Below are 72089 nucleotides of genomic sequence, written 5' to 3' on the forward strand. Positions count from 1 at the left end.
TATTCAAGATGTATTGACTGCAATTTTTTGGTTTATATCTAGGGAACACATCTTCATCTTCATATGTTGTTCTTTTATCTTGAAATATCTTTGGATAATGCTTCCCATATTTTTCATTAAGCATACATGGAAATTTTTTATTTAAAATACCACATGGTCCATGTACCATAAATCGCTCAACTACACTAAAATTAAGAGGGTCGATATCCTTACATGGAATTTTTGTCGATTATGGGAAAATTAAAAGGAAACACATAATTTTATTAAAAAGAAACACACTAAAAAAGGAAACACATAATTAAAAGGAATGAAATAAATAAAAACATTATGGGAAAATTTTATTTTAATTATTGTATGTATTTTATCAATATTGTTACATACAATAATAGGTAGTGTAGATAAATTTCCATATATTTCTTTTAGTTTGTAGATTAATTAAAGACTAAAATGAATTAAAATTGTGAAAAAATACATTACATGTTGTGACTTTACCAAATATTTGTTGATGTTTAATATCATTGATTAGCTCCCACAACTTAATAGAGAAAATACGACTAATGAGATCGGGTCTTCCCTCACTTTTTTGTCCTTCAATGGTATTAGGAAAAAATTGTATTTTTGGTCATTTTGAATTGCATGTGAATGTCAAAAATAGTTTAAGATATCCAACATATCGACATATAACTATTGCATTCTAAGTATAATTTCAATTGTTAGTTATTGACTTAAAAATTACATATATGAAAAATGACCGTCAATTTAGAGAGACATTGATAAAAGTCAGATATAGGCAGCCTAAGTATAGTCGAAGAATATCATGAAAGGGATTTATTTATAAAACAAAATATATTGGAAGCCACAAAGATTTGTTGGGTATGTATATAATGCATGATTAAATATAGATAGTGAAATACTTATTTACTTGGTAATTTGAATACGATACTACGGCCCATCAGTATAAGACGATGGAAGCATTGTCATTCTACCAGCGGAATTTGTCATGGCGTCTTCTTCATTAATAGCATCTCTCAATCCACTATATAGTTATGCACGCAGTTGCTTTGGATGCAATCTAATCCAATTGATTCTAACTTATTCGATGGAAGCATAAGCATCCACCATGTATTGTAGGAACAAACTTCCACTCCATAACAATGTTTGTGCCTCTCCAGCTCGTTGTTGCAAGCGAAGAGAATAATATAATCTCATAGTAACTGTTTTTCCGCCTATAGCACCTTACCATTTCTGGATTTTGATGTAAAAACAAAAGCCACATGATAAATTCTAATGTTACGATGGAAATATTTTGTTGCACTATCTCCATCATAATCAAGCAAGTCATAGAGCAAAGTTGGTGGAAATTTTAGTAATGGAAATTACACCCGGCCTATCAACCAACAATGAAGAGCTCTAAAAAATTCACAAACATATGACGACCTTCCAAATTTCCAGGTTTCAATAATGGAAGCTAATAATTTTTTTTAGAATGAAAACCATATAAGGAACTAAGGATCGATAACTATTATTAATCTTTTTGTTTAAAATAATGATTAAAATGTTTTAGAAGTTACCTGTTTGTCTACGGGTGGCATTGAGAATTGTAGATGTTGACATATTAGCTTGGGAAGCTGGTCTAACGGGGACCGTAAAAGGATATAAATGGAACATATTACAAGATATTTTGGAGGTAAATAATTTCATTCATATACAATAAAATTCTTGGCACAATTTTTGAGTAAGGAACTTGAATTGGATTTTGAAATCATATTCCTATACAAATGCAATAATTTATTCCTTTTACATATTGCTTATTGAGATTGAGCATGTTGTGATGGAATAGAGTGATCAACTTCTACGTGAAGTCAGTCGATGAAATGATCAGATACAATAATCTCAAATAAGCTCAATAAAATGTAGGAACCCTATTTAGAAAATATATTAAACACACCTTTATTTTCAACACAAACATAATTACTAAATGAAGCAATTATTTTCTTTTAAATCTTTCAAGTCAACACCAGACAAGTTATTCCAAGCGGTGTTGAACAACCTTTGCAGACATGTATTGTACACATGGAAACAAACCAGACCTTATAATATGATGTTAAAAATATATAGACAAAATATGCCAAATATTGAGTTAATGTTTACTAAACTTCTACGATTTAAGAGATAAAAATAATTTTAAAAATATTTATTACTTTTCACTATTGGTAAGGAAGAAAATTTGATGTAGTAGGTGATTGGATTCCTTTCAGGAATCATGTACCCATCCCTAAACTTTTATAATAACGACTAGCTAATTTAAAATAAACTCTTGAAAACTATAACAAATTCTTAACATTACTTTCGTTATGTTACAAAATCTAGCACGACGACTCCAAAGTGCATTATCTAAAAATTCCTCCATGTAACACCCTATAAGTCAATTTCTCAAAAGATTTAGATGTAATGAATAACCAAACAATAGAAATAAATATGTAAAAAAAAACATTATTGTAGCTTGTTGTGATATACTATGTTACAATGTACAAGAAGATGGAGATGAGAAGTTCAAAAATATCTAAAAAGCAAGCCTGCACCAAAAAGTAAGAGTTTTCAACTAAGAAATCTTTTCTAACCTCATGAAATGCACGTCGTTTTTAAATAACCACACACATAACATGGGTGAAGTTTATCGATGAGATTAACACATGATAATAACAATAGATCATGAAGTGCATTCTTTTAACAATAAAATTTGAAAAATTACTAACATAAAGAGTCAGAAGAAATTATTTCTTAATCACCCAATATGTGCACAGTTGATGGAATAATCAAGCTTATCACAATGTTTCATCACCTTGGCATGTGTGTTAGATAAAATAAAAAACATTTATGTTAGTAAAGATAAAATCTTTTGGTACTATCATATTTTAGATTTAATATTATCAGATTTTTGGGTCTATTTTAAAAGAATTTTTTTTGTTATAATTTAAATTTAAAATTAAATTATGAAAAATATTTATTTAATTATTGAGGTCATAACTAAATAAATAAACGTATTTAAATGCTTAATCTAGAGAATTTAATATACTTTAGAAATGTCGACGTAGACAAATTAAAAAAAATAATTGGTCAAAATATTTAGAATACTGACATAGAAATTGTCTTACTTTTATAGTTATGTAGAGTTATGTGAGTTATGTAGAGTGGAGTGTTTTTTGTTTAAATAATGAATATTTTTAATTATTTTAAGAATAATTTATTTAATAAATAATTTTATTGTGCTTGACAAGAGATCTTACACCTAGAATTAGAGGCATCCAGAACCAGACGCACCCAAAACTAAAGATATCTAGAACCATAGACAACCAGATGCAAAGGCAAAGAGTGCCAACTAGAACTAGAATCAACCAAAACCAGAGACACATAGAACTAGAGGCATTTAGAACCAGAGGCACCCAGAGCCAGAGGCAACCAAAAAACCAAAGACACCCACAACTAGAGACAACCATAGTTACAAAGACAAATTGAATATATAAATTATTTGGATCAAAATTGAATAGATAAATGTATCAAAAAAATTAATTTACTCAATTAAATATATACTATAGTAATGCGTACGTAGACAAATTAAAAAAAATTATTAGTCAAAATATTGATAGTATGTATAACTTGTATTACTTTTGTATTTTGTTTAAAATATAAATTTACTTTATTTATATAAAAATAAAAACATAGAACTCATCAATAGTTGAATAACACGTCAATAACTATGATTGTATTTTAGAAACCAAGACAACCAGAATCGGAGACAACTAGAACCAAAAGCAACAACGCTCAGAGGCACCAGAGAGCCAGAGGCACTCACAATCAATGGCAAATAGAACCAGAGGAAACCAGAACCTGAGGCAACCAAAATCAGTGGCATATAGAATCAGAAACAACCTGAACTAAAGACAATCAAAACCATAAAATTTACTTTATTTATGTGAAAATAAATTTCGTCGTCGAAAATATAATTGTGGAATTTCCCAAAGATCGGACAAACATAACCTTTGTTGCGGATTTTTCCTGCAGAATATTACCTCCATGTAATTCCTTAGACATTTGCAGCAAAAAATAAAATCCCATGTAAATCCACATAAAATAAAAAATTAACTTAAATATCTTAAGGATTAGTTATCAACTAAGAAATGGTGCAAAAAATTATTCATTACTTCCATCCAATACAAAGCATATCTCTTTAATGTCATCACTTTGAGACTTGTCAAATAGCAGCTAATTGAAGCTTCAAGAGTTCTTGTTTATAATAAAACAAATCTATATTACGCATCTTTTGATTTTCTAAATATAATTAAAAAGTGAAGTACTCAGCATCTTTTATGGCAAACTATTCCATATAAAAAAATAAATAAATAAAAAAGCAGAGTGACAATTTTGATGTAGCTAAATATCACTAGAAGGGGGTTGAATAGGGGTTTTGCCTTTTAAAAAGGTTTTTCACGGGTTTTGAAAAGCTATCCTCTCTGAGAGGATGCAAACCCGAGGATGGTAATTTAAACTTTTGAATTTGAGCTGAGAAAATATAGAGAAGACACACACAACTTTTATACTGGCTCACCCAATGAAGGTTACGTCCAGTCCTCACACGCTTGTGAGATATTACTAATGATCAAACTGATTAACCTCTCACAGAGGTTGATTATACTTTGCGTATTATATAGCCTCACCAAGCTTACAATCTTGTCTCTTATAAGTTTCAACTATTTCCAAGTGCAACTCACGTCAAAATTACAAAGTGATATTAGTATGATTGTTTCTCTTTTCTTAAACAGCTTCTAAAAAGGTATTTCAAAGATCTAGTGTAGGATTATAGAAAGTATAAAGAGAGGATGAAAATTGCTCTTGATAGCTTTTAAGATACTTGATCTTTTTATGCAATGTAGTTGTGTGTTTGATAATTGAGAGCTCCCTGTCATTTATAGAGATCTTGTGGTGCTCTTTTCATGTGACAAACATCTTATGATTGTTGGGGACTTGATCAAAAAGTCCAAGGTCTTTGATTCTAATTACAGAACTGCCATCTAGTTGTCCTTGGACAGATGCAGTCCATCCTCGTGTAGGAGATTCAAACCTCCTGGGTACTTGGGCATGAGTTGTCCTTTTCTCTTTTCATTCTTCAAGACTTGTAAGGCTATATCTTCGACTTTGTGGGCTACAACCTTTCTGTAAGCTGAAGTGCTAGGTCATTTTCAACTTTTGCGAATGATGTTGACTATAGATCCATCATCGTACTTGTCATCTTTGTACCTCGTACAGCTCATCCTCGTAACAGTTAAAACTGGCATCTGACCTCTTAGAAAAAATGTTTTATTTGTTCATCTTTGGATACCGTTTTAACTTCTCATCATGAGTAAAAATCATGGTTACAGTGAAGATGAATATTATGCACCTTTGAATGTCATCCTCTCAAGGGTTCATCCTATCCTCCAATTTTGAAAACTTGATTGATTGAGTCAGATATTTCTCCTTTTGATCTTATCAATGATTAACCCGGTTTCTTATAAGAATTCACCCAAAATCACATATTAGTCATTAAGCATAATCATAATCTCTTAAGTAATTTTGTTATCATTAAAATTATTTGAGAGAGATTTTGTCTCAATAATCTCCCACTTTTTGATGATGACAAAATTCTTTAGATTGTGATTTTAAATATGAAAAATTTAGAGATAAAATATTTATGCTCCCCCTAAATCATAAGAGTAATATTTTTTAAAAAAATAAACAAAATTACTCCCCTTGAACATATGCCAAAGTTTTGAAACAAGAATTTGAACCATAAAGAGACTTCACATAAATGAGATAAATATTATAAAAGAATGTTCAAAATTGCCTAAACATTAACAAGCATAACATATGAACTTCACAAATATTCATGCATCTTAACACATAGTTGAATAAAAAGATAACAGCTAGATGAACATAATATATCTCCTCCTGAATTGGTCAGCAGCAAAAAGTATGAACCACAACGTTACTCGGATGAGGAAGGCTCGTCAGATGAGGATGATGGAGAAGGGACAGGAACAACAAATGAAGGTTGGGTTGGTAGCTTAGGAGGATGATCTCCATGAGCAACTCTAGGAACCAAATGTTTGGTAACCCATTCAAGAATGAGACCAAATTAAGCAATGGTGTTCTGGAAGTGATTGAAACTTTGAAGCAGTTTCTTTTGATCCTTCTGAATGGTCTTGAGAAGTTTCATCTACTTGTGATTTTGCCTTTCCTCAGTCATCTTACTGGGGTTCGAGTCCTGGGGTTGATCATTGACACTTGAACTTTTATTTTAAGAACTCCTAGCTTTGTCCTTAGATGAGTTATTAATCATTGTAGCTAAAAAAGAATCAATGGAGCTGAACATACTAGTGACCTTGGGTAGAGGTTGGGAAGGTTTTTCAATGATTGCAGCATAGGTAGTTGTTGGTGGAGGAAGAGCAGCATCCATAGGAATTGAAATAGGGTGCGAAAGACTTAGTGGAGGTTTCATAAAAGTTTCTTACAAATTATGAGAAGTTGCTATAGGCACAGTCTTAGGAGGGCTTTTTGGTGGAAATTGATGACAAGAAAAATTCATATCAAAATATAATTCTTCACCGTCCTCCATCAGTTGTAGAGAGGCTGCTTCAAAGGCATCCTCCGGTGGAGGAGCGTCTTCATGAAAAGAGGAAAGATTATGGATTGGAGGAGACTAAGGCGGTGTTGGAACAGTGGAGTCACGCAATGGAGATGGAGTGGGATCAGCGGCCAAGATGGATTCTTCAACCATTTGGGAAGGAGCATCCTCTGTTGGAGGTTGAATAGTTGTTTGTTCAGATATTTGAGTGATAAGGGAGGAATGACATATTTTCTTTTTCTTAGATCCAAGAGGTTCAGTTGATAATGATTTGAGATGAGCAGAAGCAAGAGGTTGAAGCCTCATTTGTTTGACATTCTTCATTGAGAATGTGTTGTTAAAGTGAACAGATGGTTCATCATCAAGTGGGAGGTTGAAGAATTTAAAAATCTTGGTCAAGATCATCCCATAGGGAGCTGATCGACCCAGCACAACAGCGTTTAACATGAAGCATAAAATGATATTTCCTACGTGGAGCGGTGTGCCTGATATCAGATGATGAATGAGTAGGAGGTCAAGCTCAGTGACCTTCTCAAAACTTTCAGCTCTGAGCACAATAGAATGCACAGAAATGTTATGGAGGATACGGCACATATGAAGGAGATTGGAAGCCACTTGAGGTTTTGGAGGTGTAATGAGAGTGTTTTGGAGGACAAAGGTTCTAGTGATTTGACACTGAGAATACCAACTATATGAGATGCAATAGGTCCTTAATCACGAATGTCCAGAATTTGACATAGTGTAGTGGGGTTGAAGCTTTGGAGGTGGTTTTTGTAGGAGGTGGTTGTGGTATGAACTCTGTAGAGACTATTTGTTCAGAATCATCATATTCGACAACATGAACGGTGTCGTCCTGAGGAAGCGTCTTTCTTGATGAAACAGCTCCATACATAATTCTAGAGGATCATCTTATGGGTGTAGAGGAGGATGTGTTGGAGGCTGAGGGTTTCGTGGATTTACGAGTAGTGGATGGAGAAGGAATAGTTGCAGATTGAAAAGGAGGAGAAATGATATTCAAAGGTTCTTGATAAGTTGCTTCTGGGTGATCTTCTTCGTGACTATCATACTTAGTTTAGTGTGAGTTAGTTATGAATAAAATTTGGAATAAGAATGAAGAAGGATGATGAACGCGTAAGAGTTTGGAGTTGGAAGTGCTTAATGTTAGAGAGAGGAATGAGGATGGAATTTTTAAATAAAGTGAACGTTAGTGGAAGGAGAAAGAGGCGGGTAGCCATTTCACTAGGAGGTCATGATGATGATGATGGAGGAGACATGCTAGGGCGTGGTGTAAGGGACAGGTGTAGCCATTTGCGCATTTAATGCAGAGCGAAGACCAAGGAGGTCGTGCCATATTGACTGGCCAATGGAAGGAGGCGCGTGCAAGCCTTGTCTGATGTGACAAGGGGAGTTACACCCAAATGGACACTGTGTCCTCTGGTGTTTTGCCATCCTCTCATCTTTTGGTATATTTTTAAAGATCAGATGTGATCTTTCAACAGGAATTGACAAATAAACAATAAACAATCACAACAAGAGAAATACATTTATGGCACAATGGTTAAAAAATTTAATCAAATAATTTTGGACAAATTAATGATTGAGAGTTTCTCCAAGATATTTTTGAACCGATCCTCATGGAGAGGTTTAGTAAAAATATCTGCTAACTGATTTTTAGTGTCAATAAAAATCAATTCTATGTCCCCCTTTTGAACATGATCTCTTATAAAATGATGTTTGATTTCAATGTGCTTAGATCTAGAGTGTTGGATTGGATTTTTTGAAAGATTTATAGCACTTGTGTTATCACAGAGGATGAGAATTTTTGCGTACCTTAAAGAGAAATCCTCTAGTTGATTTTTTATCCATAGTAAATGTGACCAGCATTGTGCAGCTGACACGTATTCAACCTTTGTAGTTGATAGAACAATGGTACCTTGTTTTTTGCATGACCAACTTATTAAAGATTTACCAAGACATTGGCAAGCTCTAGTTGTGTTTTTCCTTTCAACTTTGTCTCCCGCATAGTCAGCATCACAATAAGTTGTGATGTCAAGATTTGAACATTTCTTGTACCAACTTCCTAGATTGATTGTGCCTCTAAGATATCTAAAAAACATTTTTACTGCAATAAGATGAGATTCTTTAGGAAATGATTGAAAGCTTGCACAAAGACCGACTGCAAAGACTATGTCCGGTCTACTAGCTGTTAAATACAACAAGGATCCAATCATCCATATGTACTCCTTTTCAGATATTGGAGTTCCTTTATCATCCTTGAGTAGTATGGAGGATGGGTGCATAGGGGTTCCCATACTCTTGACTGAACTCATGTTATATTTGTTAAGTAGATCTTTGGTGTATTTTTCTTGAAAGATGAAGATGTCATTTTCTAGTTGTTTAATTATCAAACCCAAAAAGAATTTTAGTTCTCCCGTCATAATCATCTCAAACTCACTTTGCATGAGATTGGAGAATTCTTCACACATCTTTTCATTAGTGGATCTAAATATTATGTCATCAACATATATCTGTACAATTAACATATCCTCTTTAAGAGTTTTCTTGAAAAGTGTAGTATCGATTTGTCCTCTAAAAAATCTGTTTTCTTTTAGAAAAGAACTTAACCTCTCATACAAAGCTCGGTGAGCTTACTTTAATCCATACAGAGCTTTTGAGAGTTTGAACACATGATTAGGCTTCATTTCATCCTCAAACCCAAAAGGTTCGTGAACATAAACCTCATCATTTAAGAATCCATTCAAAAAGGCACTTTTGACATCCATTTGGAATAGTTTGATACCTTTATGAGTAGCATAAGCTAAGAGGATTATTATTGCTTCAAGTCTTGCTACGGATGTGAATGTTTCATCATAATCAATTCTTTCTTGTTGGTGGTAACCTTTTGCGACTAATCTTGCTTTATTTCTAATTACTTCTCCATCCTTATTCAGTTTGTTTCTGAATATCCATTTAGTTCCAATGATTGATTTTTCCAGATGACGTGGCACAAGATTCCACACTTTGTTTCTTTCAAACTGTGAAAGCTCCTCCATCGTAGCTTCAACCCATGATTTGTCACAAATTGCTTGATCAATTGTTTTGGGTTCAACTAGTGATATCATGGCCATGTTGATAGTATTTTCTCTTAGAGAATTTTTTGTTCTAACACCGTCAGCAGTATTTCCAATGATTAGATCATGAGGATGATGCGTGAATGTTTTCCATCCTCTTGGAGGTTGCTGAGAGGTTGGATCAGAATCATCCTCTTCGTTTGGACTAGTTGCTTAAGAGGATGAGTGTTCATCTTCTTCAAATTTGTCCATATTTTCTAAACACAAGTCATCAAACTCATCAAAAATAACATGCATGGACTCCTCCACAGTTTGAGTACTAACATTATATATTCTATAACCTTTTGATGATGTGGAGTAACCCATAAAAATACCTTTATCAGATTTTGGATCAAAATTTCCAAATTTTCTTTATTATTTAGAATGTAGCAATAACATCCAAATATATGAAAATATGAAATATTTGGTTTTCGGCCCTTCCATAATTCATATGGAGTTTTGTTTAAAATTTTTCAAATAGATGCACGATTTGAAACATAACAAGTTGTGTTTATAGCTTTGGCCCAAAAGTATTTTCCAATATTGGCTTCATTTAAAATAGTTCTAGCCATTTCTTGTAAAGTTCTATTTTTCCTTTCAACAACTCCATTTTATTGGGGAGTTCTTGGACAAGAAAAATTGTGAGAAATACCATTTTTCTCAAAAAGATTTTTAAAAGGATTCATTCTCAAATTCACCTCCATGGTCACTTCTCACGGAGACAATTTTTTATCCTTTTTCATTTTGAATCTTTTTACAAAAATGGTGGAATGTCTAAAAAGCTTCATCTTTATGTTTTAAAAATAAAACCCATGTAAAACAAGAGAAATCATCAACAATTACAAAACCATATATTTTTCTACTAAGACTTGGAGTTTTGATAGGACCAAAAAGGTCAATGTGAATAAGCTCAAAAGGATGATTTGTTGAAACAATATTTTTTGAGTGAAAGCTACTTTTGACTTGTTTTCCTTTGAAACAAGCTTCACATACCTTGTCTTTCTCAAAATCAATTTTTGGAAGACATTTCACTAATTCTAATTTAGCTAATTTAGAAATAGTACTTAAGCTTGTGTGACCAGCTCGTTTGTGCCAAATCCATTTATCTTTTTCAATTGATACAAAACAAGATTCAGTAGGTAAATCATCCAGATATAGTTCATATAAATTCTTTTTTATAAAACCAAAAAAGAAAACTCTACATGAGGATGAATGTTTAACCTCGCATAGAGTAGGTTAAAAATAACTTCAAATCCATATCACATAATTGACTAATACTTAGCAAGTTATGTTTTAAAACATCCACATACTGAACATTTTCAATTTTTGCAGAATTATTCTTACCAATAATACATGTTCCTTTTATTTTAGCTTTATCATTGTTACCAAACGTCATTGAGCCTCCATCCTTTATCTTCAAGGAAATAAAATAGTGTTTATCCTCTGTCATATGCCTTGAGCAGCCACTGTCCAAGTACCAAGGCTTTCTTTTGTTGATCAAAGGATGAACCTGCGTTGGAGTTTAAAAGTAACTTAGGTACCCATATAGAATTGGGTCCTCGTTGGTTAGTATTTCCTCTTGTGAGGATTTTCTTTTTGTGATAACAAATCGAATCATGGTGCCCATGTTTACCACAGAATGAACATTTTTTCTTTATGTTGTCAACTTTCTTCTTAGCATGACAGTTTTTGAAAATATGTCCAATTTTTTTGCAAACGGTGCATTTTGGCATATCCTTTTGTTTTTTAGGCAAGAAAAAATTTTCGTACAATTTTTGTTTTTGAGAACTTTTAAAACCAATACCAGCTTTGGCAAAGATGCCAGATTGAGATCCCATTATCTTTTGAAATGTTTCTATAAATTTGACAAAGTTAGTAGTGTCACTTTTTAGTTCTTCAACCTCTATTTTCAAGATTTCCATTTTTTTGTCCTCTTCTGGAGGATGACTTTTGACATTCTTTTTATTTAAAAGTGCTTGCTGCTCAGATAATTTCTCATGAGATAACTGCAAATCTAGAATGATTTTTTCATAATTCTCATTCTTGGCTTGAAGTTCCTCATTGAGTTTTTTTATTTCATAAAGTTGATTTTTGAGAAAACCACATTTATGAGATAAAGTGTTTGAGTCATTTAAAAGATTGTCAAATTTAATTTCTAACTTTTAACAAGTAGGACACAGTTCTGAAATGATTACCTTTTCCGTTTCTGATTTTTCCATGAGGTAGAGGTTGGCCTCTTCTTCCTTCTCTTGCTCAGAGGATGACTCGTCACTGTCATCCCAAGTAATCATCATGGATTTGTTTTTGTAGGGAAGTCTTCTTGAGTTCCTTTTGTTGAGAGGACACTCAGTTTTGTAGTGTCCCATCTTGTTGCATCCAAAACAAGTTATCTGACTTTTGTCAGTTTTTCTTTTTGAGGAGATCTTTTATCATGTCCTATTCGATTTATCATCCTCTGAATTCTTCTGGAAATCAGAGCGAGTTCATCCTCTTCCTCACATAGAGGATACTCTGAGCTTTCCTTTTTCATGACATCTTCAGTCTTCTTAGAGGATGAACTTTCTATTTGACTTGTTTTCATAGCAATCATTTTTCCTTTTCTGCTTGGTTTGTTTGCCAGCAATAATGGTTCATGAGCTCTTAGAGTTCCAACTAAATCTTCTAATTTCATGTTGGCCAAGTCTCTTGCTTATATAATGGCAGTCACCATTGCCTTCATCTTTTGGTAAACTACTTAGGATTTTTCTTATCCTTTCTTGAACGGGGTATACCTTTTCAAGATATCTCAAGTTGTTTAGTATGTTTGTTAACCTTGAGAACATTTCATCAATGGTTTCCTCCTCCTTTATTTCAAATAATTCGAAATCTCTTACTCCCATGTCAATCATTGCTTCTTTTACATGACTTGATCCTTCATGATGGATCCTTATAGTGTCCTAGAGTTCCTTAGCGTTTTTACATTTTTCAACTCTATCATATTCTTCCCTGCTCAAAGCACACGTTAGAAATAAATGAGCTTTGAGTTTAGGAGTACCTTAGCATTTTCATCATTGGTCCACTGTGCTTGAGGTTTCTCATCGGAGGTTGCATCTGTGTTGTTGGTTCTGATGACGTGATCCTCGTTTTCAACCACATACCACATGTGGTTATCTTGTGATATGAGAAATAGTCTCATCTTACCTTTCCAGTGGTAGTAATCTATGCCATCAAAATAGGAAGGTCAGTTGGATGATCCTCCTTCTGGAATGTACTTAGCTTTTGACATTTTTCTTTTTTTGGAACTTGTTCTCTTACACTATTGGATGTAATTCTCTAGAGAACCTAGCTCTGATGCCAATTGATGTAGCTAAATATCACTAGAAGGGGGGTTGAATAGAGATTTTTCTGTTTAAAAAAGTTTTTCACGTGTTTTGAAAAGTTATCCTCTCCGAGAGGATGCGGCACGAGGATGGTAATTTAACCCTTTGAATTTGAGTTGAGTATAAGAAAGAGGAAATATAGAGAATGACACACACAACCTTTATACTGGTTCACCCAATGTAGGCTACATCCAGCCCTCACACACTTGTGAGATTTTACTAATGATCAAACTGATTAACCTCTCATAAAGGTTGATTACACTTTGTGTATTATATAGCCTCACCAAGCTTACAATCTTGTCTCTTACAAGTTTCAACTATTTCCAAGTGTAACTCGCGTGAAAATTACAAAGTGATATGAGTATGATTGTTTCTCTATTCTTAAACACTTTCTAAAAATATATTTCAAAGATCTAGTGTAGGATTATAGAAAGTATAAAGAGATGATGGAAATTGCTCTTGATAGCTTCTAAGATACTTGATCTTTTTATGCAATGTAGTTGTGTGTTTGATAATTGAGAGCTCTCTGCCATTTATAGAGATCTTGCGGTGCTCTTTCCATGTGACAAACATCTTATGACTGTTGGGGACTTGATCAAAAAGTCTAAGGTCTTTGACTCTAATTACATAACTGTCATCCAGCTGTCCTTGAGCAGATGCAATCCATCCTCGTGCAGGAGATTCAAACCTCCTGGGTACTTGGTCATGAGTCGTCCTTTTCTCTTTTCATTCTTCAAGACATGTAAAGGCTATATCTTTGACTTTGTGGGCTACAACATTTCTGTAAGCTGAAGTGCTAGGTCGTTTTCAGCTTTTGAGAATGATGTTGACTATAGATCCATCATCGTACTTGCCATCCTCGTACCTTGTACAGCTCATCCTCATACCAGTTAAAACTGACCTCTGACCTCTTAGAAAAATGCTTTATTTGTTCATCTTTGGATACCATTTTAACTTCTCATCATGACTAAAAATCATGGTTACAGTGAAGATGAATATTATGCATCTTTGAAGGTCATCCTCTCAAGGGTTTATCTTATCCTCCAGTTTTGAAAACTTGATGGATTGAATCAATATTGCTTTAATTAAATATGCAATGTAGATCCAAAAATAAGATATAATTATTTTTTAAAAGTTGATGTAATTGGAGTTTGAAATGATAGAGGTGGACTTGTAAAAATAAAAGAGAATGTTATGAGATTAAGGAAGGTCAAAAAATCAATAGCTAGTAAATGCATAAAATATTTAGATTTGAGTGAAGTTATTTTATTTTAATGTTGAGGATTTGCAGACCATTAATTATTATCTTCACATACATTTGTCTCTCCTCTCTTTCTTTCTACTATTCTTCCTTGAAAACCTCCATCTTTAAAACAAACTTATTTATTTCCTTCTTCTTCACCAAAATTCTTTGGTTATTCTATTTTCTACTTGACTTTTTTGTATATTTTAATTTTCTTCTAACTTAATATCAACCATTTAATTAGTATAATGTAACAAAAAACTGTTGTTAGTTTTTACACGAAAGCAATATTTTCATTACTTTATTTCTTTTCAAAATGGTATAATTCAATTCAACAAATAAAAATATAAGGTTTCCTATTTCAAACTTTCGTGTAACACAAAGTATTAAATTTGTATCCAATTATGGCGTGAATTTGCTAAATATTGAAATAATAAATTTGGACAAATTAAATTAAAATTTTAATACTAAAAATAATAAAGACTTCATAAAATTTTATATTTATTAAATAATTTTCTTATATGTATGTTGTATAAACATATTTTTCAATATAGTTTGTAATATTTAAAATATTTACAAAGTAATTTTACTGTAAAAAGTTACCGGTGCATGGCACTGGTTTTACACTAGCTAGACTCTGTTTGGAAGAATTAGTTGATAACTGCAAACTTATAATTTATAGTTGTTAAGTTAATTAAAATGTTTGATAAAATTAATTTAAAAATGTAAAATAATATTTTTAATTAAAGCAAATAGCCCTCCTACAACGTGTGAGGTTTAGTGGCAGCATGATGATGCAAATACCATGGTTCAAAATATCGATGGTAGTGCTTTTATAAATTCAAGTAAAACTGACTTTGGAAGTTTGGTTAGGAACTATGAGGGCTTCTTCCGGTTTGTCTTCTATGAAAGTGTAGGTATTTCCAATGTGTTTCATGTTGAGATCAAAACTCTCTTGGCATTGAGCTCTCTTGGCAAACATGTTTCAAAAAACCATTATATTTTTCAAACTCCTTACATATTGTGTAGTTGATGGCTATAAGTACAAATAGATTTCATCATTACGTCGACATTTTGGTGGCTATTTGAAATTTTTTATCGAAAAATTAAAACGTTGCCGTACACCGTGTTATTCTAGAAGGAAACTAATGTGCAGACATTCAAGCAAATATGATAGCAAATGAGTTATATCATTACATGTATCTGTAGGTCCAATTAGAGTCATGGAAAAAAAACTAGTAGTCAGTGGAGTTTATTATATAGGGTGGAGGATAAAATTATGGGATATCTAAAAAAAATCATTGAATCAGGGTCTATTTAATTTCGTTTTTAAAAAGAAAAAACTTGTTTGAATGAATAGTTTTGCAATAAAATTTTTAAAAATAATTTTCAAAATTACTATTTTTAAAAGCAAAAAAGTAGAACAAGTGATACATGTTTGCCTTTTTCCTATTCGTTTTTTTCCACTTGAGTACAGAACCAAAAACACACATAAAATATGTTTTCGGTAATTACAAAATTGTAATACTTCACAAATCAAATTTTCGAAAAGAACACGGGAAAGATGCCGGCATGAAGTACACGCATAAACCATATAATATACCATCAAACAAGTTTTTATTTTATTTTTCATCTCTAGTATAATATAGATTTTAAGAATATGATTACCAAACGCAATTTATTTTGTAGAGGATATTATAGTCCCATGTAGGAGTTTGACTCTTGAAGTCTGGCTAGTAGGAATATTCATTCCTCTTTATTTCCACTTTATTTCCAGTAATAATTTGTTTTCCTATTATTGATCTAATTGCTCTGTGAATTGTTATATAAGTTTTTCTATTTATCTCATAATAAGAAAACATCTTCAACCGACATCTTTCAATTTTAATTTGAAGGTGTTATGTTATAATTCTTTTCGTCAGATATGCTATGTAATAATTTAGTTTGGCATCACATAAATTAAATTTACTTCTCTCAATAGCCTAAACCTTAAATGTGTTTCACTCGACAATAAAGGCGATAGCATGTTGTAATAATTCTCATGTGTTCTGGTATTCGATGAAAATAATTATAAGACAAGTTAAACGAGGAACATATATAATAGGAGTGGAACCATGGATTTTCTTCATCTGGTTAGACGAGGATTTTATTATTATTTTCTCTAAAACTGTGAAAGATAGCTATGAAAGTAAAAAATTCCTTCAATGCATTAGAATCATTGTCAAAATCATCATACAGTGAAATTAAAGAGATTGTCAAGATATGCATCCAACATGACAGAGATTGAAATAACTAATAAATCAAATCTATAAGAAAGAGCATGTACAAGATGAAAAATGAAATCTCATTCAAAAGAGTTGAGCATGATAGAATGATAAAACATCTATACAGAAGAAACCAAAGTGGAAAAAGAGAAAATGTGACTTCTAAAATTCAACTCATACTGAAAAAGTTCAGGTTGCATCAATAAAAGTGTAAATTAGATGTTTTTTCAATTTTATGCCAATATAAATAAGATCAAATCTCTCTCTTTTTCTTTATTTTGAGCTAGCCACCAGTAGTTATATATATAAGAACACTATTAAATTGTTTAAAGGAAAATAGGGTTTGTTGGTAATATATAATCGATACAAATTTCAAAACCAAAATAAAAAGAGATTTCAAAATGAAATAAGATAATGGGAAAATGCAATAGGGTTGGGCTTCTGAGGACATTGCAATGATATTTGGAGTTGCATGACATGGTTGGAATTTAAAGCGGCAAAAAGAAAGCTACATAATGAATCAGGGCAAAAAGAAAGCTACATAATGAATCAGATCACTGTCTATAAACTATAGTTAGTTATTATCATATTTATTTGTACTAAGAGTGGATCATATAGTATAACAAATAAAATTAATCTGGCACATCACAATAAATTATATGTGGTTGGATTCACTCAATGAGAGAATGCAGACAGTGTTAATTTCATCTCTCTTTACATATCCACTCATCCTAGTCATTTGTTTCATTAGCCTCCCAAACTTCTCAAATGAAAATGTACATTCATAAATTATTTATTTCTAGCACAATAGATATCATATCTTTCCTTCATGATAAATATATTATGTGCATAAGAAAAGCAACAAAGGTTACATGTAATAACGTGCAGAGAATCCTTATCTCTAAGCTGCTGGCACTCGATCGTTTTATTCTTGAATTTATGTTTTTATTCTTGCTCCGGATCATAGAGATGTTGACAGGCATAGAACCTAAAAAGAGTTTTCAATTGTAAGACATATTGAACAAATGTGTATTTCTTGCAAACTAGATTGTTTTAACAAATGGTGAACAGACATAAATTTAAATATATATTGAAATCAAATTGAATGATGATAATTAGAATCTAATCATTATCATCATGGGTTTTCAATTATCAACAGAAACATAAGATATCTTTAGAATATTTTACCATTTATAAAAGTTTCCATTTAATAACAAAATGAGAGATTCTATTTTTTTTTTCCAATTCTTTGCAGCATTCATAATTTGTTTAAATTTGTCCACCATCTTAACTCCTAATATTGAAGATCCACCTTGTGTATTTTGAAAACCAATACACCAAGTTGAAGCAAACTGGTAAAGCATATTTTCACATCAGTGACAAACAATTCCAAAAAATAACTTACTTATATGCAAGAATATAACCAGAGCAAAACATAAATACTTCAATGCTTACCATGAAATCATGGCGCACAAGGTATTGTGCTGGTTTTAGAACCATGGACGCTCCACCCGCAAAGTTAAAGTTGATCGAAGGAAAAATATCTATACTGAATATATAACAAACACAATATTTAATGAGATATTCACAAATCCTGATAGCACAAACACTTTTTTCTATGAATAAGTGCATCACCTTTAGCTTTGCAAATCAGCATATCACTAACTTCTTGTTCTTCTTCTTTCTATTAAAGACACCTTCAATGGTGTGTCACCTTTGCAGGTCAGCATTGCATCAACTATTGCCATTCTTTGTAACAAATTAACTACAAAGAGAGTGTGATACATTTGTTAAAGCAATTGAAGATTCTGACCAAATTAGCAATGAAAGACAAAGCCTCACCTTTGCAAGTCAGCATTGCATAACTATTGCCATTCTTTGTAACAAATTAACTGCAAAGAGAGTGTGATACATTTGTTAAAGCAATTGAAGATTCTGATCAAATTAGCAATGAAGGACAAAGCCTCGCCTTTGCAAGTCAGCATTGCATAACTATTGTCATTCTTTGTAACAAATTAACTGCAAGATACATTTGTTAAAACAATTGAAGATTCTGATCAAATTAGCAATGAAGGACAAAGCCTCACCTTTGCAAGTCAGCATTGCATAACTATTGTCATTCTTTGTAACAAATTAACTGCAAAGAGAGTGTGATACATTTGTTAAAGCAATTGAAGATTCTGATCAAATTAGCAATGAAAGACAAAGCCTCACTTTGCAAGTCAGCATTGCATAACTATTGCCATTCTTTGTAACAAATTAACTGCAAGGAGAGTGTGATACATTTGTTAAAGCAATTGAAGATTCTGATCAAATTAGCAAAGAAGGACAAAGCCTCACCTTTGCAAGTCGGCATTGCATAACTATTTCCATTCTTCTAACAAATTAACTGCAAAGAGAGTGTGATACATTTGTGAAAGCAATTGAAGATTCTGATCAAATTAGCAACGAAGGACAAAGCCTCACCTTTGCAAGTCAGCATTGCATAACTATTGCCATTCTTTGTAACAAATTAACTGCAAAGCGAGTGTGATACATTTGTTAAAGCAATTGGAGATTCTGATCAAATTAGCAATGAAGGACAAAGACTCGCCTTTGCAAGTCAGCATTGCATAACAATTGCCATTCTTTGTAACTAAATAACTGCAAAGAGAGTGTGATACATTTGTTAAAGGAATTGAAGATTCTGATCAAATTAGCAATGAAGGACAAAACCTCACCTTTGCAAGTCAGCATTGCATAACTATTGCCATTCTTTGTAACAATTTAACTGCAAAGAGAGTGCGATACATTAGTTAAAGCAATTGAAGATTCTGATCAAATTAGCAATGAAGGACAAAGCCTCACCTTTGCAAGTCAGCATTGCATAACTGTTGCCCTTCTTTGTAACAAATTAACTGCAAAGAGAGTGTGATACATTTGTTAAAGCAATTGAAGATTTTGATCAAATTAGCAATGAAGGACAAAGCCTCACCTTTGCAAGTCAGCATTGCATAACTATTGCCATTCTTTGTAACAAATTAACTGCAAAGAGAGTGTGATACATTTGTTAAAGCAATTGAAGATTCTGATCAAATTAGCAATGAAGGACAAAGCCTCACCTTTGCAAGTCAGCATTGCATAACTATTGCCATTCTTTGTAACAAATTAACTGCAAAGAGAGTGTGATACATTTGTTAAAGCAATTGAAGATTCTGATCAAATTAGCAATGAAGGACAAAGCCTCACCTTTGCAAGTCAGCATTCCATAACTATTTGCCATTCTTTGTAACAAATTAACTGCAGAGAGAGTGTGATACATTTGTTAAAGCAAAATGAAGATTCTGATCAAATTAGCAATGAAGGACAAAGACTCACCTTTGCAAGTCAGCATTCCATAACTATTTGTCATTCTTTGCAACAAATTAACTGCAAAGAGAGTGTGATACATTTGTTAAAGCAATTGAAGATTCTGGTCAAATTAGAAATGAAGGACAAAGCCTCACCTTTGAAGTCAGCATTGCATAACTATTGCCATTTTTTGTAACAAATTAACTGCGAAGAGAATGTGATATATTTGTTAAAGCAATTGAAGATTCTGATCAAATTAGCAATTAAGGACAAAGCCTCACCTTTGCAAATCAGCATTGCATCAACTATTGCCGTAACAAATTAACTACAAAGAGAGTGTGATACAATTGTTAGAACAATTGAAGATTCTGATCAAATTAGCAATTAAGGAGAAAGCCTCACCTTTGCATTTGCATTTACATATCAGCCAATTAATAAAAATATCACCTTTAAGACATAATGAAGCCTGAGATATAATTAAAAAAGAAAATACTAGGCAATTATACTGCAAAATATCACCTCAAGAGTAGGAAAATACAAAAAAAAACAACACAAGAACTATTTTAAAATGATTTTAAGCAATATCACCGTTTACATTCAATTAATTAAAAATATGTTAAAATGCTTATCCACTGCTAGGCTGATTCAATCATAGTTACATAACAAGGGTGTACCATGTAATGAAAACTTGTGGATGAAAAAACATAACTAAACTGAAGGGGAAAGAAATGAACCACAAATTGGAGAAAGAAAAAGGGAAAAGCAATGCAGAAGAGAACATACTGTGATGGGACCATTGGACTATAAACAATATTGTGCTCCACAATTTCACCAATAACTAGAATTCCTCCTCCATTTCCATCTCCTTTCAAACAGTGAGAGAAAACTTTGGGTGTTTTTCCTTGTGATGACAATTGGGATACAACTGATACATCACTAGGGCCAAACCCAAAGATTCCATCAAATGCTCTGGCTGTCTCAGTCAAACCTCCAAATCGATAGGTGCTACACCTATTTTCAACAAAAAAATCCAATAAAGTTTACCAAAATCCATATTAAGTATTAGTATTAACAAAAACACGAGAATGAAAGAAAAAACTACCAGAAAAGATAAGCAAATCCCAATTTACAAGCTCTCCATTTTATAAATAAATCAACCTATTGACAAAACCTGCATTACCAATTTAATTCCACTCTTCTTTCCCAACATTCTCTCTGATTTTCAATCCTACAAGTCATGTCCAACAGTTCCCTCTACAAGGATAGGCTCCCTTGACCCACCTATCCAGGTCTAATTTCTATATGTTATGAATCCCACAAAGCATACCAACACATATTTTCAACTGCCCACAATGAAAAAGAATAGGAGTTTCTCACCCAAAAAAAATAGTGGTTGAAGAGTTAACACTAGTCAGAGAAGACTGCTTGATCGTGTCAAAATACATGTCATCAGAGACATAGACACCAGAGGTAGCACTCTTATCTTGAAACTGAAAGTTGTAGCTGCACTGATTATGCTTAACCTTACGAGAGCATTTAACTTGCGCACCTTGAACCGTGATAGGGCATATTGGGTCCGAGCAATGTACTAGTGCAGCCGTGGATGAACTAGTTGTGTCAAAAAAATTAGGCTTAATCTGTATACAATACAACGCAACAAGCAACAAATGTTGAGCTCCAAATCTATACCTTGGTTCCAAAGGCAACAAAATAAACACTACACCACAAATAAGTATGTGTATAGTAAAAAAGCAATGATGGAAATTGAAAATCCAGACCCCAAGTCCACTGGAATGAGGGCAACCGGTACAAGGATTACAGTTAACCCATAAGACGTCACTTCCGGAATCAATTTGAACAGTAAACTCCCTAGGTGGAGATCCAAGCTTTACTTGTGTGGTATACAGACTGAAGAAACAAACCAACAATAGTATTAATTAAATCTCACTGTCACGTATCTGATAAAAATAAAATGAAATTCAATTCTGTACAATATAAGAAATGCATGACAGAGCATACCAGAAAATAAAAAGAACAAGGAAGTAAGAAATAAATGAAGAAGTAACGAGAAAGAGGATTAGCCTTACCCAAAGGAGTTTAGATCAGCGATCCCTTGGACTGTGAAGCTGACGCCAAAACCACCCAAGATTCTTGAGTGGCGAACTCTGTCGCGAGCTATCAATGTGTCAATCTTAACGCGGTGGTTGAGTGGAATGACCGGTTTTAGAGGAAGGTAAGTGGTGCACACAGTAGGTGCCGCAATGCTGGCCAACAACAGCAGTGTAATGTAGATGAACTGCATCTTTGTTTATGGTTATTTCTGGTCTAATGGAGATGGTGGTGGAATAGGTGAAGTGAAAATTGAAATATAAATAGAATAGAGAAAGAGAGAATGATAGTGCAACGAGGGTGTTATGAGAATGATAATTGATACTGATCTATGTTCTATTTATAATGTAGATGAACTGCATCTTTGTTTATGGTTATTTCTGGTCTAATGGAGATGGTGGTGGAATAGGTGAAGTGAAAATTGAAATATAAATAGAATAGAGAAAGAGAGAATGATAGTGCAACGAGGGTGTTATGAGAATGATAATTGATACTGATCTATGTTCTATTTATACACTACCTAGCCACATGAATGAAGCAAAGAAAATAAACGAAAATATAAAGAATAAGTAGATCACCTTTAGCTTTGCAAATCAGCATATCAGTAAGTTCTTCTTCTTTGTATAAAAGACAACCACCTTTAATGGTGTGTCACCTTTGCATGTCAGCATTGCATCAACTATTGCCATTCTTTGAAACAAATTAACTACAAAGAGAGTGTGATACAGTTGTTAAAGCAATTGAAGATTCTGATCAAATTAGCAATTAAGGACAAAGCCTGACCTTTGCAAGTCAGCATTGCATAACAATTGCCATTCTTTGTAACAAAATAACTGCAAAGAGAGTGTGATACATTTGTTAGAGCAATTGAAGATTCTGATAAAATTAGCAATGAAGGACAAAGGCTCACCTTTGCATTTGCATTTGCATTTGCATTTACATATCAGCCAATTAATAAAAATGGAAACCACTACAAAAGCAATTTGTGAAAGTAGATCTTCGAAATGGGCACGTGGAAGGTATGTATCAAAACCCTAAAACCGATTCCATCCCCAATCTCGTACGTGAGAGTGAGAGTGAAGCGTGAGGCGGCGAGAAGCACTTTAACTTCAAATAATCTAATAAATATTAAATTTCCTCTCAATTTTCAAGAGAACCACTTTAACTTGGTATATGAATTAAAAGGTATATGAATTTTCAAATAATCACAAATCCTTTACAGCATTTGAAAATGTTAAAAGGTATATGAATTAAAAAAATTATTTAAATTTAATATCCAAATTGTCCATGGACCATCTATCTTTTAATAAAATTTTGTTCCAGAATGACAGCAGTAATTTAAACATTAGAATCATAATTCACATGCGAAATTAGCTCTAATGAGTTTTGAAACAAGGTTGGATATACTTTTTGTGGGTTTTTTATACAAATATCCTCTTTTTAAAATTTTAATACCAGATTGTCCCACTTTCAAAAAATAATACCAAAATTTCCTACTTTGTAGCCTCAGTTGCAGGTCGCAACCTGTGGATGCGACTTCTTAAAGAAAATTCTACTTTTTAGGTTATTGGGTATATTATATTTGGTATATTATATTTATTATTATTAAATATTTTAAAAATAATTATAACATTAAAAAATACAAAATATTATTATAAATAATAAAAATAATTAAATTAATAATATTATATAACTTTTAATAATTATTATAATAATAATAATAATAACAATAATAATAATTTTAATAATAATAATAAAAAGAAAATTCTATTTATTAAAACATTTAAAAAAATCAAAATATTATTATGAAAAATAATAATAATAAATTTAATAATATTATAAATTTTTATAATAATAATAATAATAATAACAACAATAATAATAATGATAATAATGATACATCAAATTAATGATAATAATGATAAAATATAAATTTGATGTATTTTTTCTTTCAATTTTTTGTTTTTTTTAATTTAATATATTTTATTGGTTCAATTTAACTAATTTTATTTTATTAATATAATCTACTTTATTATTATTATTACTATTATTATTTTTATTAAAATTTAGAATATTATAAAATTATTAGTATTATTTATTAATGTATTTTATTATTGTTATTATTATTATTGTTGTTATTATTATTATTATTATAAAAATTTATAATATTATTAAATTTATTATTATTATTTTTCATAATAATATTTTGATTTTTTAAATGTTTTAATTAATAGAATTTTCTTTTTATTATTATTATTAAAATTATTATTATTATTTTTATTATTATAATAATTATTAAAAGTTATATAATATTATTAATTTAATTATTTTTATTATTTATAATAATATTTTGTATTTTTAATGTTATAATTATTTTTAAAATATTTAATAATAATAAATATAATATACCCAATAATAAATAATAAAATTGAACAAAAAAAAAAATTAAGCAAGTAGGAGGTCACATCCCCAAGATACGACCATCTAGTGAGGTTGGAATTTTTTTCTTTAGGAAGTCGCATCCCCAGGTTGCGACCTGCAACTGGGACTAAAAAGTAGGACATTTTGGTATTATTTTTTGAAAGTGGGACAATCTAGTATTAAAATTTTAAAAAGAGGATATTTGTATAAAAAAACCACTTTTTGTTCCCTCTTCAAATATAATTTATTGACCGAAACATAATCAATATTCATCATATTAATATAAAAAATGAATATTTATCGTAACGATAATTGAAACGGTATCAACGACGTTGGAAATTATCTATAATATAATTGATATATATTGGTGATTTATTGGAATCACACCGCTAAAAAATTTATGTTTGACAAGAGATAAATTTCAAATTGAAACAATTTCAATGTCAATCACATTGGAAATTGTTTTCGTTTCAATTTTTTTTTTATTTAAAATAAATGTCTTGAATCATATTGGTGCTATAATTAGAAATAAATTATTCAATTTTTATTGTTTTTTTTTTGAAAAAAATCAAAATCGTATATTCCCTTTAAAGAGAGGTAAATTATGGGAGATGCTTGTAACCGCGAATGTAAAGTAAAATTAATAAATATATTATGTTTTATTATCTTAATTATAATTATTTTATTAAATATTTTCATGGCAAATGATAATTTGTAATAGGAAATGCGGCATATTTCAGAATGAGAGGCATCGAGAATAATTTGTTAGTAATATAATCAATGTAATTCTCATTTTATTTATAAATAAGATAGATGTCTAAAATTATAACTAAATAAAAAATTGTTATAGTTAATTTAAGGTACAGCTCAATTTAGACAATGTCGGTAGATAATGCCAGAAAGCTACTAGAACTAACTCGTTCTCTAATTAATACAAATTTCAAAGGACAACTCTTAGAAACATTGAGTTATTTTATATTAAAATTTATTTAGCATGAGGGTTGTTTAGTTAATTCAATTTAAAATCTTCATTAATTATGAAATTATTTTCTAGGTTAAATCGGATTTATTGTAAATCTAAGAATGAAAATAAATGAATTTAATAATTAAATAATAGAGAGATTGGTTGGTTGCAGTTGATGACTATGAAGCTCCAACCATCCATCTGATCCACCAACAATGTTGATTTTATTTATCATAGCAATGAATTGCTCTGTTGAGCATGGTTTGGCTTGTTTCTACACTTGTGTACCATATGATCTTCTTTCCCACATCTAAAACAGATAAATGGCGGGAAATTGTCATTTCTATGAGGTTGTTATTGCCTTATAATTGGGACATTTGGATTCCTCATATCTAAGGCAGGTTATCAGACTTTCCAATGATAACTCTTTTGTTTTATTCCTGAGAGAATTTTTTAAATATTTCCAAGCAGATGGTAGTTTGTCAATAATAACAGCAATTTGAAATTGTTCATTTAGGAGCATACCTTCAGAGATGATCTCATGAGCTATTTTTTAGATTTTGTGGGACTGAACTTCCACTGAGTTGTCATTTGTAATTTGATATTTGAGGTAGCAGCTAACAACATACTTTTGGGCTTTAGTTTCCTCAGTACCATATTTCTTCTTTAGAGTATCTCAAATCTGTTTAGCAGTATTGTTAGAACTGTAATAATCATACATATCATCAACAAGTCCATTAAGAATATAATTCTTACATAAGTAATTATTATGTTCTCATTGGGCAAAACTTTTATTTATAGTTAAGTATATTTTTAGGCCCTACAAATTATGACATTTCAAGTTTTATTTTATAAAAAAAATTTATTCTTTTAATTCATAATTTAATTTTATAGGGATTAAAAATATCAATTTTTTTACAAAAACTTTTAAAATAAAGACAAAATGAATTAAAAAAAAATTAGGATAAAAAGGTGAGAATTTGTATAGCGACTATAAAATAAAGCTTTAAAATATTATAGGCGCTAAGAAACATGTCTGAAACACATTTGATTTTTAGATTATAAAATTAGTTTTAGAATTTAGTTTTAAAAATTGTTTTAAGAAAGAAAACAAAATTAAAATTTGTTTAGTAATCTTTTTTTCTTCTTTTTAGTTTAGGAATGACAAAATGACAAAATTTATTTGGTAATCTATTTTTCAAAAACTATTTTTAAAAAGAGAATAAACCAAATCTATTTGGTAATTTCATTTTTGAAAATTGTTATTAAAACTTCTATGTCAATTATCACAAAAAGTAGTATTACATGAAAATATTAAAACATTAGCACATAATTAAAATATATCATAATGTTTATTATAAAAGTATTAAAATATTAACATATAAATAAAATTTAATAAATTTAGTCTTTAAATTACAACTTAACTGGTAAAATGTTGATATTGTTAAGTTCGATGTCATATTCTAGTTTGAACTTAAGAACTCGTAGTTATGTGAGTAATTTATGGTAGTATTTATCATCCCTTCTAAACTAAAAATTAATAATTTTATTAATTTACTAACAAGTATATATATATATATATATATATATATATTTATATTTATATTTATATCCATTTGTATCAATTAACTAACACTAATCAAAATATCTATTAAGATATATGTTTCATACTCGTCAGATAATGTATCTGCATATACTTGGATTACAATTTAGTTTGGGATGACAAAAATTAAATATTACTAACACAGCCGCCTTAATACTTTTTGAGATCCTATTCGAATTTAACAAATTGGATCCTTAATAAAAAAAAATTTAATAATTATAAGTTATTTTAAAATATAATTTTACCTAAAGAAACACAAAAAACTCAAACTTCTTTATTTAGATTAATCAAAATAAGTAAATTGTAAATAATATATAAATAAAATTTCAAGTTAATATTAACCTTCTAATTATTTATAAAAGTACTCTTTCTAACATATTTTGAAACAAATTTATCAATCAAATCTTCATATAATCATCCCTGATTATTAATTTAATGATAATTGATTGATATTATAAAAACTTTTTACACTTTTATTATATATAATTTAATTTTTTAATAAAAATCAGTTGACCAATATTTAAACAAAGAAACAAGAAGTTACCAAATAAAAACAAGAAAAACGAAAAAGAAACATTCGTTAAACATGTGTAAGTGTAACACATTAGGCAAATTTTAGTGTCTTGCAAGAAGGAATAAGTAATAATAGAGTTGCATTCATTTATATTTCGGCTTTTAATAAAAATTTGTTTTTCCATCGCGTAAAATCTGTGGATAATTATTACACCAAGATTTGAAATCCGCATGTAGATGGCCTGCAGATTCTTCAGTAAAAAATTGAACATATCCAGAACAAAAGTTTGATAAAAAATTCCAACTTTAGGTATGTGGCCATTTTCGCAGGTAAATTTCGTAAACGTTCCACATATAATTCCACATGTAATTTCCGAACAAAATACACATAAAATTAAGATTCATAGATAAATCTTGAAATAAATCCACAGCTTATTATTTTTATTATTTTACTTTTTTTATAAACACATTTCTAAAGTATTTCAAATTTGTTTGTAATATTTAAAAGTAGAAAAAATATTAAAGATCAAATTTATCAAAATTTATTTAAATACATTTATCAAAACAATTTAGTAGTAGAGTGAAATAAGATTCCTAAGAAAGTGGGAAGATAGATACAATAATTATACAGTAAAGGGAAATAAAGAACTTTACAGGTAAGGATAAAAATTCAAAATAAGCCTTGATTGCAAGTTTCTACCAACAAACCAAGAGTCATAGGAACATATGTCTCCACTATTGTGGCAGCAACAGCAAATAAGCAGGTTACAACCAACAATTGCATTATTCAAGCTCTTTCCTTCTGCAAGTAGAAACATAACATATTAACGTTATATAAAAACCAATGAAGACTAAAAAGCCTTTTTATTTGGTTAAACTTCTCTTCATTCGTTCATTAGTAATTCATATGCAGAAAAGAACCAATACATGTAACTAATGGATATATATATGCACAGAGAAAACCAACATGAAATATGTTCAAATATAAAAAGTATAAACCACAAAGAAAATGACAATTAGATAAACATGAAATCAAGCAAATGATGGAATAAATCAATAACAAAAACCAAGAGTTATATTAAATGAAATATATCAAGTCTATGAAATGGATAGTAACAAATGAGAATCACTCAACTTGTTAATGTGTCAATCTCCATAAGAAGACATGATTGCCATAACTTTTGTGATTTAGTCCCCACAAATTATGTCCTTATCTTCTCTTTGTGGCTATGTCTTAAAGTGTATTTGAAATTAAGCACTGCTTTAATCATACAAATGATTATGATTAAGTCAGCATCAAAATCCAACACAATTCAGATTGTGCAGGTTTATCAATCAAAGGTAACATAGATTCAACCCACACACCAATGTTCACAAAATTTATCTAATTTTTCTCATGGACCCAATATTTGTAACCTAACATTTTTATAATCCTATACCAAGACGAAAAAATCTCTAATTCTTATTCTATGGAAGCTTCGCACCTTGATATACTATGGTAGCTTCTCACCTTTAATCTCCATGGATCTTAAATAACATTACCTAAACTCATGTCATCATGTTTCATTAGTAATTCATATGCAGAAAAGAACCAATACATGTAACTGATGGATATATATATGCACAGAGAAAACCAACATGAAATATGTTCAAATATAAAAAGTATAAACCACAAAGAAAATGACAATTAGATAAACATGAAATCAAGCAAATGATGGAATAAATCAATAACAAAAACCAAGAGTTATATTAAATGAAATATATCAAGTCTATGAAATGGATAGTAACAAATGAGAATCACTCAACTTGTTAATGTGTCAATCTCCATAAGAAGACATGATTGCCATAACTTTTGTGATTTAGTCCCCACAAATTATGTCCTTATTTTCTCTTTGTGGCTATGTCTTAAAGTGTATTTGAAATTAAGCACTGCTTTAATCATACAAATGATTATGATTAAGTCAGCATCAAAATCCAACACAATTCAGATTGTGCAGGTTTATTAATCAAAGGTAACATAGATTCAACCCACACACCAATATTCACAAAATTTATCTAATTTTTCTCATGGACCCAATATTTGTAACCTAACATTTTTATAATCCTGTACCAAGACGAAAAAATCTCTAATTCTTATTCTATGGAAGCTTCGCACCTTGATATACTATGGTAGCTTCTCACCTTTAATCTCCATGGATCTTAAATAACATTACCTATACTCATGTCATCATGTTTCACAATAGTACTTATAGACGCTACACAACTAGCATAGTAATTAAAAAATTAGGCAGAGAAGCATATAGGTCAAAACATCACTCCCCTTGGAGTGATTTACTCGTTCTTTTTGTAATGCTATTTAACATAAAATTCTTCATACCTTAATTAAATCTTTAACATTAATTACAGCACCAGCCCCTGCATCAAAATAATTTTAGCAGACAAGAGTCCAATTGCAGTAAAAACTTACTAAAGGTTTCATAAAGAAGCAGCAAAATGAAGCTTTGTGCACAAAAATCCTACACCTACATTATAAACATATGAATAATGATAATTATAAACATATGAATAATGATAACATAAGGAAAAAATCAGAGTATTCCCTTTTGTGTCATCACCTAAAGTTAATAAGAATAGAAAGAGTTGCAGGACCATTGATGTGACACTACTAGAAAACAACCTTTAGAGACTAAAAATTCAATCACTAAATCAAAAAAAACGGTCATTAAATCAATTAGCGACCAATTTAAATCAGTAGGTAAATCACTGGTCACTAATGTGTGGCGATCGAATTGACAACCGAATTTTAGAGATTGATTTAGTGACCATTTTTGGAGATTAATTATTGATATTAGAGATTGATTTAGTGATTGTTTTATCAAGTTATTAGTTAAATCAGTCACTAAATCGGTCCCTAAAGTTAGTCACTATTTTATAATTTTCTAAAATAATTATAGCTAAATTGACTTAGTATAGATAACAAAATAAACCTATACTAACTCAATGTCATACTAAACTCGAAAAGTTTGTTGCTTAGGTAATACTTCATACTCAAGTCTAAGAATGAATGTCGCGCAAAATTGTGCTATCTCACTATTTGTCGCGCGCCCCTAATAAACTTGGCTTGATCTGCATAAAAAAATAAGAATTCTGAATAACACTGCAAAGAAATACATAGAAACCAAAAGAGACTTGAACGGAGAAAATGAGACACATACACATGGACTCCTGGTAATATACTTCATATACATGGAACAAAAGCCTAAAAAAATGATTATTATCAGAAGAAAATTAACCCAATAGCTCACAAGCTTGTTGAACACATTCAGCAAGCCATTGAACATTGAGAGGAAGCTCCAACAATTTCTGCCAGAACTCCCTTCATGTTTACCTGTAAGTCACAGGCGCTAAGCAATTACAAAGAGTAATCAGAGGTGAAAAAGCAGCTGAACAAAATGGTAAAGGTTAACTTAGTAGTTTTATTACCTTCAAGCTTTAAAGGATAGAAGCATTCGAGCTCCAATGTCACAATAACACCAGATCTAATCAAAATCCTAACCAAGATCGAAATAGAGTCAGTAGCAATTCATTGAAACCAAAACAAATGTTTAGAAAACAAAACACACCAAATTTAAGTAGAAATTCAGAAGAAAATTAAGAAATTACCTGAAATTGTGCTTAGGATTCGCCAGATGTAGGTTAGGGTTCCTTCAAGTTGAAAGAGAAGTTAAGAAATGACAAACGATGAAAGTTGATTAGGGCTCAGGCGATTTGGGAGAGAAATAGAGAGACAAAATGAAAAACGGCCAAAGGTGAATGGGGTTCGTGCTGCTACATATCTTTTGGTGCTATCAACATAACCGTAAAGTGACGTTTACCGAGACGCTGAAGATTGCGAAGATGGAGATGCTAATAGAACGAGAGATGGCATTTATTGAGGCCTTAAAAGTCATGAAGATGAAGGAGAAAGTGAATGGAGGATGAAGGATAGTGGCAAGAACAAAAAATGGAGCCTCTAGAGTTTCCGAAGATGAAGGATAAAGTCTGAAACGAAAAATAATACACAATCTGAGTTGTTTATGTTAGCTTTGAGGCAACAGAGTGTTAAAAATATTTATGTTAGTAAAAATCAAATCAAATTTTAATATTATCAAATTTTTGAGTTTATTTTAAAATAATGTTTTTTTATAATTTTAATTATGAAAAATATTTATTTGATTATTGAGTTCATAATTAAATAAATAAATGTATTAAAATTCTTAATTTAGAGAATTTAATAGATATTATAAAAATTTTGACGTAGACAAATTAAAGAAAATAATTGGTCAAAATATTAATAATACTGATATACATTTGATAGTACCATAGAAATTGTCTTACTTTTATAGAGTTATTTAGAGATTTGGTTTCTGAGTTACGCAAAGTGAATTGTTTTTTACTTAAATAATAAATGTTTTAATTATTTTAAAAATAATTTACAACTTATTTATTAAATAATTTTTTTTATGTTTGACAAGAGATCTTACACCTATAATTAGAGGCATCCAGAATTAGAGACATTCAGAATTAGAGGCCCTAATAACCAAAGGCAACCAGAAGTAGAGACAATCAAAACCAGATGCACCAAAAACCAAAGACATCTAAAAGCATAAACAACTAGAACCAAAGGCAACCAGAGGCAACTAGAATTAGAATCAAATAGAACTAGAGGCACCTATAACCTGAGACATTTAGAACTAGAGGCACTAGAATCAAAGGCACCCTAAGCCAGAGGCAACCAAAACTAGAGCCACACATAACTAGAGACAACTAGAGTTACGAACACAAATTGAATAGATAAATTATTTAGGTCAAAATTGAATAGATAAATGTATCAAAAAAATTCATTTAGTCAATTAAATAGATACTATAGTAATGCACATGTAGACAAATTAAAAAAAAAAAGATTAGTCAAAATATTGATAGTATGTATAACTTGTCTTACTTTTGTATTTTGATTAAAAAACAATTTTACTTTATTTATATAAAAATAAAAACATAGAACTCATCAATAGTTGAATAACATGTCAATAACTTTGACTGTATTTTAGAAACTGAGACAACCAGAATCAGAGATAACCAGAACCAAAAGCAACAAGACTTAGAGGCACTAGAGAACCAGAGGCAATCACAATCAATGGCAAATAGAACCAGCGGAAACCATAACCCGATGCAACCAAAATCAGTGGCATATAGAATCAGAGACAACTAGAATTAAAGAAAATAACATTTGTTGTGAATAATAAAATCGCATGTAAATCCACAACAAATAAAAAATTTCTTTAGATATCTCAAGTATTAGATATCAGCTAAGAAATGATGCAAAAAATTATTTATTACTTCCATTCAATACAAATTATATCTCTTTGACGTCATCACTTTTAGACTCATCTAATAGCAGCTAATTGAAGCTTAAAGAGTTTTTGTTTATAATGAAGGAAATCTATATTACACATCTTTTGATTTTCGAATTCTAATTAAAATGTAAAGTACTCAACAACTTTTATGGCAAACTATTCCACATAAAAAAAAAAAAAAGCAGTGACAATTTTAATTCTTTACTATTTCACATAAAAAACATTTTCTTCTTCTCATCTCTACTTTATTAATAAATGATTAGAATCGAACTCACGCGTTGCATAGGTTACTTTAATAATTTTTGTAGTTTTGTTTTTTTTTTTTAAATATTTTTTGTATTTAATTTATAATGATCGAGTTAAAAAATTATAATTCTTAAAATATTATTTCTTTGATGGTAAATTACAACTACTAAAATTCGTTAATTCTTGTTGCAATGAGCAACCAAACGAAGTATATATATAAATTATGTTATTATGAAATTTGATAAATTCTTCATGGAAGTAATACTAATATATATATATATATATATATATATATATATATATATTCATCTTAATTAAGATCAAATTATACTCTTTTTTAATTCCATTTGTATTAAGATCACATAAAATATTTTTTTAATTCCATTTTAGTACTTTGTGTGGTTTTTCTATATTTATTTCACCTCATTGATGTCACAAAAAACTCAAATTTTACATGAGAAATACAAATAAATTCAATGCAATTGACATCAATATAATAGAAAGCATGTAAATATATATGTTTAATTAATCGGATAAATTTTTAAATAAACTATAAATGTGAGGTCGATGATTCATGTTTGAATAAGAGAAAGTCACACACGAATCTATAAATGAACAAAAATAGACATAACTTCAAATAAACTATTTTGTTGAGAAACAAATTATTTAAGCTAGAATGTACATAATCAATTATGAAACATAAAGAATTATCAAACTTAGTTCATTTATCTTACTTCTTTTTTTCACCGCCAACTACATATATAATTAAAGACTAATGATTTTATTTGACACCGTAATTGTCTTATTATCTTTGAGTTGGGCTAGCATACATAATCTTGAGTATTTTCCTCAATTCTAGTTTGTATAGACATTTCAAAATATTCAGTGTAAAGAATATCACAGAGAAAATTTACGATACAAATATTTCAAATCAAACACATAAATATTAAACAAAAAAAGAAGATAAAGATAAGGGCACTTATTCTCTAACAACAAGAATTAAGCTTAATGTTGTTTGTTAAGTTGATTGAATATATGCAATATTGGTTTAATTAGATATGCAATGTAGATCAAAAAATAAGAATTATTCAATTTTTTTATTCAATTTTTTTAAGTTGATGTAATTGGAGTTTGAGAGGATGGAGGTGAACTTGTGAAAATAAAAGAGAATGTGATGAGATTAAGGAAAGATCAAAAAAATCAATCACTAGTAAATGCATAAAATATTTGGAATTGAGTGAAGTTTATATTATGTTTGAAATCGAAAGAGGCATTTAACTATTTGAAAAAATGTAATATACACTATAAACAAAACAACAAATAATTATCGAAAAATTAATTTGGAGAAATATATTATTTTAGTTTTCATCAACAAACCCTTGGAGATTATTTTATTTTAATGTTGAGGATTTGCAGGACATTAATTATTATCTTCACGATACATTTGTCTCTCCTCTCTTTCTTTCTACTATTCTTCTTTGAAAACCTCCATCTATAAAACAAACTTATTTATTTGCTTCTTATTCGCCAAAATTCTTTGGTTATTCAATTTTCTATTTGACTTTTTTGTATATTTTAATTTTCTTCTAACTTATATCAACCATTTAATTAGTATAATGTAACAAAAAACTGTTGTTAGTTTTTACACGAAACCATATTTCCATTACTTTTTTTCTTTTCAAAATGGTATAACTCAATTCAACAAATAAAATTTAAGGTCTCTTATTTCAAACTTTCATGTATCCAATTATGGTGTGAATATGCTAAATATTGAAATAATTAAATTTGGAAAAATTAAATTAAAATTTTAATACTAAAAATAATAAAGACTTCACAAAATTTTATATTTATTAAATAATTTTCTCATATGTACATTTAATAAACATATTTTTTAATATAGTTTTGTAATATTTAAAATATGTACAAAGAAATTTCATTGTAAAAAGTTACCTGTGCATGGCACGGATTTTACACTAGTTAGACTCTTTTGAAAAAATTAGTTGATAACTGCAAACTTTTAATTTATAGTTATTAAGTTAATGCAAACCTATAATTTATAGTTATTAAGTTAATTAAAATGTTTGATAAAATTAACTTAAAAATATAAAATAACATTGGCAACATGTGAGGTTTAATGGCAGCATGATGATGCAAATAACATGGTTCTGAATATCGATGGCAGTGCTTTTACAAATTCAAGTAAAACTGACTTTAGAAGTTTGGTTAGGAACTATGAGGGCTTCTTCCAGTTTGTCTTCTATGAAAGTGTAGGTATTTCCAATGTGTTTCATGTTGAGATCAAAACTCTCTTGGCATTGAGCTCTTTTGGCAAACATGTTTCAGACAGCCATTATATTTTTCAAACTCCTTACATATTGTGTAGTTGATGACTATAAGTACAAATAGATTTCATCATTACGTCAATATTTTAGTGGCAATTTGAAATTTTTTATCAAAAAATTGAAACGTTGCCGCACGTATCTGTAGGAAACTAATGTGCAGACATTCAAGCAAATATGATAGCAAATGAGTTATATCATTAAGTGTATCTGTAGGTCCAATTAGAGTAATGGAAAGAAAATTAGTAGATAGTGGAGTTTATTATATAGGGTGGAGGATAAAATTATGGGATATTAAAAAAAATTCATTGAATGAGGGTCTATTTAATTTAGTTTTTAAAAAGAAAAAACTTGTTTGTATGTATAGTTTTGCAATATAATTTTTAAATCCATCATTCAATAGGTAACGAGATTCAAAAAATGATGAACAATTGTTCTGGTGGAGTTCAAATCGTGGTGATAACCGTGGTACTCGCCGCCGGTTGTCGTGGGACAAGTTATCTTTGACGAAAGAGATTGGAGGTAGGCTTTTCATGATATTTACGCATTCAATTTAGCTATGTTGGCAAAGCAAGGGTGAAGGCTTTTGAATAATCATGATTTATTGGTTGCGAAGCTTTTTTAAAGCTAAGTATTATCCTAATGGTAACTTCATGGATCCAAAGGTTGATAGTAATGTTAGTTTTACTTGAAGGAGGGCGTCAGATGAGCTATAAGGGATGATATCAGCTTAAATGTTTGGAACCAAAGTTGGATAAGTGATTTTCATGCTATTACTTTACAACCTCTATCAACATTTGATTTGATGGTAACGGACTCGTGGTTACCAAATAAGAAGGAGTGGGATGAAGACCTCGTGCGAAGTACTTTCTCAGCTATGTGTCGCGGCCTAAAATTTCGAGTGTTTCTCGAATTCAATGGAGTCGCCACCAAAATTTATTTTTAAATAGGGAAAATATTGAGAAACCCTTAAAAAAATAAAAATAAAAGAAAATGGTCTTTGAAACCAAATTTGAATTCGGGAGTCGATTATGCGTAGGGAAGGTATTAGCACCCTACGACATCCGTTAAAAACGGTTACCTATAGTTAATTGTGCAAGATTAATTTTAACTTAAGTATATTTATTTTTCTTTATTATTAAATATGAATAACAATTATTACTATTTTTAAAATATGATTTTAAAATAAATATGTACTTAACAAATAAAGGACAAAAGAAGAAATTTTTACTTATGTGCTTGACAAGAATGTGATCTTGCTCCTACGTATCTCCCAGTGCGATGGAGAAATCAAAGCTACGTAGTTCTTGGTTAAAAACAAACGGATGTGTTGAGTGTGTTTTAAAGAAAATTTATTTTGTGATAAAAAAATATTTTGACAAAATAGAAAAATAAAAGAGTTTGATTTGAAATAAATACTTTAAAATACGAGTTTTAAGACGATCAAGTTGTACGACTCGTGTCCTAAAACTCAAGGAATAAAGAAGATGTCACATCTAATTTAATCCTCTAAAAAAATATTTTATTATTCTCGATTTTAAAATTGAGTTTCAAAACCACCAAGTAGTACAACTTGTGTTTTAACACTCAGAGATAAAAAAAGTTACATCTAATAAATAGGTCGATTTTAGATTAGTTTATTAAAATAAATAAATGAATGAATAAATAAAGAGAATTTTAGAACTATCAAATTGTACTACTTGTGTCCTAACAACTCAAAGATTAAATATATGTCACCTTTAATTATTTTCTAAGAATTCTATTGATTAATTTATTTACCAAAATGAGTTGTAAAACTACCAAGCTGTCACAACTTGTCTCCTAACAACTCATAAAAATTAAAAGAAAGTCACATTCTTTTAATATTTGATTATATTTTAACCTTTTTTTTTTATGAGAATTAAAATTTGATGTTGCATAATAAATAAATTTAAATAATTATATAAAGTAAAATCAGTAATAATAAAAAATAAAAATAGTAGTGAAAGAAAATATATAAATTTGTAGTTTGATCTATTAAATAAACAAAAATATATTTTAATCAAATAATATAACCAAAATAATATACATGTGGGAGTTCATTTTAATACATCTTTTAGTTAAACAAGTGATAGAAATAAAATTCATTTTAATACTAAAAATACACAGCTCCACCAATTTTAATTAAATAATAAAAACAAAATTCATTTTATTGTTAAATAACACAAAAATAAAACTAAAAGAAAATTTATTAAAATATTTTATCGATGAAAGTAAAATAGGCTAACTAGTAGTTACATATATCCATTACTTAATTGTTAGTTACATCCATGAAACACAATGACTTATGGCATGAAATATCAGAATAAAGATACATACTCATTCCTAACTAAGATAACTACTAGCTAGGCTAATGTGTAGGAAAAAGAGTGTGGTCACGTCCATATGCTAAAAGCCTGAGAAACAGTAAGGATACAGCTTGCATCATGTTTTTAATAATAAAAAAAACAAATAAAAGCCAAATGAAAAAAGATTCTAAGCAAACTATATCAAACTTCAGACAGGAAGCATTGATAGCAGAAAAACAAGAGTTTTTATTTTTTTGAATCACTCAAACTCTAATTTCAAATTTTTCTTTCCAATATAAAGAAATTCGCAGTCTTAGTAACACATAGTTTGAAAAGAAAAGCAAACATGAAGGGAGAAAGTACCTGCCTTTCCGGATACCAGAGGCTACGGTGGGGATAGAAGCGGCGGTGCACGACGGTGTGCAGCTCGATTGAAACCTCAGAATGGTTTTCTTCTCTGTTTTATTTTTCTTTCGTTTTTTGTTTATCAATCTCCTTCTTTGGATGTGTGTTTTTTATCAGTATTAATCACAGATTTCTCTTTTTTTTTTTTTTTTGAATTTTGATAAGGTGTATTTATAGAGTTTTTTATCTGTTTAGTTGCTTTCTGGTCTGCATTGGTCCTTCTCTATCTATTTCCTGTTTGATGTTTTTTTTCCTTTGCTCATCATCTGCGTTTTTTCTACACCTCTGATGCATTCATGATTTTGATTTATTTGTTTTGATCTGTTCTGTTGCTGAGCTTTAAATTGTCTTTTAGTTTCTTTTTTTTAAACTCGAAAAGTTGTCTCTTTGTTCTGCACAATGTGTACCAAGACTGATTTAAAAAATTATGTTTTTATGTTTCTCAATTCAGTTAAAACAGGAACAGATGTACCAACAAGCATGGCTTGTGCATCAATGGCAGTCATCATCAACATGGCAGGGTTTGGCAGTGAACAAAGTCAACATAGCATGGCTTGATCTGATTTGATTTTTATTGTAATTTATTTTTGGCTTTATTCTTAGTTTGTAATTTGATTTGGTTTTAAAACTCTAATTAGATAAAAATGTAAATTTATGATACATAATAAAATTATTTATTGTAATTATTTTTATTTCCCTTTTTTTAAAAAACATATTTCCTTTTTTATATTTGTTTTCAAAATGGACAAAATTAGGGTACTACACTATGAACATGTACATATTGTTCATATGAAACCGTTGCTACGAATAATCAAACATGACTATGTCACATGATCAGGGGAGGAGCTTACTTATGAGAGGCGAGGCTATGACCACCCCAAAAAAGTTTCTTTGACAAAATTTTAAAAGATTGGATTCAAACGGTTACTTGTAATACATCTAAAAATTAGAAATACCACTATACCAAAATCAATGATATGAAAGTCTCCAATAAAACTTGTTAAGATCCGTCAGTGCACATGATGGCCAAATATGAAAGATATGTTTGTTGTTATATCTGCTGAATTAACTATGAACAACATCATAAATACCTCAAATTTGCATGTGGATGAGAATTCGCCTTTGGTGTGGAGTTTGAAATTACCTCCCGTTGTTAAGAATTTTATATGGAGGGGTCTTCAAAAATGTGTGCCTACGTGACATATGTCGTGAATGAAAGGTGTGCGGTGTCCTCAAAATTGTTTAAATTGTCATGTTACTATGGAAAAATCTTGGCACTTGTTTACTTCTTGCCCTTTTTGCTATTGATATTTGAAACATTTTTTTGGATATTATGGAGCCTTATATTATGGTTATTTTTTATTATGGTTAATCAATTATCCAAGCATAAGCGCAATATTTGGTGCACCATGTTATGGAGTATTTTGCAAAGTCGCAATGCCAAATTATGGAATGATGAGGATGAAAACCTGCACACAGTATGTATGGGCGCCGCCATGTCTCTACAGCAATGGCAGAGCGTTCAAGTCCGGCCAACAACGGTATAACAACATCTACAAACGACGAATTATGTTCGTTGGGTTCGACCTCCTGCGGATATGCTTAAATATAATATTGATGCGGCCTTTGTTAGTGATTGTATAGTAATTGATATGTGTGTTTGTAATGAAGTTAGAGAAGGAGAGACTATGGGATTTAGCATAGCTATTGCATGGATGAAGGAGTTAAATATTACTAATGTCATATTAGAACTCGACTAACAATTAGTAGTGGTCGGATTCAGTAAACCCAAATTGGATATATCATATTTTGGTTTTATAATTTTCGATTGTATTGTTGAGTGTTCATCTTTTTGTCAAAACTCGTTAGTTGAGTTTACAAGAAATATTGTATTCTAAATGACATTTTAAATTATATGATTTATGTTGTTTCCTTTAAAAAAAATTAATGAATACAATATGCCACCCTTTTAATTAAGATGTCATTTGGATATTAAAGATTTGTTTGTTTTGAGAGAAATATGATGGAACATGAAGTATTTTATTGTGTGAATTTAAAAATTTGTTGAAGTCTCACATTGGAAAGAAATATTTTTAGTAAATTCAAGTGGAAAGAAACATGTTTTTTAAAATTCAAGTCCCACATTGGAAATAATTATTTTTTGAAGTCCCACATTGAAAAATTCTAATATTTTGAGTAGTTATCAGCTCTGTAAATATTAAAGTCTCATATTGGATAGAAAACATATGTGAGTTTGTTTACATCATTATATAATGAGTTTCAAACTATTATGAAAAACACACTAAAGTTGGATTCATTTCTCAACTTTCTCTTATCTCTCGTTTCTATTATGCTCGCCTAATTTACGAGCCAATTCTTCCCTTTCTTTATGTCTCTTTGATATTTTAAAGCGGTTTGTACCATTGTCCCTTCGATTTTTGAGCGGTTGTTATACTGTAGTCTCTTTGGTTTTTAGAACGGTTGTTGTGTCATAGTCCCTTTGTTTTTTAGAGTGGTCATAGTACCAGTCGTAGTTATGAGTGGTCATAGTACCATATTGCGAGTGACTTTAATCGTCATATTGAGAGTAACTTTAACCGTCATATTGAGGGTGTAATTCTAGAACGACTTTCTACGGTGCAGTGGAACTCTAATCCAGTGAATCTGGGTTGTTTTATCTTGAGAACTTTGTGGTTGATAGTCTGTCTTGCACAATTTGAGCAGTGCCGCGAAATGTCTTAAAGAGAACGACATAGTCTACGACTCAACCCAGTAATATTTTCGGTGGCATAAATTGTGATTTTTAAATAGTTTTCTAAAACTCAAAAATAATAATTTTAAAACGTTTCTTTATGTCATGTCAACTGAAGAGATAACTGGATTTTGTTATGTCGCCTCTTATTTCAATAAACTGTTTCAATTTGAAGCAAACAGAAAAGGATAAGAAAGCTGAAGAATTAACTCATGAGGGAATAATGATAAGAATTTTATTCTTAATCGACTTGTTGATGATCTGTATAAGTATTACATTTCCAGCAATACTACTAGAGATGTTTGAGATGCTCTAAATAAGTATCTTTTGAGCTGCTACCCAGAATATTAGATGACTGATGACAAATCCGTGGAGGCACACTCCTGTAAAATTTAGAAGACAACTCATGAGATCATCTATTAAGGTACATCACTCATGACATATTTAAATTAAATGTTGAAATTTAATATGTCTCTTTATGTTTGAATGTTGAAATCAATAAAGTATATTTTTATGTTTGAATGTTGAAATCAATAAAATATCTTTTTTTGCTTACATGTTGTGTGATTTTAATTTTTGACATTCTATACTATGTGATGTGAACACATCTCATTTCAAAATTAAGTAACTTAGGTTTAATTCCAAAGTTATTGTTAAATGATTTTGAAAAATGTGATTTTTGTAGTTAAAATAACAAAGAGTTCACATAAATCTGCAGTTAGAGAATCTAAGTCTTTAGAGTTATTACACTCTAATATATGCGAAGACGTTAACAAGAAATGAAAAATAAATGTGAAACACTTAACATGTTAAGGATCTTTGTAACTGAAATTGAAAATCAATTTAGTAGAAAGATTAAAAGGTTCCAAGTATGATTCTAGTTTGTTTAATAATTTTTAAAAATTGTCTGGAATTATACAAGGAACAACTGTACCATAATCGCTTGAAGTGAATGGTAAAGTGGGAAAAAAAAAATAGCACTCTTATTGAACTAGTTGTTGCTAGTATGCTTAGTGTTGCATCTCATTGGTGTGCGAAAAATATATTGCTAATTTGCTATGTTTTGAATAGAATTCCTAAATCTAAAAACAAAACATCTTCTTATGAGATAGTGAAGAAAAGACAACCAAATTTGTCTTATTTTCAAACTTGGGGTTGTCTGGATTATGTCAGAATCCCCGATCTCAAGCGAATTAAACTCCCCAGTAGAGTCTATGAATGTGTATTCATTGGGTATGCAGTAAAAAACAAAACGTATAGGTTTTATGACCTAAATGCAAAAGTGATCATAAAGTCAAATGATGTTGACTTATATTAAAATAAATTCCCTTCAAATAGATAAATAGTGGGGATAGCGAATCAAGTCAAGTTCCTATAATTATAAGCAGCAAACAAGGCGAAACAAAAACTCAAAGAAGTATGAGAGTCAGAGTTGTTAAAATGTATGAACGCAAATATGCAGCCTATACTTTAGAAGAGGATCCTGCAAATCTTTAAGAAGCTTTGTCATATTTGGATGCAGATTTATTGCAAGAAGCAATAAACGATGAAATGGATTCTCTAGAGTCTAACATGACCTAACACCTAGTAGACTTGCTTCCCGGTTGCAAACAAATAGATTTTAAATGGATCTTGAAAAAGAAACTAAAATCCGATGGAGCTGTTGATAATTACAAGGTACGCCTTGTAGCCAAAGGTTTTAGACAAAGAGAAAATATAGATTTATTCGACACTTTTTCACCAGTCCCTAGAATAACATCCATTAGGTTGCTCATATCACTTACAGCTATTCATAACCTGGTGATACACCAAATGGATGTTAAAACAACCTATTTAAATAGTGACCTGGAAGAAGAAATTTATATAGAATAACCTGAAGGTTTTGTAATTCATGGACAAGAAGACAAGGTATGTAAGTGAGATAAGTCTTTGTATGGTAAATAAACTTCTAAGCAATGGCATGAAAAAATTGACAACTTGATTATAATGAATAAGTTTAAAGTGAAAATGAAAGTGATAAATGTATTTATTACAAATCTGAAAATGATATTTGCATTATCATATGTCTCTATGTAGACGACTTACTCATATTTGGTTCAAACATTCATGCTGTAAATAATGTGAAATCTTTGTTGAGTAAAACTTTGATATGAAAGACCTCAGAGAAGCAAATGTAATCCTTGGAATCAAGATTACTAGGTCAGAAAAGCGAATTTCTTTGGATCAATCTCTATATGTTGAAAAGATCCTAAAGAAATACAATTACTTTGACTGTAAACCTGCTTGCACACCATATGATCCAAGTGTGAAACTTTTCAAGAACATTGGTGAAAGTGTTAGACAAACTGAATATGCGAGCATCATTGGCAGCCTCAGGTATGTCACTGATTGTACTAGACCCGACATTGCCTACGCCGTGGGATTGTTATGCAGGATTACTAGTAGACCTTGTATGGAGCATTGACATGCTATTGAAATAGTCATGAGATACCTAAAAACGATCATGAGTCTCGGATTACATTATCAAAGGTTTCCTACAATCATTGAAGGATACGTTGATGTTGATTCGAACATTTTATCAGATGACTCCAAAGCAATCACTATATTTTAGTTAGCTAGTGGTGTTGTATCTTGGAAATCAAAGAACAGACGATATTGGCTCAATCCACTATGGAGTCTAAAATGATAGCACTGGCTACTACTAGTGAAGAAGCGAACTGGTTGAGATGCTTGCTAGTTGAGATCCCTTTATGGGAAAAATCGATGGCAAATGTGTTGATTCACCGCCATAGTACCGCAACTATTGCGAAGATTGAGAATAGTTATTACAATGATAAGAGACGAAAAATTCGTCGTAAGCATAACGCTGTTAAAGACTAAAAGATTTGTTATAGTGGATCATGTACGCACTAATGATAATTTTACAAATCCTTTGACGAAAGGATTAGTTAGAGAAAAAGTCATAAATACATCCAAAGTGATGGGACTATTGTTTATAGATCAATGAGTCACTTATGATGGTAACCCGACTTCAAAGACTATAGATCCCAAGAATTAGGTTCAATTGGTAATAACAAGTCATAGTGATAAGAGAGAAACATGCTACATTATATATGAGACAATCATGATTCCTGAAGCTATAAAAAGGATGAGATAATAGAAACTCTTAATGAGATTTATACTCTATGTGGTGGAGTACCTAGCTACAGGAGTACTCTTGATAGACTCACCTTTGTGAATGTGGAAGTGGGGCAGCTTCCTATGGAATTTTGAGGCAGAATTCCTACAGCGTTCACTATACTAGGATACACGTGCATGACCATTAATGCATAGACTTTTGAGAATACATCATATGAAAAGGTTATGTGTGAGTTTGATGTCAGAGATAGAGTTCAAGACTACGAGACACTCTTGTTGAATCTGAATCTTACTTAATATGTAAAGGTTCAAGTCAAGAGACACATTTGTTTATGCACGATCTTATAGAAGCGTTTCACGCTATTTGAGAAACATTTTTTTAAAAAAATTAAGTGGGGGATTGTTGGAACATAGAGTATGTTATTGTGTGAATTTAAAAATTTGTTGAAGTCCCACATTGGAAAGAAATATTTTTGGTAGATTCAATTGCAAAGAAACATGTTTTTTAAAATTCAAGTCCCATATTGGAAATAAATATTTTTTGAAGTCCCACATTGGAAAACTCTCATATTTTGAGTAGTTTTCAACTCTGTAAATATTAAAGTCCCAAATTGGATAAAAAACATATGTGAGTTTGCTTCCATCACTATATAATGAGTTTCAAACTAGTGAAAATCAAATCAAAGTTGGATGCATTTCTCAACTTTCTTTTTTCTCTCTTTTCAATTATGCTCGCCTAATTTACGAGCCACTTCTCCCTTTTCTTTTTGTCTCTCTGATATTTTAAAGAGGTTTTGTACCATTGTCCCTTCGGTTTTTATAGCGGTTGTTATGTCGTAGTCCCTTCAGTTTTTAGAGTAGTTGTTATGTTGTAGTCCTTTTTTTTTAGCGGTTGTTATGTCATAGTCCTTTCGTTTTTTTTAGCGGTTGTTATGTCGTCGTTATGAGTGGTCATAGTACCATATTGCGAGTGACTTTAATTGTCATATTGAGAGTGGCTTTAACTGCTATATTGAGGGTGTAATTCTAAAATGATTTTCTACGGTGCAGTGGAACTCCGACACAGTGAATCTGGACTGTGTTATCTTGGAGACTTTGTGGTTGATAGTCTACCTTGCACAATTTGGACAGTGTCGTGAAACGTCTTAAAGAGAGCGACATAGTTCGCAACTCAACCTAATATCTTCGGTGGCATAAATTGTGATTTTTAAATAGTTTTCTAAAACTAAAAAATAACAAAATATGATAAAGAGAAACAACTGAGAGAGAAATAGAAGAAAGTGGTACCATTTATGTTGATTGGTATAAAGAATTAGGGAAAAGAGAGATCTATGTGGTGGACCCTAACACCTTTTCTTTTCTTCCCCCATGTGCGAAAAGTCTTTGGAAATGCTTAATATATTTTTTCACTTTCCACCGAATACCCTTGTCTCTCTCATCTTCTTTCTGCCAGTATTGTTTAGCAATTTCTTTGTTGATTATCTCCTATATTTTTGTTCCACGTAAAATCGACGTTATTTGACATAATAACTCATCAGTTCATTTACTTAATTTTATATAACAGTCTGGATTTTTATATCTTTTTCTGAATTTTGTTTATTATTTAATTTTATGTGAGAATTTGATCATTTATGTCTTAAAATATCACTAATTTTTTTTTTAAAAATAAACTCAGAAAAATTCATCAAAATTTTCAAACAAAACCCATAAAATTAATTATCATCTTCAACATAATGCAAATTCATAAAATTCATAACTCAAATCTTCAAATAAACTCGTATTTCCTTTTTTTAATTGATTAATTTGATGTTGTTGGAGATGAAAATATGAGTTTATTTGAATGTTTAAGTTATGAATTTGATGAATATATGAATTTTATGGGTTTTGTTTGAAGGTTTTGATGAATTTTAAATAAATAAAAAAGGTAACATTGACATTTTAGGATGTAAAAGATTAAATTGTTACTTAAATTTAAATAATAGACCTACCACGTCCTAAAACTTTGAGTGTTTCTCGAATTCAATGAAGCCGCTACTAAAATTTATTTTAAAATAGATAAAATATTAGAAAAGATTTAAAAATAGAAAAATGGTTTTCTAAACCAAATATTGAGTTCGGGTGTCAATCATGTGTAGAAAGGTATGAGCACCCTACGACATCTCATTAAAATATGGTTATCTATAACTAATTGAGTAAAATATTAGTTTACAACCACATAAAAGATGTCATGTAGCACAACTAGATTATTCAAAGATAATCAGATGCTTGATGTAAGTCGTGACTTGTACCAACCTAATAGTCACATGTTGTTGGAGGATTAAATCGATATATAAGAAATCCAAGTAAAGAACATTGACATGCTATTAATAAAGTATTAAAATATTTGAAAGGAACAATTAACTATAATTTAATCTATAATGGATATCCTTTAGTTTTGGAATGATATACAAATGCTCTTGGTGCTTGCTTCAAACCATATAGAGCTTTCCTCAGTCTGAGTACTTTATCCTCCTTTCCCTTAATCACAAAGTTTCGTGGTTGAGAGACATACACCTCTTCTTCCAGCCATCCATTCAGAAATGCAGATTTCACATCAAGTTGACACATCAGCCAGCCCCTAGCACATACTAGTGTTATCACAAGCCTGATTGTCTCAATTCTGGCCATTGGAGCAAACACTTCATAATAGTCTATATTTGTTCTTTGTAGGAATCCCTTGGCAACCAATCTAGATTTGTACTTAGCATTTGTTCACATAAATAACAAGGTTCAGAATTTATTACCTCATATTCCTCTGTTTTTGGCATCAAGCATATGTTAGCTTCCTCTTCTTCTTCAGTTTTTGATTCTTCAGAATCATCCCATGTTGCCATCATTGATTTCTTTTTGAAAGGAAATTGTTTTGGTGGATTTTTGTTTGAGGGACATTCTGCTTTGTAATGTCCTAATTTATTACATCCAAAGCATGTGACTTGGCTTTTGTCCTCCTTTGTTTTGGGGTTTTTGTTTTGAAATCCCTTTTTGATTTGATCTCTTCTTCTCATCATTCTTTGTATACTTCTTGTAAGAAGAGCAATTTCATCAGCATTTTCTTGTTCGTTTTCTTCTGGTGCTTCCTCTATTTGTGCTATGATTTTTTCTAGGGATGTTTTTAGTGCTATTGTCTTTCCCTTTTTGATTGGTTTGTCTTCTTGTAGCAGTATTTCACATGCTCTTAATGTTTCAATTAATTCTTCCAAAGGCAGTGAGTGATTCAAGGTTCTTGGCTTGGCTTATAGCTGTTACCATTGGTTTCCATATAATTGGAAGACACCTCATGATATTTCTTACTCTTTCTTGAACTGTGTAAGCTTTGCCAAGAGAACGCATTTCATTTACTATTGTTGTGAATCTTGAGTACATTTCATCAATAGTTTCTCCTTCTTGCATTTCGAACAATTCGAATTTCCTTATGCCAATGTATATCCTTGTTTCTTTGACATGGCTTGTTCCTTCATGATGAGTTTGCAGTTTATCCCAAACTTATTTTGTAGTTGTGCATTCATCTACTCTTTCACTTTCTTCCCTGCTTAAAGCACATGATAATAATAACTGAGCTTTAGAGTTTAGGAGTACCTTAATTTTATCATCAGTTGTCCATTCTGTTTCTTTGTTCATGGCATAGTTTAAGTCATCTTGATCAACCCTTGGTATGAAGTCTCCATCTGTAATGATTCACCACATCTCTGTATCTTGAGATTTTAGAAATAGCTGCATCTTATTTTTTCAGAAGTAGTAATCCGATCCATCAAAGAATGGTGGTATGTTTGAAGATCCTCCTTCAACAATGTATTTTGCTTTCGACATTCTTCTAGATCTTTTCTCTAGCACTTGTTAAGTGTTTTTACTCTTTCTAGAGACCGAGCTTTGATGCCAATTGAAGTAGCAATGTCGGTTTACAAGAAATGGGGGTTTGAATTGTAAATATATCTATTTAAAAATTCCTGAAATAAACTCAAGTTTTAACTCAAGAATGATCTTGGTTAATGAAACAGAAAACGGAGAACGTTCTTGGTTTTTATCAGAAAACGGAGAACATTCTTGATTAGCTTAAAAAGAGAATTCAGTTTGTGCTTTATCTTAGTTAATCAATCAAGCTTAATAAAGAAAGAGATAAGATAGAGAATACCACACAAAGATATATCCTGGTTCACCCAACTCGGGCTACGTCCAGTCCTCACACCGTGAGATTTTCCACTAAGTGATCAAAAACACAGAACCTTCTTGTTTTACAACACCTAGTTTAGATCAACCTTGATCTGTTTCAATCTCTATTAGTTTCCACCCAGAAAGTAAATACAACACCTATCTAACTTGATAGGATTTATAACAATCTAAACAAACTATAAGAAACTCTTTTTGTTTGAGTTTTTACAATAAGATTATTTTTTGATAGAATCTGATATGTCTCAACTCTTGTTTGAGATTTGATTCTTTACAAAGAAATCAGAAGTAATCACACAGTATGATGTAAGGATTTAGAACTGCTTCTTCTTTATGGAAATTGAGAACTTCAAGTATGTGAATGTGAATGATTTATGGGAATTAACAGCACTTGAATTTCTTAATGAATCCTGGATATTGGCCTTCCTTTTATAGGCGTTTAGAAGCATTTAATAAGTGTCAAAAAGAGCTGTTGGTAGTGCTCTGTTAGTTTTGACCGAAACCAATATTTGAGATTAAAAATAATCCAGCCTTTGAATGATTTTGAATCTGTTTGACTGTGTCTGTTACAACCTTGCTTAGTTCGTGATTCTTCTAGTTTTAAGGATCTTTGAAGCTTTTTACTTAATCATTGATGTTACAGCTTCGATCTGGAGCCTTGAATCTAGCCAAAATAGATTAGAGGAAGATTATACACCTTTGCAGAAGTAAACAGAATACTGTTGGAATTATGCAGAAAACGAAGATTGATTATCAATCTAGATCTGTCAATTTGATCTTTCTGTAGATTTATGATCAATCTAGAGTTCCTGTTTTGATCTTTATGGATATTTTTGTAATATCTTTGCATATATCAAGGTTGATCGAACTTTCTTGACAGTTTGGCTATGGAGGTTCCAAACTGTTTTTAACTAGTCTGTTTCGAGTCCTTTTATTTTACTGTTTCGAGAACCTTCGTGTACTGGGATAAGCGTTATTTATTCCTTGCCATGTACTGATGATATTGATAAATAATTCAGAAGCAAAAGCTTTGTTAAAATAGTGGAGATTAATTGGTCAAGATGTTGTGACTATCAGTCTTGAAACTGGAGATCATTCTCTGTTTTTGTCCAGAATGTTCTTGTTTCAGTTTTGAACTATTTTCTTTGTTTTGCTTGATTCTGTTCTATAATTAAATTCACTCAAAAGCATAGGTTAAATTAACATAACATTTTAGAATCATAATTAACATTCTTAATTAACCTTTGTTTTTTTCATCAAAACTTTAAATATAGAGTTTGTCTTAACAATGTTCAATTCTATTCTTGATACAAAAATCCTTGAATTCATGTGAAGTATATTCTGCTCCTCCATCTGTCCTTAACACCTTGATGGATTCTGCACTTTGTTTCTCTATTTTAATCTTGAAATTTTTGAATGTCTCCAATGCTTCATCTTTGGTTTTAATCAAATAAATCCACAACATTCTACTAAATTCATCAACAAAAGTTATGAAATACTTATTACCTCCTAATGATGGTACTTCAAATGGGCCACATATGTCACTATGAATCACTCCAAGAACGTTCTCCGCTCTTGCTTGCACTTGTGATTGGAAGGAATTTCCTTATTGTTTACCTGCCATACATACTTCACACACCTTCTCAGGGACATCAATCATAGGAATTCCACTCACCATCTTCTTGACTCCTAGCTGTTGCGAGCTTCTAAAGTTAAGATGGTCAAATCTTGAATGCCACAGCCAGTTTTCATCAATTGAACTTGATGTCTTCAAACATTGAATATCAACAGTTTGTATATTGATGACAAAGGTTATGTTCTTTGAAAGAGGAGCCTTGAGTATCATCTTTTTCTTCTGCCCATCATACATTTCTAAGGCATCGTTCTTCATGATCACCTGAAAACCCTTTTGAATTAGTTGCCCAATGCTCAACAAATTGCTCTTCATTCTTGGCACATACAATACATTTTGAATCATTGTTGTTTTCTCATTTCTTCTTTTAATCACCATGTTGCCAGCTCCCTCAACTTCCAAGGTTCTATCATCAGCAAACCTTATTTTACTCTTTATTGATGTATCAATATCTACCAGTCATTCTTTATGACTTGTCATATGATTGGAACAACCAGTGTCGAGAAACCATACTTGGGATGAAGAATGTTCTTCATTTGCGGCAGTCGTTAACAAAAATGTGTCTAAAAATGGAGAACGTTCTTCATCTGTAGCTGAAAACGGAGAACAGTTCCCGATTGTGGTAGCCAACAACAAGACTATATCTGAGTCTGATGAAATATTCTTGTGCAGCACATGCTTCATCTTTTTCTTTCTTCTTATGTTTCCCTCCTTTGCCAGCCCAACATTCATCTGCAAAATGTCCAAACTTCTCACAATTGTAACATTGCACCTGCTTCTTGTGAAAGTTTCTTGATTTTCCTTTTGATTTACCACTCGAATTTCCTCATTTTGATAAAGATTCCGACTTATCTTCAGGTTTCTTGAATTTATTCTTCCTCCGTTTCTTTTTCTGGTCTCCTTTTTTGTCGGCATATGCTACCAATGCCTGATTCCCATAACTGCCCCCACTCCTTTCATCCATTCTCAACTCTCTTGCTTCTAGAGTTTCCTGCAACACTTTAAGACTCAATGAGGAAATGTATTTAGATTCTTCAATCGCACACACAAAATAATCGAACTTGGGATGCAATGATCTCAAGATCTTTTTACACAATTTTTGTTCAGTCAACTTCTCACCACAGCTAGCCATTTGATTTGTGATGCTCCGCAATCTTGAAATAAAATCTGAAACCTTCTTTTGTTCCTTCATCTACAAAAATTCAAACTGTTTATGTAAGGTCTGCAATTTCACTTTCTTGACCTTGGTTCTACCAGGATAATACTTCTCCAAAATGTCCCATGCTTCTTTTGCACTTTTTGTCAAATTTGGTCGTGTCAAGGCATTGATGAAGAATGAAGATTGCCTTGCAATCTTTCTTCTTGTTGTATTTGAATCTTGATCTTTGTTCCTCTGTAGGATTGGCTCCCAGATCTTCAACACCTTTCTATATGATTTACAACACTTCTTGAAATCCAAACAATGCACGAATTTACATTCTCCATCTATCCCAATATTTTCCATCAAAATGTTGCATCTGGGCTGGAAAACTTCCATTGTTTGCACTTGAACTCATTCTCACTACACTCGTATTTGATCCTCACATTTTACTCGTGTTTGTCACTCTTTTGAGATTGAAACCTTGCTCTAGATATAGGGGCGGGAATAGGTCAGGCCAGGCGAGACTTTGAAAGACCTGAGTCTGGCCTACAATTTATTTTTTAGGCCTAAGCCTGGCATACGGCCTATTATAGGCTTTTTTTTGGCCTGGCTTGGCCTTTTTAAAAGTTTGCTCTAGCCTGTAAGCCTATTTAAAAGCTTTATTCACATTAAAACATTTAAATGATCTACTCATACCACATAATTCTCTCCATATACCAATATCAATGTACATATCAATATATATTAAACAAAAAATAATTTTTCTAACAAAATAATTTTTAAAAAATCTGAAACAAATATCCTTTAAAACCCTAAAAAATAATTTTTTGTGTCAAATAATAGATTTTTTTTTTTTTCTGAAACAAACACACTTATTAATACCTATTAAACAAATATGGAACGACTACTGAGTGATCGACTAATTGAACGGCTACCAAATATGGAATCGCTGCCGAATATGAAACAACTACTGAATATGAAATGCTCATTAAGAGATTGCCTAATTGATAGAATTTAAAATAAGAAATAATATTAATAATATTAATAAATAATAAAATATATATAGCTCGACCTGTCAGACCTAATAGGCTTTTTTATAAGCCTAAGCCTGACCTACTTAAAAAAATAGGCTATAAAAACAGTCTGAGCCTAGCCTTTTTATTAAATAGGTCAGACCATGTCAGACCATAAGTAGGTCAGGCCATAGGCCCCTGACAGCCTAGCCTAGCCTAGCATAGCCTAGCCTATTCCCATCCCTATCTGGATACCACTTGTTGGCGTTTTACTTGCAATGAAAATAAAAACCAGAAAGAAAAAAAAAGAACTAAATGAATTGAATTGAATTATTTGTATATTGTGATGAGTATACTATTTATACATAGTCTCTATTACATTGTTTCTAACTAACTTCTTCTTAATTAACTAACTAATTAAGTGGTTAGTTGATTACATACAATCAAACTAACTTGAATTACACAAAACTGAATACAGAGAACGTTCTTCGTTTTTTTCAATCACAAACCTTCATATTAGTATTATTTTTATTAATATGAAAATATTGTGGCCAACAGCGTTTGGACAATGTTTCTTAGTATGACTAGATATCCTACATAATTCTCACTTTCTTTGGACTCTATCTGTAGTGTCCATTTCGGTTATAATGCATTTGGTCTTTGGGCGACCTTTCTTGACTCTCCGCATTAGTGGACTGTGACACACCTTAACACCTTCATATTGTGGCCAATATCCTTCTTTTGGTATGGGTTGGAACGCTTCACTGTAGACTTTTAGTATTGTTTCCACCTTGTACACATCAGGTATAAGGCTCCAATAATCATATTTGATGCTAGAACATGTTGCTATCACATGTGAACAAGGCATATATTTTCCACAATCGCACCACTTGTTAGAAACATTTACACTGAAATGACCAATTGGCCGCCCTTATCTTGGAACTACTGTCTCGTGGACCATGAAAGTATGGTTGCTCCGATCAAAACTATCGACTCTATAACTATTGGATTTACGTATTTCTGATTTCATAAAAGTCATGCATGTTTCTGTGTATACCTGACCATAAGCTAAAATTGATGCGTTTTATTTTGCCATGGTTGGAAATAGTGTACCATTTTTATAATATGTTGATTGGACCAAAGCAGTGAAGGGAAGGTTGTGTGGTCCTTTTAATACTGCATTCATCGACTCTACAAGGTTGGTGGTCATCTGACTCCAACGGCTACCTCCATCAAATGTTTGAATTCAATCTTGTCACGATATATTGTCTAACCATTTCAAAGCTTCTGGGTTTACGATGCCAATTTCTCTGCGGTAGTATCGATATGTAGACTCGTTGATTGAGTAACCTGTATTGAAACAGTAGACAATGCATTGTTACACTAATTATAAAACTTAATAATTTAATTTTTCGTTAACAATAAGAAGTAAGAATTAAATTATTACCCATAGAAATAAATTTTTTACTCAAAGCATTATCCTTAAATTCCCTTGCAAAATTTTGTGAAATATGTCGGACGCAGAACACATGCTTTGACGGAGGATGTTGCCACCCATTATTCGGATTATTATAAGCATTCTTAATAGATTCGTGTCTATCTGAAATCAAACAAATGTTGGCTTGTGGAGTGACGTGTGATCTCAAATTTCTCAAAAAAGAACTTCAAGCCTCTTTTGTTTCACCTTCCATAAGAGCATAAACAATAGGAATGATATTGTCGTTTCCATCCTCTGCAACTGCTACCAATAGAGTTCCCTTATACTTGTCGTATAACCAAGTCCCATCAACTTGTACAATTGGTTTGTAAAATTTAAACACATATATGCATGGAACGTGAGCCCAAAATAGTCTATGAAAGATTGTCATCCCATTTATCAAACCATTTTCATGATAAGTTGGGATTGTTTCCATTTCAATAATGGTTCCTAGAGAAAATTTTTGCATAACAAATAACCATCGTGGAAGTTGATTGTAAGACTCTTCCCAATTGCCATAAATTTGTTCGATCGCCTTATGTTTTCCCAACCAAGCATTTCTATAACTAACTGTGTAGTTATGCAAAGCTTGAATCTGAGCAATAATGACCTTCACTTCGATTGAAGGTTCCATCCTCATAACTTGCATTATGCTTCATGTTAGAATCCAGCTTTGTATGATCTTGTGATAATGCAGAATTTGTGCATGTGTGAGGCGCATTCAATTTTTCAATCACCCACAATTCACTCTTTTTGTGTTTTGAAGCTCTACATCTAAACAAACAATTTGGATGTGAACCATTAATAACGTACCTTTCTAAATCTGATTTTTGCACCACAAAATTCAATGATTGTTTTAGATGATAACGCTTGATTGCATGTACACATTCATCCTTGTTCTGAAACTCCATTCCAACTGCAAGAGTTCCACCTAAAATTGGGACTTCGTCAATGAACATGTGATCAAATTCAGTTGGTTGGTTTGCGGTGTCTAAATTGATGTTCTTCATGTGGAATGATGGATTGAATACAGGTAGGATTGGTTGATCTTCTGCTACCATATCTTCATTAGCATCATCATCGTCAGAATCACAAGATGATTCATCGAAGTATGTTTCATCATCTTCACTATAGTCACCTAATTCCTCCTCATTGATATTATAATGGACATTAAGCGGAAGATCACATTGTGGACTTGTTGGGAGAGATTCGTGATGGACTACTCGGGAAACATTGTGGACATGTTGAGTTTGTTCACTTTGGCTAGAGTATGGTTCATAGTGTTGTGATGGAGAATATATGTCGGGTTGATAAGGGGTGTTTTGATCGAAAGATGGAATGTAGTCGGGTTGTTAAGGGGTGTTTTGATCGAATGATGGGATGTAGTTGGGATTATGCATGTATGAGGTTGATGGTTGATTTGTGAAGTAGGACCACTTTCAAATGTAATGTATAACTTGATGGTGCCGAGTTGTGACCATTGTGCATAAACATCAAACATGAGTTGAACATCTTCATCATCGCAAACCTTCATCAATTCAAATCTAGTTGTATTTTCACCAAAGAATACAAGGTGTTGATAAACTATATCAGTTATCGTCACGTTGTCGTCGAACTGTAACTTTTTCTTAATGACATTCTTTAGACGAGCAAGGTTGCTGGTAGAATGTACTTTGAATGCCTTTTTGTAATCACTTACAAATGTTTTCCCTTCAACTCCATCGACAATTGAACCATTGTAATAAACAATACAAATGACTTGTTGGGTAGCCATGATTATGTAATTGATTAAGTATGAAATGTTAGAATGTATGATGAGATAGAAGGTGTGGTGATAAAGTGTGATCTAGTTTTCTATTTATAGAAGTTAGTAGGATTCATATTTTTCTACTAAATCATCCACAACCGTTGATAAATTAATTTGGATGGTCAAGATTAAAGATTGAATAGATCAATTTGATTGGTCCAACTAAAATTAGGAGGATTCATATTTTTCTACTAAACCACAACCGTTGATAAATTAATTTGGATGATCAAGATTAAAGATTGAATAGATCAATTTGATTGGTCCAACTAAAATTATGAGGATTCATATTTTTCTACTAAACAATCCACAACTGTTGATAAATTAATTTGGATGGTCAAGATTAATTTGAACAATGATCCACACCTTTACTTTTAACAAGGATCCACACCTTTACTTGTAACAATGATCCGCAGCCATCGATTAAATGAAATGAGCGGTTGTGATTCATTATCAGTGGTTTGCTACACGGGGATGCGACCTCCCACAGGGTTCGCTACCTGGGGATTCGACCTCCCACTAGGTTGGCTGAAGGTGTGGATCGCTACCTGGCCCTACGATTTCCTATATAAACACTCCATACCAACATTATCAAACACACTTCCTCCATCTTAATCTAAAAATCACTATCTCCAACTTCTCAAACACACATTCTTCAACTTTACTCATGGAATTATCTAAAAACCATATAGCTGAATTTCGATACATTAACGCATTTGTAAGTATTTTATATTAGTGTCATATATATTGAATATTTTATATTACTGTCATATATATTATTTTCAAATATATTAGCATAATATTTTATATATTATTAATTTCAGATTCCCTCGAAGGATAAACTAAAATGTCATGGTCATGTCAACAAAAAAATCGAACAAAGTCATATTACCGTATTTGCAACAAGCTGGATTTGGTGAAGTGATCAAACTTGGAAACTACAAGATCGATGTCGGTTTGATTACTACTATGGTTGAAAGATGGAGACCAGAAACTCATACTTTTCATCTCCCGATAGGTGAGTGCACAATAACTTTAGAAGACGTATACTATTTTAGGATTAAATGTGTCTGGTTTTCCTGTTAGCGGTTCAAATTTTGTGAATGTTAAAGATATTTGTCAAGAATATTTAGGAGTTATCCCACCTGAGGGAGCAACAAAGGGTAATTTTATTAAATTAAAATGGCTCAAAGATACTTTTGACAATGTTGGTGAAAACGCATCCGAAGTAGAAAAACAAGTATCATGTCGGGCATATATATTACGTATGATTGGAGGATTGTTGATGCCAAACAAATCCAATAATTGTGTACATTTAAAATATCTTTCAATCTTGGGCGATTTAAATAAAGCATCCCACTATAGTTAGGGTTCGACAGTTTTAGCAACACTCTATAGAGAATTATGCCTTGCTACGAAACCTGACGTAATATCGATGGGAGGATGTGCATTGTTGTTGCAAAATTGGGCATGGTATCGTTTGACTTGTGTTGCTCCAGATGCACCCAGTGCATGGATATTTCCACTTGCACAAAGGTAACTACTGCACATAATTTTTATATATTTTTATTTTTTAAAACTTATTATTTACCGTATTACTAATTTTATTATATTTTTATTTTTTATATATTCGACAGATTTAATTTCGGGGGTTTAAATTTCAGTAGAGTTCCTCACAACGATATAGAAGGATATTGGAATACAATCGATCATTTGATGGTTCATGAAGTAATATATTCATTCTCATGTAGTTGCACTTTTAAATTTTTTATATCTCTTAATATTTACTTTAGCCTGTTTTTTTAACATCCAGTTTCGTTGGAGACTGTATCTCGGATTCCAACACGAGGTACCCGAACAAAAGATCAACACTTGGATTGCATGTACCTATCTGCACTGCTATCATATCGTCGAAAAACATCATGCAGATAGAGTCGCACTTCAGTTCGGCTTTCATCAACAAATTCCGCAACCTCCAGAAGATATGACGCTCTACCATGAGATCGACATGAGACGTGACATTGATGATAATTGGAGTGTGGTTTGGAAAGATGAGATTCAATATTGGAATGAACGTCAGAAGTACATATTGCATGGTCAGTACGTAGAAGGTGTTTTACGCCACACTAACGAATATATGAATTGGTTCAAGCATCACACTAAATTATACATATCTGTTGAAAGATACTTGCATGATCCACGTTTGCAACCTTCAACATATCCTGATGTTCACTCTATGCCTCAATCAATCCCACAACAAGATATCATGCACCAAACACCGTCTATATCATCACCACAACATCTTCATGAAGCTGCAGATATACCGACTCAATACTACGTTCCTTTAGTGCCAACAATACCAACTCTCATTAATCCGATCGAGAGCGGAATTTTCTATAATTTGTTTAGTACTCATTGCACAACTCTTGAGTCGGCTTATGCTTTTTTTGATTCTATGTATAATGTCGAAACTCAAAATTATACGGAAGCAGGTGGTAGTGGTTCTAATCCACAAACAGATTATAACGAGGATCAACCGCAACTACCTCAAGTTGTTCAAAGGGCTAGACGAGTTCGACGACCGCGTAGATGTGGAACTGGATGTTATTTAGATGAAAATAATTAATTTTAATTTGATGTATTTTTTTTTTAGTTTTTTTTTATTGTATTTTTTTTATATTAATTTATTAATATAATTTTCTTATTATTATTATTATTATTATTCTTATTATTATTATTAAAATTTATAATATTATTAAATTTATTATTATTATTTTTCATAATAGTATTTGGAATTTTTAAATTATTTAATAATAGTAAATATAATTAATAACAAATACAAAAGGCAAAAAATAAAAAATAAAATTACCAGTACAAGGTCGCATGCCCAGGATGCGACCATCTATTGAAATTGAAAAATTGCTCTTTCACAAGGTCGCATCCCCAAATTGCGATGAGCAACTGTGACAAAAAAGTATAACAATACTATACTTTTTAAAAGTGGAGCATTTTAAAATTAAAAAATTAAAAGTAGAATATACATATCAATTATCCATATCAATTATCCGTGGAACTATCTAAACAATTCAACCTTACCTTTAGAAAAGAAAAAAAAAATAGACCTTAGCTTTCGTGCATACATTAACCAATTGCACTCTCGTTAAGAATAAATGTTCTTCAAAGCTTTGCCAGGATTTTGTTTAAATTAATTTCTCATTTCTTTCACGTACATAAAAGAATGATAGTTTTCTATATTGAAAATGAAAGGATTATTTCATTTAACATTAACATATTCATAAGTATAAAAATCAATGGGTTTAGTGGCGGAGGGAGATGGTTGAAAGAGAGTTTCTTTTTCATGCTAGATGTCTCTTAAATAAAAAATATATAAATACAGTTTTGTTCCTTTTATTATCATCAATATGTAATTTTGGTTCATCTATTTATAATATCGTAATTTTAATCTTTTATTTTTAAATTCTTAATTTTTCTCCATCTATAAATTTGATTCTCAATTTTAATGATGTAGCAACTAATTAGATAAGATGTCACAACTAATACATCTAAGAGCATCTCTAACGGTAGTCAAATAAGTTCGTTTGGGCAGTGTGTAGTTACGTAACATTCAGTTTTTAGTGAGTTCACGCTATTGGAGTTGTGTCAAACTGTCTTGGATACTTTCATAATTTAATAATAATAAAATATTGTTACATTTTTTAGTAATTTATTAATAATAATAAATTTATGATAGTTAGCGGGTCATATCTAATTAACCTATATTGAGTTCACCGTTGGAAAAAAATGAATGAATTGCTTCAATGTGATGTGGAACAGTTGAGTTTATTTAATTAATCCAAGTTAGTTCACCAGATGCTCATAAAATTATAACATTATTTTTTTTATTAATTTATTAATAATAATAATAATAATAAACTTATGACCGTTGCTGAGCGAATCCATGTTGAGTTTACCGTTATAAAAAATAAATGAAATGACGTGGGACAGTGTACCCAGTGGCAGATAGTATTGGAATGACAAGTATTAACTAAAGTATTATAATTGAAATTCTTAACAGCGATATAGTTTTTTTTTTAGAGTTTCACACAGTTCATATAGACAAGTAGAAAATGTTAGAATTATAGTTCTCACAAGTTTTATAATTTTCACAAGTCATACAAGTTTTTAGAACTTCACACAATTCAATCAAATAAAATATAATTAATCTTTGTTGTATATTTTCTTCTTGAAAAATACATCAATTTTCTTATGTTTAAACATTGTGTCACTCCTAAAAAATACACATATTAATTAAAATAATTTACAATTAAAAAAATAGTTTCACACTATATCATATATCAATATTTAACATGTAAAAATTTGCTAATAGATAGTAATTGAGATGTCATTAGTTAGTTTATCATTCGATATTAGATATATATATATATATATATATATATATATATACTTCAGTATTTAATTAAGATGTGTATTTTTTAGAATGGCAAAGCGTATTTATTTAATAAATTTATATTGAGTTTACAATTGGATGTACTGAAACCCATGTATGTTTTCTTTTAACCAAAACATTTATAAATACTAAAACTGATTCTTAAAATTTGAAACTTATTAACATACTAAAAACATTTTTTGACGAGAGCTGAATTAAAATCAATATTAATATAAACCCTAATAATATAAGTAAAGATGGATTCAGTCACACAAAGGAAGAAAACACAGAACAAAAGAAAGGAATTGGATTCAACTCAAACTTTGTGATTCAATCATCGTATTTCTTATATGTCACTCATCATTTGTCTCTATAATAACTCAATCACCAATTTTTATGGATTCATATTCTGGCTCAAAAGGTGCCATAAACCCTAGCGATGATGTAAACTCATACGACCTATATGCATCTTCGTGGATAAAAAGAAAATGAAAAACTCATTTTAAAGTTATTGTGTTTTTTGAATATTAGTGTGTGATATAGGTTCTTTCCACGTCTGTGTTTTTCTTCTTTTGTTGTTGCTCCTTGGAATAATTTAGTTTGTTTATTGTGTTATTATGTTGTGGTTGCTCTATTGTAATTTAAAGAGGATAAGATCAATGAAGGGAAGGAGGTGGAAATCGTAGGTTTAGAATTTGTGTTTGAAGGGATTTAGTGTTCTTCTAACGGCAAGGTACATAAAGAAAATAAAGGAGAATTTTAAAAAACTAATAATTTTTTATTTAACATAACTTAATTTTTTTTTTAAAATTTCAGCAATTACAAATGTCTTAATTGATTTAAAATCAAGAAAATGTGACATGGTTTTCAAGAGATATTAGTTGTGATACCTCTTCTAATTAATTGTTACATCATTAAAATTGAAAATCAAATTTATAGGTGGAGAAAATTGCAAATATTTAAAAAATAAGAGACTAAAATTGTAGAATTAGAACAGAGATCAATCTGTAGATTCATAAATATATGACCAAAATTGTATTTAAACTATAAAAATAATAAAAAAAATAAAAATAAATTCTAGAGAATACTTTCGAAATATAGTTGAAATGTGAAAGGAAACTCCTCTCAAAAACGTTGTTTAAAACTCATAGTCGGATGCCAGAATTTTCTCATAAATCCACTTTATTCTACCAGAAACAACTAAGCAGGTGAGACAAGGCTCTTCCTCAGATCCTACCCTCCAACATCGATTCAAAAAAAATTCTTTCACCATCTGGAGCACATCTATCAATCTACTGACTAGCAAAGAACTCAGCATTTTTTTTCTCGGTTTAGTTAATATATGTTTGTCTTCTCCTCTTGGCTACTTCGGGTGTTTTTGTCGATAGTATTTATGCTTGACTTGTTTATTTCATGCACAATGATTGTAGAAGTGTCTGACCGCTGGTTTGATCAATTGATAGATAAGTCTCTCACTTAAAAAAGAACTAATGATTAAATAAAACAAAAACTAAATAAAAAGACAATCAAAATTTAGCATATTTATGAAAACAAAAACATGTTTGAAACAATTACAAAGCATGCACAAAAGCGCCAATACGAGTGTTCACACATTATGAATAAATCATCTGGATGAAGTTTACACAAACTTTATCCTGCAACGTTTTGTGGGAACACTTTCTGGATAAAATCCAGGAAGCGACGTGAGTAGAATGTAGGATCCACCGCCGAGATAGATAATGAATCAAATTGCATAGATTTATATGCATGTTCAATCTTCTTAGTCATGTTGTAATCTTGCAATATATCAATGATACCCAGGTAAAGTACAACATCATAAGCCTCATGAAACGTTTGCATTTCCTCTTTTCCTGGAATCTGTTCTGCCCTTGCTGGCATGTTCACACCTAGCTGGATTTGTAGTCTGCATATGGGGTTGCAAAAGAAAAACCCTCAGTCTAAATATTCTAGCAACTATCTAATGGTGCACTAAATGAACAATTTTAGTTTAATCAATAGGATCATAAGTGAAATGCAGTATTTCATCATTTGATAGAACGTATTATGTTTTAATTTTCACTTTTATTTGCAAAAGTGTCGCATGTTTCTTTCGTTTTCCCATTTTCAGTAAAATATGCCAAAAATTGTTTCCACTGTTTCTTGTACACTCTTTGAAAATAGGAAACAAAGTAAAAACAAAGGCAATTTTGCAATCACAAGTAAAAACAGAACATAAAAAACATTTTCAAGAACCAAACAATGCACAACATAACTGATGGAGGTATAAGAACAATAACAATTCAAGCACCAAGAGATTGATAGGAAAGATTAAGATTGCAGATATTTTAATTTATAACTAATAAAGATCAGTGGATTAAATGACAGGAAACAGAGGTGAGAAATTCTACAATGTGTGATTCTCAAATTTTTTCTCCAGCTTGAAATTCATCTATTAGCTTCCAGCATTTCAAATATCATTTAACACATGTAACTATGAGATATTAACATCAATTCTTTTCATCCAGAAGCAAGGATGCAATCATTGGCCATGACTAGATCATCTGTCAATCACTCATACTTAAAAGTGGGAGTGCAACTAGCGTGAGGAATCAGATGATGTAGAGGGAGAGGAGTAAAGCTTGAGAGATTGAAAGACAATCTTTCATTGTGAAAAAGATGATGAATGAGATACATTTTGAGAGTAATTATTCTGCAATCTAACTGCCTGACTAACAAGTAACAGAAACTGACAGCACCCTAGCAGAACAGAAACTGACAGCACCCTAGCAGAACAGAAACTAATCTCCCAATAACTGCCTTATTGCATCATCTACCAGTAACAGCCCATATTTTATGCACATAAAAGAAGTGATTATGAATTTAAAAGTGCTATGATAATCATCATACAATAATAATAGGATAGCAGGAGTACTATGATTAAAATGATAAATATTAAACACAATCATTAAAATCATGGAGAAGTACCTTGCAGTACCAGGTAGAAGTAGATCCACCTCCTCGTCACCAGCAGCAGAAGCTCGCAATCGGCTACCCCTAATGTGTGACCCGACAACAACACTACCATCATCTGATCCCCGAGGGACCAGAACAAGACCTTGGGGATAGTTATATACTTCATCCTCTAGAGGGTCTGTAGTTGATTATCGAAGTTTTGAAATTCATAAGTTCCATGATTATAGTGCTAGAAAAAAATGCAAGAATACATGTTACTACTGAAACTTGAAAATAATGATAGTCCAATTTCTAGATAAGCTGATAAGCTCGTAAGGATTTCTAAAACCGTGTGGTGTGTAATACGATCATATAACTGTGAAACTCCAATTGGATGTTAGCCGACCAAGCACCCGATTCAAGGGCTCATTTACCGGTTTCAGCTAGAAAAACGACCAATATGAACAAACAAAAATTAAAGAAAGAATAATACAATGCCTCTACTAGGTTAAAAAGGTTTGATTCATATGAAACAATCAGCATGTTTAACTGGACCAGCCAAGAACCTGGTTTCCTTTCGCACCATCCAAGTCCGGGCCAGATTTTACAACGTTGCTCCTAAAAATAGCTCCCAACATTGTTCAAGTATGACTCTAAACTTAAGCAATGCATATCTATCTCATATTAATAAACAATCAGCACAGATTGTTGATAACAAACAGGCTTTTGTGGTATAGTTCAGATGGACATTAGTCAATTTGGGATGTGAAAGAGAGATTTTATGAAACACCCCCTCATCGATTTCATCATTTACACTATCTAAAAATACCCATCAATTTCATTATTTACACTAACTAAAATACCAAAATAAGCAGTGCTTATATCATCTGCTGATCATACAGTGTCATATCTCTCATTTACAGGTCATCAGTTTTATACTGATGATGTATCCCAAATTTTGGTTAAAAACACATTAGTGTATAAATTCTAGCCGTAAATAAATGTCGATCACATAAAGGCCACTTACAAAGCATTAGCTTTCTACATTGGATCTGATACCTACCTTCCTCTGCAAGTATTGCCAAACCATCTGCATTTATACTATGGTTGTACGACACAGGAGGACGCAGCTGCTGGGGAGCTCGATAATGAACACCTAGAAGAAGGCTATAATCCATTATGTGCTGTTCCTCCAAGAACTTGCTGTCAATCTCAATCTGCCTGCACAAGAGTATGAGTAGGAGGAAATATTCATGTTCTGAAGTTGAGCATTGCAGGACCGTACATCTTGAAAGTTTGCTAGACTCATCAGAAAAACATTTGAAATTCAAACAAACACTAATGGCTATTGGTTACTATTTCTAACAAGCAACAATAAATGGAAGAAAAAACAAAATGCCAAATGCATTCCTTAAAAGATTGTACATGCTCTTTGTATACAGTATAAAATATGTGATGAGGGTTCTGCTGCAATAGAGAATACATATTTTTATTTGCTTTGTTCATTGTTACTTTGTTGAAGAAGAATAATTTTTCTTCCTCTTCTTTATCATCCTAGGAATAAAACAAAAATTGAAGAAAATATTTTCTAACAACATAAAAAAAAAATGGAAATGCAAGATTGAAGAAAATATTTTGTAAAAAAAGCCCCTTACTCCAATAAAGACTCCCGCCAAGACGGTTCCAAATAAAAGCAGTAGTTCAAATCCAAATCCTTAAGAGTGGTATTCTCATCAATTTCTATCTTGTCAGACGAACGTCCAAGGGATGAACCTTTTAAATCGAATCTCCTATGGATCCTCAATTCTGTGCAGAACATATTTCCCATTACAACAAAACGAAACTGCAAGAAAGAAAATCATATATAAATATCGGCCTCCTAATTAAAGGAAATAAATTTTAAATTGTTTGGCATGAAAGATGTAAGTAATAATAGGTTTAAATATTTGATGTAGTACATTTGTTTTCTGAACTTTTTTGTTCTTATAATCTTTCTGATATGCATGTATTGAAGTGCAAGTCACATTAGTAATTGATAAAATAGTCAACAAAATGACCCAGGTACAGAAAACTGAGCAGTACCTTTTGACCACTTGAAGGTATAATCCTGTGCAGACCAAAAAATTTTGTAATGAGCGTATTCTCATATGACTTCACATGATGATGATAATCTGGAAGCATTCTTAGAAGAACCTACATTTCAGATTATGGTCACTACATTTTCTATTTTACCTTGAAAAATGAAAATTAGACAGGAACATGTAAAAGTCAATTTCCTATTTTAGCTTTTTGATAGAAAAAGCAGTTTTTATCAGAGAGAAAAGAGAAATAGAAACAGGAAAACATGAAATATCTGTTAGACCTCTTATAAAGAAATATTATGCCTGGAAAGGGAACAGAAACATTTTCTGTGTTGTGTGCAGTTAGTATTTTTAATTAACAGTTATTATGAGCAGTTATTTTTTAATGTGTATTTTCTGTTGTACTAGAAATAAATAAGGAAAAGTCGGACTTGGTGGTTTTCCTAGAATTATTGTGTGGGTATCTGGAAAAGGAGAGACACAAGGCTCCCGAACCCTTGTGAACTGTGACTGCATTTTCATTGTTGTGTGTAATTTCAATTCTGTGTATGATGGCTGTACTGTCTCTGATTTTGAATTCTTCCCAGAGAATTATATAATAAAGCAGTTGTGATTCAGTTACAATTCCTATTTGGTAACAGTTTCTTGCAAATATTTAATTATCAAGATACCTATGGGGCAATAGATACCACATTCTAAAAGGAGAGGCCGAATTACAGAGCCCCAGCTTCTCTAAACTCCATCATGAAAGCCATGCAAGATGAAGGACAAGGTTACTTGTTAGAGTATCAAATTTTGCAAGAGGAGAAACAAGAACAAGAGGTTAAGCCCAAGTGGCTAGAGGACATTCTGACAGGTTATGTAGAAGTATTCAAAGAACCACAAGGACTACCTCCCTCTAGAAGACATGATCGCACCATTGTATTGAAAGAATGTGCCTACATTCCGAATCTCAGGCATTACAGGTAACCCCACTATCAAAAGAATAAAATTGAAAAGTTAGTAGATGATATGTTAAGTTTTGGTATCATTAGGCCAAGTGTGAGTCCATATTCAAGCTCTATAATGTTGCTTAAAAAAAAGATGGAGGATGACGTTTGTGTTGATTATAGAGCCTTGAACAAGATCATTGTGCCTGATAAATTTCCAATTCCTATTATCGATGAATTATGTGATGAATTGGAAGGAGCTACAATTTTCTCTAAGTTAGATTTGAGGTTGGGGTGTCATCAAATAAGGATGAAGGAAGAAGACATTCCAAAAACTGCTTTCAAAACCCTTGAAGGTCATTATGAATTTGTTGTTATGCCATTTGGGCTTTATTAATGCCCCTTCAACTTTCCAGTCCCTCGTGAATGAAATGCTGAAGCCATATCTTCAAAAGTTTGTATTTGTTTTCTTTGATGATATATGGTGTATTCCAAAACAAAAAAAAGAACATCAGGCAGTTTTAGTGTTGTTGAAGAAGCACCAATTGTTTGCCAACCAGAAAAAATGCACCTTCCACCAATCTAGGTTACAATATCTGGGTCACATTATTTCTAGAGATGGGGTAACAGCAGATCCTAAAAAAATTGAAGTTATGATGGAATGGCCCGTTCCTAAGGATCTGAAGGCTCTGAGAGGATTTTTGGGACTCACTGCCTATTACAGGAGATTTGTTAAAGATTACGGAAAGATTGCAAGACCTTTGGCCAATTGTTAAAAAAATATAGTTTCCAATGGAATCAAGAGGCTCAATCAATCATCTTTTGAACAGTTGAAGAAACTAATGGCTGAATTACCTACTTTAACAGTCCCTGATTTTTCTAAGGTTTTCACTATTGAAACAGAATCTTCCAACAAAGGTTTAGGTGCTGTTTTACTCCAAGAGGGCAGAACTCTTGCTTTCCATAGTCAAATTTTGTCATACAGGCACAATCCAAGTCAACGTATGAAAGAGAATTGATGGCTATTGTAATTGCAGTACAAAAGTGGAGGCATTATTTGTTGGGAAGGCATATCATCATCCTCACTGATTAGAAGAGCCTCAAGTTCCTTGCTGACCAAAGACTCATGAATGAAGAGCAATTTAAGTGGTCATCCAAATTAATGGGACTGGATTTTGAAATCCACTACAAACCAGGACAAGATAACAGAGTGACAGATGCTTTATCCAGGAGAATGACGTATGCGGCCCTTTCTACAGTGCAATTTGAAGAGTTAGAAGATTGGGAACAACAAATTCAAAAATGATCCTAAGTTGCAAGGCTTAATTCAAGATTTGATACAAGATGCAATATCACACCCAGGTTATACCTTTAAGGATAGGAAACTTTTCTTTAAAGGTAGATTGGTGTTACCTCAAGAATCCCAAAACTGTTGCAAGGTGATCACAGTTCAGCTTTGGGGGAGGCCATTCAGGCTTCTTTAGAACTTACAAAAGTATTACCTCCATTTTGTATTGGGAAGGGATGAGAAAAGATATTCAACAATTTGTAGCCACTTGTGAAGTTTATCAACTTAATAAATATCAGACTTTGTCTCCTACGGGGCTGTTATAATCCTTACTCATTCCTTCTCAAGTATGGGCTGATATTTCAATGGATTTCATAGAAGGGTTAACCAAGGCACATGGAAAAAATGTAATTCTGGTGGTGGTGGATCGATTAACAAAGTATGCTCATTTCATTCCTCTAAGTCATCCTTTCACAGCCAAGGAAGTTGCTGAAAGTTTCATCAAAGAGGTGGTCAAGTTGCATGGTTTTCATTCAACCATTGTATCTAGCAGGTACTAAACTTAAATGCAGTTCTGCATATCATCCCCAAACTACGGACAAACTGAAGTAGTCAGCAGGTGTTCAGAAACCTATTTAAGGTGCCTTACAAGGACAAAATCAAAGCAATGGCCTAAGAGGTTACGATGGGCTGAACTCTGGTTTAACACCAATTATAATAGTTCTTTGAAGCTTACTCCTTTCAAAGCCCTTTATTGTTGAGATCCCCCGCATCTACTCAAAGGCACCACCATTCCTTCCTTGGTAGAAGAAGTCAATGTATTGACCGAGGAAAGGGATCAAGTTCTCCATGACGTTAAAGCAGAATTTGGTGAAGCCTCAAGTGCAGATGAAAGCATATGCGGATAAATCAAGGAGACCAGTTTTCCATGCTTTTTTATTGAAGAGATTCGTTTCTCCTTCAGCAAATCCACAACAATTTCCACCAATGCTCTCGGAAGACATGGAATTACAAGTTGTCCATGTTGATGTCAATGCTGTCTGTAACACTACTGACGGTGTTGCTGAGGTACTCATTCAATGGAAGGACCTCCCTGAATTTGAAGCTACTTAGGAATTAGTGAATGTCATTAAGGAACAATTTCCTTCATTTAACCTTAGGTGACTCTTTTAGGGGGAGAATTGTTAGACCTCTAATAAAGAAATATTATGCAAGGAAAGGAAACAGAAACGGACTTGGCAGTTTCTGTGTTGTGTGCAGTTAATATTTTTAATTAACAGTTACTATTAGCAGTTATTTTTTAATGTGTGTATTTTCTGTTTGTAGTAGAATAAATAAGGAAACGTCAGACTTAGTGGGTTATTATCCAAGAATTATTGTGTGGGTATTAGGAATAAATAAGGAAAAGTCGGACTTAGTGGTTATCCAAGAATTAATGTGTCGGTATTTGGAAAGGAAAATGTTAAAATGAGAAGTTACAACGAATAGTAAGAAATATGTTCCTACTTTAATGGGTTTGACTATTTCAACCCACGACTTTAGTGTATACATAGTTTTCCTAACTTAGAATTAACACTGCTGATTTAGAAATGAAGAGACACAGTGCTCTCGAACCCTTGTGAACTGTAACTGCATTTCATTGTTATGTGTAATTTCAATTCTGTGTAAGTGTGTGAATGCTGTACTGTCTCTGATTTGGGAATTCCTCCCCGGAGAGTTATATAATAAAGTCAGGTAGGCAATATTAAACTGACGGCAACCTTTTTCTGTCTGCCAAGACCTCTCAATATACATGTAAGTACATACGTAATCCATTATCTATTCTTTTTTTTATATTATTGTCAATGTATATGTAAGTACATACGTAATACATTATCTGTTCTTTTTTTTATATTATTGTCATCGTTATTTTAAGGTTATACATAATATATTTATGTAGTTTGTGTAACAGTTGACGGCATTCTCAGAGCACAATGATATCCTCAGTCCTTTCTGTAAGTACGTCATTGATAACCGTGAAGAAATACCCAGGTATTATGAAATAAGGAAGAGAACCAGTTGAAAACAAGCCTCCAAGGAAATTTATATATCTATATCTGCAACAAGTGCTAATGATCAAGTTCCACATAAAATAAACACACCTTTACTTCTGATCTTCTCAGTGTCTTGATCATGAAACGATCATCCTGAGACAGGAAAAAGACACTGCCACTTTTCCCTGGAGAAGATAGTTCCCTCAAAGCATCATTTCCACAAATGGACATCATATAGTCTGCTGCATCAATCTTGAACAACTCTCTCAAATTTCTGCAACAGGTCACAAGGTTATATATAACCTATGAAACACAGACACAAACACTTAACACGACACAGACATGTTGACACTGTTAAGGTAAAAATATAGGACACTGACACCGATCTATAAAAGATCTAAATTAAGAATCAAAATATATATGTGCATTTAAATTGAGCAATTTGTTTCATTACAAAAAATTATAAAACTAAGATATGATAGTTTTTCCCCTTCACTCATTCATCTACTACCAATAAGCTAAACATGATGTAATTAAATTTAATGTCTTTAACTCTATCATTGATCATCATTGCTTTGACATATCTTTACCTCTGTAAATGTGTCTGAGATATGTCTAAGGAGTGTCTAAGGTGTATCGAAGCAAAGAAACAACAATTTTTTTTAAACACTCGTTTGAGGTGTCATATGGATGTCAGACACCGACGCGTGGCAAACACGGAAAGACACCTAATCTCAAAGGTGTTTGTGCTTCATAACAAACATAAAGATGAATGAAAGAAAGAGAAGAGAGCAAAATAGGGGCTGCAATAGTGCTTCCTAATGTCGCAAACACATGTGAAAAACGAAGTCAATTTCCAAAAGACAAGCGATTTTCTGATTTTCTTTTTCTTTTGCAATTCTATGAAGTTTACACATCAACATAATAGGTAATTTGTGTTGTTGAAGAAGGGTCCACATGAAATCCACATGGCTTAATAAACAATTGCCCAATTATGAATCAGTTATGAATAATTATTCCATGCATGTATTGACGTTTTAAGTTGTGAACTAGGCATTGTTATTTGACATGGACATTCAAATCAAAAGTATAAAATGTTATTTTGCACATTTCTTTTTCCTTTTTCTAATATCAAAATAAGGAAAGTTATAGAAACAACATGGTAGATTACAATTCAGTTACTTCAAGAGAGAAAAATGAATATTAGAATGAAAATATAACTACTCATACAGCCTGATGCTGTCAACAAATCCATAAAGAGTGGAAAGGAGCAAGGATTGATTTAAATGAATAGCTACTGAGTCGATAAATGATTCAACGGCCACATAAAGAAATAATATGCCTGAAAAGGTTTCAACTACTTACCTGAACACCATAGGACAGTAATCTTTCCATTTAAAATCATCCGACTGATGAGGAGGTGTCAATTGAGATCCTTCTTTAGGAAAATTCATCCAAAAGCTTGCTCTGGCACCAAAATCGGATGCTCGAACTTCTCGCCTCTGTATGGGGGTAATCTTTCCCACAGTATACCTAGCCATTTGAAGCCCATTTTCACGTTACTTACAGAAAAGCATGCAAAGCAAATATTGATATTCCCGAATAACATTATTTCTTCTAAAGTTAAGTAGGTTTTGTTCATTCATTGTTTCTGGTTGCCTTAAGACATTAATAGGAGTAAGATGTCCAGAAAACCTAAATTCTACTGTAAAAATCTTGAAATACAAAAGATAAATATTTGTTTACCGAAGGCAAAGCATCTTCGGTTGCCATGTGATTCCCAATATGATATAAATAAGTATAAAATAAAACATGTTAACAATCAACTATATTTACTGATATTCAAAGCATGTTTGATTTTGATGGTTAACCATTTGTGTTGTTAATGGTTATGATTTTCCCATTTTCAATAAGCACATTTCTTTTCTGTGGAAAAGAAACAGAGTTAGGGGGTAATCCATTATCTTTTTTCTTGAAACCTATGAGTGACAATTTAGTGATTTCAAAGGAAACTACAGCTCAAAAGGCAACAATCTGAAAATTGAAAAATTAAAACCTCAATCTCTTAAAGAGAAATTACATCCCTTCTAGTTTATACAGTTGGTGACAGGGAAGTATAAAAGATACCGCCGTCAACATAAAATGATGACCGTTAATGTGATTAGTGAGTAGATGTAGATGACCATATGATAATTCTCTTTAAAAAATTATGATTGTGTAACTTTATGACCTCCTTCCAACATGGCTTTATCATGAAATTCTTTCATAACAGTAAATTAAAAAAAAATGTAGAAAGCAAAACCAAGTAGCAGTTGCACTGTTATAAAAGAAAACGACTAAAGCAAGTGTGCAAAAAGCCAAGATAGCGTTTTTTACCTTATTCCGAGCTGCAAACTAAGCATCAGATCATAACTCCTGTGGCCTTTAATAATCTGTTCACCAGGTCTTTTGATCTCTTTGGCAAGTTTTTTTTTAAGCTGCTTTGCTCTTCTATTTAGTGATGAAAAACTATTATTTAAAACTACCTCACTAATTAATACCCCTTGCATATACTCACGCTCCAAAATTGGGATCTTTTCATTAGCCTCTTTATTTCCACTTCCAAAGATAGAATCTGTTGAAGCTAATTTTGAATCATGGCCAATCACTTTCTCAATAGATACCTCTAGACTCCACCTTCTTTCAAGAGAAATATTTTTGCTGCGAGATTGGTCCAGATTTAACAGGTTTCCTGTGGCAAGCTTACTAGATGAAACACTACTTAATCTCCTGTTCTCACCGACTTTGACATCCCCCATATCAGCTGAAGCAGTATGATGAATATGCACCTGGTTCTGTTTTCTCAAATCTGGTAATAACCCTCTTTTTCTCAATGCATTGAGATATATTTCTTGTGCCGATGGAAGACAGC

At 31.5% G+C, this 72089-nt stretch overlaps 3 protein-coding genes and 2 long non-coding RNA genes across 53 annotated transcripts in view; 1 reads left to right on the forward strand and 4 right to left on the reverse strand.

Moving 5' to 3' along the window:
* Window positions 1-7936: 7936 nt before the first annotated feature.
* On the reverse strand, window positions 7937-8991 carry LOC140919992 (secreted RxLR effector protein 161-like). Its single transcript, XM_073367289.1, has 2 exons — window positions 8492-8991; window positions 7937-8150 (listed from the first exon to the last, which is right to left on the reverse strand). Exons 1-2 carry the CDS (start codon window positions 8989-8991, stop codon window positions 7937-7939), a joined length of 714 nt encoding a protein of 237 aa, XP_073223390.1.
* An 8259-nt stretch (window positions 8992-17250) lies between these two features.
* LOC101503940 (aspartic proteinase 36-like) lies at window positions 17251-23225 on the reverse strand. 40 transcript variants are annotated; one of them, XM_073368002.1, is made up of 24 exons: window positions 22987-23225; window positions 22860-22909; window positions 22655-22782; window positions 22055-22292; window positions 21657-21875; window positions 21345-21575; window positions 20751-20978; window positions 20249-20292; window positions 20123-20171; window positions 19995-20045; window positions 19866-19916; window positions 19739-19788; window positions 19612-19661; window positions 19485-19534; window positions 19358-19407; window positions 19104-19280; window positions 18978-19026; window positions 18852-18900; window positions 18725-18774; window positions 18607-18656; window positions 18480-18529; window positions 18273-18402; window positions 18093-18186; window positions 17251-17625 (listed from the first exon to the last, which is right to left on the reverse strand). In XM_073368002.1, exons 4-8 carry the CDS (start codon window positions 22267-22269, stop codon window positions 20289-20291), a joined length of 897 nt encoding a protein of 298 aa, XP_073224103.1. In that variant the 5' UTR covers window positions 22270-22292; window positions 22655-22782; window positions 22860-22909; window positions 22987-23225; the 3' UTR covers window positions 17251-17625; window positions 18093-18186; window positions 18273-18402; window positions 18480-18529; window positions 18607-18656; window positions 18725-18774; window positions 18852-18900; window positions 18978-19026; window positions 19104-19280; window positions 19358-19407; window positions 19485-19534; window positions 19612-19661; window positions 19739-19788; window positions 19866-19916; window positions 19995-20045; window positions 20123-20171; window positions 20249-20288. The 40 variants fall into 40 exon arrangements, with proteins under 40 accessions (XP_073224103.1, XP_073224067.1, XP_073224104.1 ...); XM_073367966.1 differs by having other exon boundaries at window positions 19104-19153; window positions 19231-19280; window positions 21345-21875; window positions 22987-23224; XM_073368003.1 differs by having other exon boundaries at window positions 21345-21604; window positions 21746-21875; window positions 22987-23220.
* A 4871-nt stretch (window positions 23226-28096) lies between these two features.
* LOC101502128 (uncharacterized) lies at window positions 28097-31670 on the reverse strand. Of its 8 annotated transcripts, XR_012162731.1 has the most exons (6): window positions 31241-31670; window positions 31061-31128; window positions 30871-30965; window positions 29062-30703; window positions 28713-28835; window positions 28097-28379 (listed from the first exon to the last, which is right to left on the reverse strand). It is a non-coding gene; the product is annotated as an uncharacterized lncRNA (long non-coding RNA). The 8 variants fall into 8 exon arrangements; XR_003471096.2 differs by having other exon boundaries at window positions 28097-29790; window positions 29955-30703; XR_003471092.2 differs by having other exon boundaries at window positions 28097-28835.
* A 6209-nt stretch (window positions 31671-37879) lies between these two features.
* On the forward strand, window positions 37880-38979 carry LOC113784936 (uncharacterized). Its single transcript, XR_003471087.2, has 2 exons — window positions 37880-38329; window positions 38739-38979. It is a non-coding gene; the product is annotated as an uncharacterized lncRNA (long non-coding RNA).
* A 22427-nt stretch (window positions 38980-61406) lies between these two features.
* LOC101502336 (phosphatidylinositol 4-phosphate 5-kinase 9) overlaps window positions 61407-72089 on the reverse strand; it is a 12767-nt gene continuing 2084 nt past the window's right edge. For 2 of the 3 annotated variants that reach the window (XM_012712208.3, XM_012712209.3), the window contains exons 2-9: window positions 71555-72089; window positions 70544-70711; window positions 69287-69452; window positions 64930-65040; window positions 64503-64690; window positions 63911-64068; window positions 62881-63046; window positions 61407-61819 (exon numbers count right to left, since the gene is read on the reverse strand). The exon at window positions 71555-72089 is cut by the window's right edge and continues 863 nt beyond it. In XM_012712208.3, the coding sequence (XP_012567662.1) occupies window positions 61546-61819; window positions 62881-63046; window positions 63911-64068; window positions 64503-64690; window positions 64930-65040; window positions 69287-69452; window positions 70544-70711; window positions 71555-72089 (1766 nt within the window). In that variant the 3' untranslated portion in view covers window positions 61407-61545. Of the gene's footprint in view, window positions 61820-62880; window positions 63098-63910; window positions 64069-64502; window positions 64691-64929; window positions 65041-69286; window positions 69453-70543; window positions 70712-71554 lie in introns of those variants that run through there. The other variant, XM_027331229.2, reaches the window with a different exon arrangement.

The sequence above is a fragment of the Cicer arietinum genome, chromosome 4 (genome assembly GCF_000331145.2).
Source record: "Cicer arietinum cultivar CDC Frontier isolate Library 1 chromosome 4, Cicar.CDCFrontier_v2.0, whole genome shotgun sequence".
Lineage (NCBI taxonomy): Eukaryota > Viridiplantae > Streptophyta > Magnoliopsida > Fabales > Fabaceae > Cicer > Cicer arietinum.

Coding starts and splice junctions, on each gene's coding strand:
- LOC140919992 (XM_073367289.1), bottom strand. CDS start 8,991: ATGAGTTCAGTCAAGAGTATGGGAACCCCTATGCACCCATCCTCCATA. Junction 8,151..8,491: donor CTAGAGGATTTCTCTTTAAG/GTACGCAAAAAT, acceptor TCCTGTTGAAAG/ATCACATCTGATCTTTAAAA.
- LOC101503940 (XM_073368001.1), bottom strand. CDS start 22,269: ATGCAGTTCATCTACATTACACTGCTGTTGTTGGCCAGCATTGCGGCA. Junction 21,876..22,054: donor GCTGATCTAAACTCCTTTGG/GTAAGGCTAATC, acceptor TTGTTTCTTCAG/TCTGTATACCACACAAGTAA. Junction 20,979..21,344: donor TCAACCACTATTTTTTTTGG/GTGAGAAACTCC, acceptor TGTTGAAAATAG/GTGTAGCACCTATCGATTTG.